This window comes from Eucyclogobius newberryi, unplaced genomic scaffold (genome assembly GCF_026437365.1).
Source record: "Eucyclogobius newberryi isolate DKJ021-1_F unplaced genomic scaffold, fEucNew1.0.hap1 SCAF_5, whole genome shotgun sequence".
Classification (NCBI taxonomy): Eukaryota; Metazoa; Chordata; class Actinopteri; order Gobiiformes; family Gobiidae; genus Eucyclogobius; species Eucyclogobius newberryi.
The window spans coordinates 16,631,084-16,692,155 of NW_027316167.1; the positions used below are offsets into that span (position 1 = coordinate 16,631,084).

General features: G+C 42.3%; 3 protein-coding genes across 10 annotated transcripts; 1 reads left to right on the top strand and 2 right to left on the bottom strand.

Moving 5' to 3' along the window:
- Positions 1-1,788: 1,788 nt before the first annotated feature.
- lmo7b (LIM domain 7b) lies at positions 1,789-26,467 on the top strand. Of its 5 annotated transcripts, none has more exons than XM_072465350.1 (28): positions 1,789-2,014; positions 5,593-5,663; positions 5,731-5,800; positions 6,494-6,600; positions 7,556-7,586; positions 9,094-9,207; positions 9,281-9,401; positions 11,271-11,418; positions 12,845-12,995; positions 13,327-13,475; positions 14,064-14,244; positions 15,034-15,543; positions 16,526-16,798; positions 18,044-18,158; positions 18,622-18,783; positions 19,045-19,208; positions 19,323-19,386; positions 20,610-20,635; positions 20,706-20,807; positions 20,907-20,996; positions 21,160-21,320; positions 21,488-21,532; positions 22,665-22,717; positions 22,791-22,965; positions 24,670-24,831; positions 24,942-25,050; positions 25,758-25,860; positions 26,236-26,361. In XM_072465350.1, the coding sequence occupies exons 1-28, from the start codon at positions 1,946-1,948 to the stop codon at positions 26,256-26,258; spliced, it is 3,549 nt and encodes a 1,182-aa protein (XP_072321451.1). In that variant the 5' UTR covers positions 1,789-1,945; the 3' UTR covers positions 26,259-26,361. The 5 variants fall into 5 exon arrangements, with proteins under 5 accessions (XP_072321451.1, XP_072321450.1, XP_072321452.1 ...); XM_072465349.1 differs by having other exon boundaries at positions 20,700-20,807; positions 26,236-26,360; XM_072465351.1 differs by lacking the exon at positions 24,942-25,050 and having other exon boundaries at positions 20,700-20,807; positions 26,236-26,467.
- A 6,065-nt stretch (positions 26,468-32,532) lies between these two features.
- LOC140381307 (BTB/POZ domain-containing protein KCTD12-like) lies at positions 32,533-33,370 on the bottom strand. Its single transcript, XM_072465341.1, has one exon. The coding sequence runs from the start codon at positions 33,330-33,332 to the stop codon at positions 32,553-32,555; it is 780 nt and encodes a 259-aa protein (XP_072321442.1). The 5' UTR covers positions 33,333-33,370; the 3' UTR covers positions 32,533-32,552.
- A 6,353-nt stretch (positions 33,371-39,723) lies between these two features.
- Positions 39,724-45,189, bottom strand: slc5a7a (solute carrier family 5 member 7a). 4 transcript variants are annotated; one of them, XM_072465508.1, is made up of 10 exons: positions 45,053-45,189; positions 44,247-44,279; positions 43,655-43,879; positions 43,298-43,411; positions 42,988-43,143; positions 42,758-42,906; positions 42,524-42,667; positions 42,013-42,166; positions 41,457-41,674; positions 39,724-40,530 (listed from the first exon to the last, which is right to left on the bottom strand). In XM_072465508.1, exons 3-10 carry the CDS (start codon positions 43,836-43,838, stop codon positions 39,865-39,867), a joined length of 1,785 nt encoding a protein of 594 aa, XP_072321609.1. In that variant the 5' UTR covers positions 43,839-43,879; positions 44,247-44,279; positions 45,053-45,189; the 3' UTR covers positions 39,724-39,864. The 4 variants fall into 4 exon arrangements, with proteins under 4 accessions (XP_072321609.1, XP_072321610.1, XP_072321611.1 ...); XM_072465509.1 differs by lacking the exon at positions 44,247-44,279; XM_072465510.1 differs by lacking the exon at positions 44,247-44,279 and having other exon boundaries at positions 45,043-45,189.
- Positions 45,190-61,072: the final 15,883 nt, after the last annotated feature.

Below are 61,072 nucleotides of genomic sequence, written 5' to 3' on the forward strand. Positions count from 1 at the left end.
GTATGATGGTATGATCTTTGTATTAATCTTAAAAGTTTGTTTAGCCAAGTTTGAAAGGTGTCAGCAAATGAAATTAGCAGCTGGAAACTCCTCTACCTGCTGCACATTTAAAAGGTTATACTATATTTCCAGATGTGTCCTTGAGATGAAAACTCGGCTTCATAAAAAATTAAAGCATTAACCAAACTCCCACTCTTTTGTGCACAGAGGGATTTAGTCTGAAACACAAAGTATAATCCCTTTTTCTAGGAGTCAGAGGTACAATAATACCATATGGTGCACCAAAAGATCTTTTAATTTCCCCTGCTAAGCAAATAAATTGAAAGTGTGCTAAGATTAATATTGATTTATAGGAGGTTCTTTGTGCTCTTAACAGACTGCTCGTTCAATCTAGCAGTGCCCTACACCTCTGCACCTCATTTTACTACCTCTGATTCCATCACTGCCCTCTCCTCCCATATAAGGCTCTGTGGACGAGGGGAAAGAAGATTGAAGAGTATCTGTGCTATAATAGAAGATGGAGCTTTACAACCTTTTATTTATTATTGTGGTTAGCTTCTTAAAATCAAATTTTAGCTTTCATTTTATGAGATAAGTTACTTTGAGCCATGGCCTTGAAGCTTGTTTTCCATGTGGTACAAGCAGTTTTCACATCAAGTCACATGGAAATGAAAAGGGTCCAGTATTAAGCCTTTGTACACATAACAGCTACCAAAATCAGTATTGCATTGGCAACTAAAGCAGAGAAACACATGGGCTATGTCAAAAGAGTACATTGGTCATATTTCAATAATGCAAGATATGCAAGTTATGCATTTGTGTGTGTGTGTGTGTGTGTGTGTTTATATATATTTTTTTAAACTCTTCCTCACCCTCCGCGGCAGTCTCTATTTAGCCCAGATCCCAGATTTATACCAGAGGTCTGGGAGCTTGAGGGTTCTGTGCAGTATCTTTGCTGTTCCTGCACTGCACTTTTCTGGACAGAGATGTCTGATGTTTTTCCTGGGATCTGCTCAAGCCATTCCTCCAGTTTGAGGGTCACTGTCCCAAGTGCTCCGATCACTACGGGCACCATCGATACCTTCCCCAGTTTCTCGTATTCCTTATTGCGGATGTTTACATGGTACTGCAATGTCCACCACCACGGCTTTCCTCTGACCCTTGTCGACCACCACTATGTCCAGTTGGTTCGCCATTACCATTCGGTCTGTCTGTGTCTGGAAGTCCCAGAGGACCTTGGCTTGGTCGTTCTCCACCACCTTTGGAGGTGTTTCCCACTGTGTCCTTGGGGTCTCCAGCCCGTACTCTGCACAGATGTTTCTGAACACTATGTCAGCACCTGGTTATGATACTCCATGTATGCTGTCCTTGCCAGCATCTTGCAGCCTGCAGTTTTGTGTGGGATGGTCTGGTGTTCAGGGCCTGCTCCTGTGCTGCCATGATAAGGGCCTCTGTGCTGTCTTTCAGACCGGCTCTTACTAGCCATTGGTAGAATTTATATATATATATATATATATATATATTATTATTATTATAGGGATTATATTATTGAAATTATTTATTTTAACAATTACGATCGGTGCAATCAATTACAAGTGATATTTAATGGCCACAAGGGGGAAGTTAAATGCCACATAATTGTCTCCCTTTACTTTTGATCTGCAGTTTCATTGTGGGCGGGACAGGCTTCTCTCCTCCAATCAGCAGAGGTTTTGGGTGAGTGACAGCTCGGGCATGACCTGTTGAGCGCAGTGTGATAAACTCATGTCAATTAGCGGCGCAGTGTCACCGGTGCAAGGGGAGCACAAAGGAGCGCGACAGAGGAGTTTGCTCAATAATCCGTACATCTCCACCTCGGCGTAGGCTATAGCTTGTTCTTTACAGCAGTTCATGCTTTTAGTGCACTCTTAAACGTGTTTGTTTGGTAGTGCTCGATTAGAAAAGTATGGAGTGGCGCCAGCAGACAAGTTTGAGCTGTGCAGAGGCGTTCGACGAGGCGCAGCGCTGGATCGAGGTAAAAGTCTGCGTTCCGACGTGCCACTTACACATTTCCAAGAATACATGCGCTGCTTCTCATATGGACCGGAATTAATGTAATTTACTCTTTGTTGACATCACTTTCATATTGGCTTCAGACCAGAGATTTCCTCGACCCAGCAAATCAGATGCAGTTTGATGACGGTACATCAGGACCAGTTGTGCAGTTGCAGTGGGAAATCAGAAAATGGAGTGTTACAGTGGAACATATCGAGGCCCATGTAGAACATTCAGAAAGAAGTCTTTTCTCCAAGGGCACAATGATGATGCATTTCACTGGAAAAGAAGCACTCTCTGTAAAGTTATTTTATTTTTGCCAGCCTCACATTTAGTCCATGACTAGGCAGTAATGATGACATACTAGGCCTGTAGGCTATTACTTCTGTCACAAAATGTGTATTTGTGTTTTTAATATTGACTGGATTCCATCACGGAGGGAATGGAATAATTTCACTAACATTTGGCTGTTGTGAACCTATTTACTATCCCCTGTTTTTTTTTTTTTAACTGCCACTTTATTTTTGCAAAGTAGCCCTTAGTTTTGTATTTTCTGGAATCACACTGCCACTTCAAGTTTATAGTTGATACTCAACCAAAAAGGGTTATTATTTAATCCGTCTAAAATGAGGGGACATGCATCCAGGCCCACACTCTATTGTTTCTCCAATGTTTCTGTACATCTATTGATAAAATTGTAAAAAATAGTACTCAACACTATTTAGTACTTTGTATGCCATCCCTGGTCCCTGATCAACACTTGTGCTGCCCAGGTAAAGAATGGATCCAGCAATTACATCTTGGTGCTTCAGTTACATGAAAAGTAACAGTATTACCACCGGATATGTACCTTTTGCTGTGTATTGTCCCTCGTTTGGCTTCCTGTGTACGGGTTGATCTGCTTATTTAAAAAAACAAAACTGGTATATTCCAATGCACTTCTCAATCAAAACTATAAATTTATCCTGTACAATTGTTTTCCAAGCCTAAATTAGACCATTAATGTCAGTTTTGTCTGAGTGCAAACAAAATGAGCAAAACCTTCTCAGTGTTTCCTTGGCAGGCGGCCCACACCAATTTCACCCTCCCATTTTGGTCCAATGACAGATGAGAGCGTGGCTGAATGGTGATCATTTTAGTATTATTGTGGCTGCACCTGTCGGGTTGGAAAACGAGCCCACTTTATTGTAGAAATGGTTCATTCTGACTTGATCACTGTCACTATAGACTCTAATGCTGTGTTGGTGCAATAATAATTTGTCTCTTATTGTGCTGTTCAATGCTCCATATGTTTAAGTGTTCCTAATTATCCAGACTATCGGCAGTTTCTCTGAAATGTTTCTAGTGCTTGCAGATGCTTCATAAGAGCTGTATTATCTAATTAAGCCGTCTCGTTGTGGCACACTTGGGGCATTGAGCTTAAGACATTTTAAGAAATTGAAACTTGAAGACTAGCAAAAAAACTTTACTGCAGCAAACATGTTAATATTGAATCTTGTTTAGAAATAGTAATGTACTTGACATGTTTTGAACTTAAAATCCGCAATAAATTAGTCGTGATTTGGAAAAAAAAAGATTATTAATTACAATTGGTTATTTTAGTCACCATTCAGTCCTCCTTGGGGCAAAAACTGTGGCCTTTTGTGTATTTTTGCTGGAAGCCTTTGTACACGACTTTGAACTACAGAGCTGGCTGAACTTGTCTCACTGCGACTAAAGTGTGTCGAGTTTGATTCCCGACTCCGTCAATTGACTGCACTTGACTCCACAAAATCTTGAGGTGGAAAAACCAACAAAAATGGATTAAATCAGACACGAACAACTGGCAAAATGTGCACTTATCTAATATAGCTTCCCTTTTTTATTTTTCTTGGAGGAATTGCTTGCATAAGTCAAACATAATTCAGTCATCAATCTCTGTGTATTGATCTAAAACCATTTTTGTGGTCAAGTTTGCACTTCCTGATTTCCTTGCTCTCTGTACACCATCTGCGTTTCTTCGGCTGGATTCTCTTCTCTGATTGGTCAAAGAGTCATTGTATTTTATTCTGGAACTTTACCTGGTCTGGAGCAGTCTACCTTCATAGAAAGTGATCCAGCTTCGTAGAACCAGGGTTATCCCCAATGTTACCTTGAAAACCATCCACCTACTGCTTGTTTCTATGGAAATCACTTTAAGGAACCAATGAGACCTTTTTTGGAAAAAAAAAATAATCCAACCCACAAAGCAACAAGGGAGACATATTAAGCTGGAAAATAATTTGCCTTTACTTATCTACTTAGTTAAAGGCGTAATGTATGTTTTTTTTTTTTTGTTTTGTTTTTGGGCCAAAATCTGAATCTCATTTCATCGTGGCGTGGACAGCCGTTTAGTCCTGCCACGTATCAATCATAGAACGCACCTACTGCTCTGCATGTTTCCCCGTGTCTAAGCGCATGGATCTATCATAAATTATGATATATTATGATTCATAATATAGTTCCCTCAGTGTACAGGACAAAACGAAGACCGAGAGACAGTTCGAGCTGACTCAGAAGAGATTGAACTCTACAGGAGACGAGAGATGCGATCTGTCGCGCTGATAAACAAACGCACGTGTGTTTATCAGTCTGCACGGGGGAGTGTGCATGCGCACTTCCGCCTGAGTTCTCAAATCGCCAAAAAATCGTCCATTACGCCTTTAATTGTTCAATGGCGTTTTAGTCGAGTTTATTATAAAGTTATTTGCAGCAGCAGAAAGGAGAGAACGGAGTGAGTTGGCTGGAGTTTCGGAGGTGGTCCTTTTACATACAGTATGACAATGCTGTTGTACTTAAGTATGTATAATTATCGCAGTTTAGGTCAAAGCACAGATCTACTGAATCATTTTGTGAGTTTGTGTCATGCCCCCTTTAGTCCAGTATCAATGCACAGAACGGATCTTAAGTCAACCAAGAATGTTATCAGTCGACTACAGCCCATAAGTAAGAGTCTGGACTGTCAAATGGTAAGCTCTGGATGTTTGTTATTTGGACTTCATATTGCAAAGTGTCTTCTTCTTTTTCTTCTTATTGTAACCAAACTAGAAAACATGTTGTGTTTTGACCACCACTTGCCTCATATTGTTCTACCATGGCACTGTAATGTTTTGTCTCTGCCCATGCCTCATGCCCTGCTCCTCCTCCAATTTGAATTGTGATTGTGGATTCCAGGGGGGACTAATTAGTGAGAAGAATAGCCTTTTGGGGGCCCCCTGTTAGTTATGGAGCTAAACCTTAATAGCTCCCTTTTTTTTGTGCTCATTACAGAGCTGCTGGCCCCGTGCTTCCCTCTGCCATGTGAAATGTCCTCGCTGGTTTAGAATTTAGGCAACAGGGGCCTCTGATTTCTGCACAAATTCCTGTTTTCTGGTTTACACTTTTGATTAGTTTCAAGAAGATTTTGGGAGGTCAAATAATATCCACGATGTCTAAATCGTTTAGAGAAATAATTTGACTTTGCCAATAACCGTTTACTCTACGTTTTCAAGTTGAGTTTTAGATATTCTATTGGGCTCAAACATTGCTTTTATTTTTCAGGAAGTAACTGGAAAGCATTTTGACTGCAGTGACTTTCGAGCAGCCTTGGAAAATGGTGTTCTCCTTTGCGAGTAAGTTACTGTAATTTTAGGTTTTGGGGTTTCCCTTTTTTGAAAGTACTTTTGTTGTGATTTACAGTTTGATCAATAAATTAAAGCCGGGCATCATAAAACGGCTCAATAGATTTTCTACTCCGATTGCAGGCTTGGTAAGTATACAATACATGGTTTGTTATTGAAACTAAAAGCCAAACTACATGCCAATCTTTTAGAGTTGTGCAAACACACATACTGCACCTGAGTGCCAGGAAGCGTTTGTCTTTGTGGTGGTTTCCTGTCAGACATTTTAACCACAATCTGGTTAACTAGGTCCAGTAGTGTGTGTGTGTGTGTGTGTGTGTGTGTGTGTGTGTGTGTGTGTGTGTGTGTGTGTGTGTGTGTGTGTGTGTGTGTGTGTGTGTGTGTGTGTGTGTGTGTGTGTGTGTGTGTGTGTGTGTGTGTGTGTGTGTGTGTGTGTGTGTGTGTGTGTGTGTGTGTGTGTGTGTGTGTGTGTGTGTGTGTGTGTGTGTGTGTGTGTGTGTGTGTGTGTGTGTGTGTGTGTGTGTGTGTGTGTGTGTGTGTGTGTGTGTGTGTGTGTGTGTGTGTGTGTGTGTGTGTGTGTGTGTGTGTGTGTGTGTGTGTGTGTGTGTGTGTGTGTGTGTGTGTGTGTGTGTGTGTGTGTGTGACTTTATTTCTTAGTTTTATAGTCAGTTGGTATTCAACACTAACAATTGTGAACATTACAATCTTGAACTGCTCTTATACAGTAGATGGTGTAATGCTAAGTATTTTAACGCTCAACAGTCTCATTTTGCCGTTTCTGTAATCCTCTGAACTGCCTCTGTGTTTGACGTCTGCTGCAGGATAATGTCAGTGTGTTTCTGAAAGCCTGTGGTAAACTGGGTCTGAACGAGTCCCAGCTCTTCCACCCCGGAGACCTGCAGGACATGTCTACTCGTGTCACACTTAAGTACTTCCATTTCCCACTCCACTTTAATGAACATTTACAATCAGGCTCGTCGATCACCTGCCTTTTGTAAAAGGTGGTCATATATTGTGCTTTTGTAATTATCTGAAGCCCTGTACAGGGACGTGGGGTTGCAGAATATGAGAAAATGAAATCTGAAGTTCAGTTACAATAAACTGACTTTCATTTATACAAAAGAAAAATAGAGCTATGGCTTTGACATAAATCAATCTGCAAATAGAGGTGGGTTTTATTGACATTTTTGTTTTTGTTCTTTCATCTCCCAGTAATGATCAGAAGATTTAACAATCCAATAGAATTGGGATAAAACGTAGTGGTTTAACTTAAATGCTAAATTACATCAAATATAAAGTAAAATGTCTAACCAATTTGTTCAGACCAAGGACGTCCAATACGATCTGTAGTTTGAAGATTCACCGTTCCAGATGTATAGCCATTATAATTTAATCAAAATGAATGTTTCAGGTTATGCTCTGATTAATAATGTTGTGCGTGACAAACGCAAAATTGCCTTTTTAAACATTATATACTACTTATGCCCCATAGGATTAGCCACATCTAAATGGCACTCTAGGACTTATTAAAATTTTGAAGGATTAGCGTTCGGTAATGAATGTCAGAATTGCTTTGCATTTATGAATCTATGAGCCATGCCTGACATAATGTAGCTTTTCACGAGCTGATGAACAGATGGCCTCATTTCTATAGATCACACACAGCCCTGTTTATTACTTTATCCCACACATTGCACACTATCTGTAACTAGTGGAGCTGCACAAATGTGAACCCATAAGAGAAGAGCATTTCAACCCTTACTAACCTTCACAAATCTGAGACTAGTGTACTTCTAATATCTGTAATGGGGAAAAAAAAGTTTAATAGTGATACTTTAAGTATAATTATTTATTTACCAATGATGTGTCTTACTGTCTTACAGGAGAGATGAAGGCAGCAGGAGACTCAAAAATGTGAGTATCAGAGCGCCATGTAACTTTCAAAAGGCATTTCATCCACTGCTCAGCCTGTCGACATTTAGAACATTCCTCCAACTCTTGCAGTCTACCTTCTCAAAAATCCCAAACTGGTATGGTTTTGTTCATTGCTAATTGTAATGTGTATTTTGTCCGCTCATTGTGGTATTGAACGTGATAAGTGTATTTGTTTTTTTGCATGCTCATGTAGAGGGACATGTGAGAACGTACACGTGCTCGTATGCAATTTGGGTATGTCCAATGTTTATGCGTTTATCTGGGAAGCTTCATTTGAATTGCGCAAAGGCTAAAGATGAAACAAAGTAATGAGGAGCATTGGCAGGGCTGCCCCCCCCCATCCAATGGAATGTAGTGTATTTGTCTATAAATTATTCAATTAGGGACAGTTTAAACTCATTTAAGCCAATCTGTTTTCATCCAATTTGACCGTCAAACCTATAATTATTAAATATTACATAATGTGCAGTTTCCACTACTTAACTATTTAATTTATATCTGTGATTATCAATCATTTTATAATATGTTATCGCCTTACCAAAATGTATTGGTTTGAACATGACTTCAGAAATGTCACAATCAATTTGAAGATAATGGCTGAGGGTTTTTTTTTTGTCAACACAACAGCAATGTTGCCTTGATGCTTGAGTTGTTGTACAGAGGAGGGCAGCATTGTGCCAAAAGACACTGGCCACAAGGTAAATGGGAAATGCAAAAAAATAGCAATATTGTGTCTGTTTCAATGATGCAGGAAAAAACGAGCCATGGTTGCTGATGCTGTTTTTAAAATGCTTTCTGGAACTGGTTTCATGTTTCTCAGTCATAGCTTGGAAAAGAGCTCGGTGATTGTGGTGAGGAGATGAGACCTAACCAAAGCTAATGAGTTACTGATTTGAAAAAGTACTAGCACTAGATTACATGGGTGCACAAAACTGATCCTCCTCACCATAATCCCTGAGCCAGGTTTGTTTCCCAGCCGCAGAGTAGAAGGAGCTGCTGCGTGTTGTGAGCATGCGCATAAAGATCCCCTATCATGGGGTGCGTGTTACAGGTACAGAGTGCTTCCTGGAGGATGGGCTGAAACGGAAGTTTGCCGCGGCACTCTACAAGTTAGCCTGACCAGCCAGTCCCTCCTACATTCTGTTCAAATGCAGAATGGTCTGAAAGCGGACCATGGGGAGCGTCAAACTCCAAGCATTAACTGGTCCAACCACCGCCGCCAATTTGTCACATGTTTCTCAAATGCGGAAGACATCGCTCAAATATTTTTGGAACATTCAGTTTAGTGCGTTGCCTGTTGACTGAGCAGAAATCTGCAGTTTTTTTTTTTTTTCTCAGCCTGTGCTATTTTTTTTCCTCTTAAGCCACCATGTTTGTTTGGACACGAACGGACAAATAATATTTTTATATTCGTACATTTCAAATCTCATGTTATCAGAAAAATGATGTGTTGAAGAGTGTAAAATGAAATGCATTTTCACTTTAGGTGCTAATAACTATCTACTGGCTCGGCAGAAAGGCAAATCAGGACCTGTTTTATACAGGACCCCAGCTGAACTTCAAATCTTTTGAAGGACTGCTGGGACTTGCCTTATCCAGGGTAAACGTCTGACACTTTGTTTCCTGCATTTCATTTGGTGTGCATGTTTTTAAACTTGTGTTTTGAAATGTAGGCCTTAGATGAAACTCAGGATAAGGAGGAGATCCAGCGGAAGAGGTCGTGCTACAAGAGGCAGTGTTCAGTGGACAGTGTGGACTCTCTGGACGCCAAGGCAACTACCACCAGCAGTGAAGGTGGGGATATTTTTAACATTGCTTTTAGAGTTCAGAGGTCAACAGAAAAGCTGGGAAATATCAGAAAATATCACATTTGGTTTGTGGACATATGAATTTTATCAGCTTTTTTTTAGGGCTGTGGGATTTCTTTTTTTCTTTTGTCAAATCTTTCAATGAAGTCTAAAATGAGTAAGTTTTTATCAGTCAACTAATTTGATCAGAAAGCATTTGGATCACAGCAGAAAAGCAGAATGACAAAGCCTGGAGCCAGCTGGAGTTTTGGGAGGTCACAGGGAATGTCTTTACAGCCCGACTTTTAACCATTTAGTAGTATGGTTTTCCCTCATATTACTCGGTTGAATTGTGATCCTATATGAGTAATCCTGAATTATCTTGCTTTGAATGGTTGAGTTCTCTAAAATGTCTGTTTCCAAACCCACTGCGCTGTTCTTGCAATTACAAAGCTGCAGACTTCAGGTCATGCATGTGGGTTTTTTTAACATTTAGAATGTGGAATTAAAAAAATCTACTGTCTATTACGTTGAAATGACACTAAAGCTCAGTTCTGCCATTTTGAACAGGAAGTCAAATGGACCAGTTTTTATTACTAAGCAGTTTTAGATGAATATTGCAGTTTACTATTCACAAAATGTAAAATTTTAGTTTAACATCATTATATAAAAAACTTGTTAAACAGATAAAACTATGGCCTGTAAAGTAAATTCATTGTGTTGTCAAAGTAAACTTTTTCTTTTTGATCTTTTTTTTTTAAATCCGGCTTTTCACATTAAATCCGCTGAAACCATTCGAACATACATTTTGTTTGCTGAACTATAAGATTCCTTTCCTTAAAGATTTTTTTTTCCTCTCAAGAGCTACTTGTTGCTGTCAAACTGGGAAAGTAAAGCTGTTTTTGCTTATTTTATTGGGTCATTTGTCTGGACTGTCATCTCTGGACTCGTGCATGTCAGTGATGAATCGATATGGAGGGGATCAGTTTGTGTGTTGGGAGAGGCACAGATGCTTGGCACAAATTTCCCCTTAGGCTTGGCTGCACAGACTCCCAGTAGAGTAAAAGTGTTTTCCATTTGTGTTAAATTGATGGCCTCGTTTCCAGATAATTTCTTAACTTTTCATCTCTCACTATAATGCTTTCAACATGCCTAGTATCTTTGGAACAGAATATTGTCTACTTCATGGACAATGGCAGTGCAAGTTACTTTAACCAATATTACTATAATATTATATAATTTTCTGACAAATGTTCAGGAGTGACATCAGCCATCTGACAATATTAGATTTGCTGTTTTGTTGTGCCACTTTTAAAAAGGCATCCAGGAGCGTGGAGTGAAGATGCTGCTAAAATATCATATGCATCTAGGGGTGGATATTGACAAATGTATATTTCCATCTTTATCCTGATAATAATTCCAATATGTCAATCCAACAGAAATGTAAAATTTCATTAAACGTTACTTTAGGTTTAAATATATAAAGTGTCTGGAAAATGAATTGCAGAAGAGCAGAAATTTCTATACCCTTGAATGTTTAGAAGATATATTTTTAACCGTTTAATCTCTTTTGTTGCATTTTTCTTTTTCAATGATAAACTTTAATATCAAAATTGCATATCTTCAAAAACATTCACTTTACTATCTATACTTGGATCTCGAAACACGTTTGTAGAGGTCTAAACCCCCAGGTGCAGGTTTCGTAGAAAAGACTCCATAGAGGCCAGTCTATTCTATTGAAATGAATCGTGCAACCCAAACTAAATCTACTAGAACATTCTCTATTGCTAGTATACTTGCTTATATACGTCTCGTCATTCTTTGAGTCATTACTTTGTGTTCGAGTACTTAGTATTCTGTGTACTCTCTCCTCTAGGCTGTTGCAGTGATGCAGAGGCTGAGCAGGTGTTTAAGATGGAGACGTCTCAAACTTCAGTTCATTCAAGCAGAGGACGTTTCCCTACTCCTCTCCAGAAGGCAAAGCAAGCCCGAGGAGAGAAGGGCTGCACCAGTCCGGTAGCCAGGTACTGCACTGGTCATTTATCTTTCAAAACTAGTCATAGTTGATGTGTCAAGTAGGAGACTACATCTTATTGTAATGTAAACCAACTGGCTTTCCAATGGTTGTGTTCAGAAAGTGATTGAATCTAAATACATTACAAACAAAATTGGGAGTTATAGAGTAGGTTATCAAAGGTAGTCGGACTGTAACTGCCCACAGGAGGTCTAGAGGAAGATTAACGTTGGGGTTGGTTTGTGTGTGAAGAGGATGCAGAGGATGTGTGGGACTGAAGGCGCATGTTTCCCTGATGACCCTTGAAAGGGAACGGCCAACAAAAAGCAATATAATGCTGTTGAAAGGTATATTGAGGGGTCAAAGTTTAGTTTTCCGAAAAAAAAAGAAAAAAAAAACAATTCTCAAACGTTTAAAATCATTTGTCAACAAATCAGGAAGCAGTTTAAATCATTTTCAATATTTTGTCCATTTATCCATCTCATCCATCAAAGCTTGTGTATTGAATTGTATTTGGTCTTGTAGCAGAACTACTGTGCCAATTTAATTGACAATATATTTATACTAGGTTTTCTAATTGGTGAGAATGGGAATTTTATTGTAGTTACATGCATGGTGTAAAATTGATCTAGAATGACACCTTTTCACTAATATCTACTATAATTATATGCCAGGGCTTGTGTGACTCATAAGGGTTAAATAAAAGCTGAGATGTTACAATAGCATTTCAAGAGTCCCTATACATTTCTACTTGGAATTGTATTAGTCTTATTATAAACGCATTTTGTAGCTGAATGATGAGGTGTTCCTGACCCTAAATACATACTTTCAGATCTTGTGTATTTTTGTTTCTGTAGACTAGGTCAAATTCTATATCAAGAAAGGCCAGTTCAGGTGAATCCTGGCTGGATTTGGTAAGTCGTGGTGTAAAACTGAGAATACTTTTTTTTTTGCTTTGCAATATCATGCTTCAGCTGCTTTGCTTTTGCCATTTCCTTTGGATTGATCAGAAACAACCATGGTTTGTACTGTTATTAGTCCTGTGGAGACTTGACAGGAAATTTCAACAGATGACAGAAATGTTTTTATGATCACAGACTAGTTCTTGTCATCAAATGTCAGTTTTTGATAAAGCACCTGCTAAATGTTACTGTAATTTATTAGAATGTCAGTTGTGACAGCCTCCATTGCCCAGAGCAGGGTTTTTACTTCTTACAAGCGTTGGCTGATGCGTTATAGACGGCTACATCTGTTAGTATTTCTGTGTTGCTTGTCTTGCCTTCTGTGCCTTGCTCACTCTTGGCCTTTGGTTCTGGGACAGTGATGTTTAATTGGGTTTGTTTCTTCAGCCTGTATACATGCTTTTTTTTTTTCACTGCTATCCGTCGCATTTTTCTAATTGCTTTTGTTTTTTGACGCCTGCTTTATTTTAACAGGAGCAAGTCCCTCACTGATATCCCTATGGTCTATCCGATGCGCAACATGCCTGACGAGAACACCATTTTAGATGAGCCTCAAGATCCAGGCACAACACACTTCAAAAGGAAGAGTAGTGTTACCAAAGAAACTGAAGCCCAATGGCACGAGGTGAGTGAAACGAGCACTTATTCACTAAAAAGGACCACCTCGCAAAGAGGGAATATTTATAGATGATGATGGTGATAAAGACGAATGAGACGAGGGGTGGAGGTGGGAGTGTGGGCTTGAGAGCAGAGACGACCAGAGATGCTGGGATAAGCTAGTATAAGAAGGGCTTCTGCGTATTTCAAAGTGTGGTTAAAGCGTGGAGGCTGAGGTGTGGTCCACCTCCTGAACCTCAGTCAATGATTAATAATCATTAAGTAATTTTTTATGCACCCTTAGAATCAAACTGTTGGCTGTTGAATTGGGTGTAACTGACTCTTGACTTAAACTTCAGGACTTGACTAAGTGGAAAAGTCGTCGCAGAAGCAGCAAGACTGAGGGTCTCAGGATGTCTCAGGACAGAGAGCATGTCATACACCAGATGACCAATGGTGCCAATACCACTTTTCAGACAACTATTGTTCAAGGTGGACCAATGATGAGGTCAGTATACGCAAAATGCAAGTGTTGGTTTCGTCGACTAAAATATTTTGAAAACTAAACGTACATAAATTACGCGCTGGGCCCTGCCAAGGAAGTACCCCGCCTAAAGCCCAATGTCACCGGGATAGGCTCCAGTTACCCGTGACACCTAATGGGAACGTGCAGAAAAAAATTTAATGAATAGAGAATGAATGAACATGCATAAATGATTCAAAGGAACAAATGGAGACTAGATCCAAGGTCCGAGAGCCCTAAAACGGACCAAAAACAAAGCCAAGTCCAAGGACCTTGTCTTTACATGGGGCAGTACAATATGTTCATTAGAACCATTTAAAAAAAAAAAAAACGGTTGACTATAATATATTAAGCTGACTAAAGTAGCATGGGATATGGTTATTTTGTCAACTAAAACTACAGACAAATGTGACAATCTGGACTAAAGCTAAAGTGAAAAACGTTTTCTTCATTCCTTACTATAAAACGTCATTTCATTTAAACACAATTTGACTGGTGCTACTGTTTACTCTCCATCCCTCTCCCTCCAGTTCTTTCACTTTGTCTCCTGTTTCATGTGTGCTCACTCTCCAGAGACCAGCCATCACAACACACCCACAACCCCACCTCCCATCCCTACTCCACCTCCTCGCCAACAAAGTCCTCCAGGTCTAGCCTAAGAGCACACACCCGGGGGCTGCTGACTCGAAGCTGCACCACCGACATGCCTACTAACTCGCCTCTTTATTGTCCTCAAACTTTAGGACAAATTCAGGTGAGTTGACATTTGCAAAAAAAGAAACGTGCTAAATTATGCCTGTATTTATTGCACAAATGTGAATGGACTCTTGAATTAACCACATCAATTTCAGGAATGACACTTTACACTCCTGTTTGTTGTCTGGAATTCTTTGCCCAGTGAAATCCACTTTGTTGCTACTTAATCAGCTTTCAAAAAGCAGTTTGCACAAGCTTTTTGCTAAATGTTTTCACTGTTTTAAACATTTTATTTCGGAGCCCATAGTCTGTACTGGTGTGTGCATATATACATACATATGATGATTTATGTTTTACCTTCAAAACTAAAAATGTTTTCATTTGAAGATGAGATAGTCCACCTATTCCAAATTTTCCCTTATAATTCCAACTGAACTTTAAAGGTATGGACAATTTTTTTTTTTTTTTTTTTTTTTTTTTTTTTTTTTTCCAGCAATTTTTTTTATCATGTTTCCTCGTGGCGTGGATAAATCATTTGTCCTGCCACGTATCAATCATAAAACGCACCTACCGCTCACCTGCAGCCGCGTCAGGCTCGTCCCCATGTTTCCGCGTGCCTAAGCGCATGGATCTATCATAATATAGTTCCCTCAGTGTACGGGGCAAAAAGAAGACTGAGAAAGACAGTTCGAGCTGACGCAGAAGTGGACAGAAATCTACGGGAGACGAGCGATGCGATGCGCTCCGTTGCGCTAATAAACAAACGCACGTGTGTGTTGTATCGGTCCGCACGGGGGAGTGCGCGTTAACTTAAAATGTTATATCAACCAAATGTTTTTGTTTTCAGGGGCCAACAGTCGGAACCATGCCAGAACCTATCACTGATATCTTGGATAAAGACAACCACATGGCTGCTTTGGCTTCAGTGGGAACAGCTGCCACCACACCTTCAATGGAGCACCCCTTCAGCTCACAGACCAATGTCAAAAATGTATCAGCAACGGCCTTCAACATGGCAGGAGAAAATTGTACACCCTCATCTGTTCTGCCAAAGGAAATTACTCAATTAAATGCTGCTGCTGAAGAGCTTACTTTAGTTAACCATACAGAAATTGATGTTATGAATGACCAGTCCAAGAAAACAATTTATAGTGAGAAGCACGAGTTAAACATGGAACCAATCAATTGCAAGGGTCTTGAAAAGTTCCTATTTCGGACTGGTACATGGTCCGGTTCTGCAAGTCTTCCCCGTGGGTACCGCCGGTCCGAGGGCTCAAATCGCCTCTCCTCTGTGATGTCGGCCAGACCTTTTGGTACCACACTGTCCAGAGTGTCCTCTCTTCCAAGACTCTGCAATGTGAGTAAACCAGACTGCTTTTTTATTAGCTAACCACATGGTGTCAGTGTTTGAAAAGCAACAACAACTGAACAAAGGGGAAATTATAATTTTTTTTCTCTCTAAATACAGGAAAATTGGCTAAATTTGTTAAAGTAGTAACAAATGCAAGCCTCTTTTTTTACAGCTTAAAACTCATATTTTCAAGACGTTCAACTACAATAGGTGGCAGTAAATGCACCTTTTCAGTTGGCTGTCAACTGCCATTAAAAGCAACGCAACAACAAATGCAAACAACACTGGTTTTAGTTATACAGACATTTCAAAATAATACAAATGTTGTGCTGGGGTATGGACACAAACTCAAATGATCTTTCGGGGTTGAGTGCACAGTCTTTGAGCCTCAAAACTGCCATGCTGTTACAGACCCACATCCATGAAACGATGTCAGTCTTAGTATTTCTATGACCATTTAAAGGTTTTATGCCATTATGTTACTGGCTACTGAAAACAAAAAGTAGGTTTCGGGAAATTATTTTATACATAGAAAATGCCAACTACGGTACCTGAAAGTGTTCCCCATACTATTTTGGATGCAAAGAAACATCAAAAGGGAATGAGAAACTAGAAAATACTTCTCCATAAAGAAACTGCAGTGTTTCAAAGTTGTTTTTCCACCTGGGGATTTTATTTTACGGACTCCAGACTTAAAAAGCCTGACTAAACTGAAGTTGATGTTTTAAAAGCTGCACAGTGATCCTCGCTAATGTAATGAGATCGTTCAGTGAGTGTATGTGTGCACTACATGCACACAAGCTCAAGTTCCCTTTGTCTTCTAAGATTGCCCTCATTCATTATAGATGTGAAGCTGCACTGTTGTAAGCTGTTTATTGTGTCAGCTAAATAAAATATTCTTCAACTATTACAAATGTATTTAGTGCATGTTTTGCTTTTAATTTCTCTGGTCTCAACTACTTTGTTCAATCTTATGTTTTGCATTTAGGTAAATGACAATCAGCTGAATTGGCTGTCGAATAATGATAAAGAAGTCTCTCCACCTGTCACTTTGCTGAAAAGGCAGACTGCGACCGCCCATCTCAAAGGCCATGCTCCGGTCATGCAGACGGAGCATGGCACAGAACAGAAGGAGAACTGTGCCATTCTTTCCAGTGCGATTCAGACCAGTGGATACCGCCCCCAGCCTCAGCTCTGCACAGCCTACGTGCCCCAAGTCTGCAGCTCCACACTGGTGAAGGAGTCCCGTGCCCCAGTCAATGTATGTTATATTTAAGCATGCAACCTTCTTAAAATGACTACGGTAAAACTGCACTGTTAAAGCTGTTGTCCTACCGCTTATGATGGCGTTCTACTGAGGTAGAACAGTTTTATGGTGACGGATCTACATTTTTTTGGAAATTGTTGCCACTCTTATCTCTTGCTCATTTTTGGGTTTGTAGTTGTGTCGGCTCAAATGCTTCAGCCTTTGCTTTTCTCCCAACCAAAGATGTATTCTGTATGGTTCTGGTATAAAATTATATTGCGGTGAGAAATGACGTACAGATGCACAGTTTCATAAGACTTTACACATTAGCACAACATTGACACTAAATAACAGCCTAAAAGACAAATTTGGTTATACAGATCAGGGCCCTGTGGAAATATGTATTATCTGAACCTGAGCAATAGGCAGACTGTCTTTCATGAAAGATTTACAAACCTAGTCTTCATTTCAGGTCAACATCTGTAGCCTGTGTGAGTGAACAGTTGTGGTGCTGCTCGCTGATGGGTTCTCAATCTGATCTATTGGTTCAAAGGTTGTAGCTTTTTGTCTAAAAAAAAAAAAGAAAATTTACTGAAAACTGAAGAATCTTAAGTGGATTATGATGTTGAATTCTGTGTCCTCCCTCTTTGTAGGCCTTTGTTTGACTAATGAAATCGCAGAGACATTCCCCGGCACATCTGCCTAAAGCACACTCCAATTAAATAAATTGACTCCGTTTTGAGTAAAAAACAACATAGTTTGGGCTTTTAAAGTTGTAAGAGTGCTTTAGAAATAAACTTTGACATTGACCGTTTCATTTCTTTGTTTTAGCTTTGATTGTTCTATGTATTAAATGCATAACAATCAAAGCGACATAAATCTAGAATGGCCTTTCTTAAATTTTATGAAAGGTCATTCTAGATTTGTCATTACATTTCCGTACCTTTTTTAAAAGCCAGATGTTGATGGACTACAAAAGGAGCATTTGCCAAATATAACTAGCCTATTCAAAGTGGGTTAGATAAAGTGTCTTGCCAAAGGGCAAAGGCAGCAGCAACAGCACACAATGCCACAACTCAATGTTTGAATCTTTCCTACAATGAGTACTATGGAAAGTATAATTTCTGTTATACAAAATTGGGCTTAACCTTTCAGTCTCCCTCTATCCAAAGTGTGCCTCGGTGGACTTGAGTCTCTAGTTTCCACAGGAAGTGGACACACGGGCCTCTGGTGTCGGTTTAACAGGTGCGTCTCTTTCAGATGGATCACAGTGATATGAGAGTGTGCCTTACCCTCAGACCCAACAGCAGACCAGACTTTGGATTCCAGACGCTCTGGGATGACACGGGGGCCAAAGTGAAATCCATTCAACCAGGTGAGTTAACTTTTAATCATGAACTGTATATTCATTTGGATGACGAGGTAGGTTTTATTGCAGTTTCAGGAGTTCTGTCTTTTTTAATGATTAAATGTCTTTTAATCTAAACTAGTTGTTGACTTGGTGAATCAGGCAAATTGGCACTTTAAAAAAAAAAGAGCAGTTTGTCCAGCCTAACAAAGGGCTCACAATGTCATGCTCTCTATTTACATAATGAGCAATATTATACCCTAGTCATTTATTTTTGTGTCAATTGTTGGTGTGCAAAAATATTTATTCACTAGTTTAAATTTGTTTACGTTTTGTTTCTCGTGTACACCTTTCGAACTACTTAAAAGTATTGAATAAAAGACATTCTACCACATTTTTTTTATGACTGGTCTAAGACTGGTGATTTCCATTCAATTACTACTAACAGTAGTTCACTTTTATATTGGATCATTTTGACTACTTTCCACAGGAAGTCCAGCAGAGTTTTGTCATCTCTTCATCAATGATGAGATTATTGCTGTTGATGGAGTATCTGTGACGCAATTGAATTTCAAAAAGTGGAAAAATAAAATGACGTCAGCTCTGCAAACTGGCAGTTTGACCATGGACATCCGACGCTATGGGAACAGAGGTATGACGACGCATAGCAGCCCTGAATAAGGCTGCTATGTGACTAGAAAAGGTATATAATAAAAGCTATGATTGGTATGTCCTTTAATGTTAACATGGAAAAATGTAAACCTGAAAAACAGATTTTTTTTTATTTTACTTTACAACAAATGTGTTTACTATTGTGTTGGTCTCTTATGTTTAACAATTCAAGTTAAAGTTTCTTTCTTGTAACCAGTGGACAGAATTGCACAAACCTTTTGTGTTGATTTATTTCCATTAGATTGGAGCACCAGTGAGGCCAGTCTTTACAAACAGCCAGGCCAGAACAGGACAACCCTTGATTTGACCTCTGCTGTGCCCGTTGTGATTGGTCAGCCTGAGCACCATGCCAGCACCAACACAACCGTAATGGCCCTGTCCAAATTTAATGGGCAGCCCAACAATGTGAGCAATATTTAGACAAACTATTACAAATGGCTACAACAAGCCCTTGCCTCTCAGTGAGGCTCGATTATTGCTGTCTATTGGGTGAATTTTGATCTTCTTGAACCTGCCCAGGGTAATTTCTGTCAAAACATGGAAGGAGAACATACTGACCACCCCAGGAGAGCCATAAGTAAAGGTAAATGAAAATTGGCACGAATTTACAGCTGATTTAAATCACACCCGAAAGATGGTCTCTATTTCGTTGATATAGATTTTAAAAATGCAATTGGGAAAAAATCTGAGGAGAGCAGCAACTAAGAATAACAGTTTAGGCAGTTGCTTGGCTGTGATTGCTTTGGTGAATGACAGTTGCAAAATTTGACAAACTATGGAATTTCTAGTTTTAGATATTTAGAGATTATAAACTCATCTTAATATAGTTGTGTGGTTTGCCTTACTAGTTGTATTCAAAAGTGCACAAACTTTCAAAACTGTTTACTGTTACTGACGTAGCTTTTCCATAACTTTTCATCTTAAAACACAGTATGCTGTTGACTGGTTTGACTTTGGAAGTACACATTTGGAGTACTTTTCCACTGCAATACAGTTCCTCCTTGTGCTGTTGTCAGGCAGCACATAATAATCCCTTGCACAGTGTTTTTGAAGTGCCCCCCTGTGGTGGTTGTCGGTGGGACTTCCTCTGAACTGTGTCTTGTCTCTGGGCTCCGCAGGCTTCAGCTCGTGGGTGTACTTGTGCGGTAAATGCTTGCACTCCGTGAGGTGTTTTGTGTTCATTTAAAGGAGCTGTTTGTGTGCTGCATCACAAATGGCTGAACAAAGCGGATCTGTGTTTGTCACACGCTGTGAAATTGCCTTTTCTGACTTAAAATGGCATGCTCAACTTCTTGCTCGAATGGGTCTTTATTTCTGGTGCCATGTCTTCAAGCTGGGTACACATTAGAAGGTTGTTTAGCTCATTTGCACAATTGTAATTTTAACTCCGGTTTGTTTTGAACAGACCTTAGGTGTTTCACTCAAACGGTAAATGATCCCATGTCAATAATTACATTTTCTTTAAGTCCCTATTGTTTTTTTTAAGTCCCTCGTCTTTGGTAAAAGGAGGATGGAGATTGAAGAAGTCAAATAATTTGTTCCAACTTCTGCATTTTACCACATCACCTTAGTTTGGACTCTCTTGACTTGATTATTACATGAAAAAATCAGCCAGTTTAGACAAGTATTACTGTATTTTGATCCCAAGTGTTCTGAAATGTAACTTGTGCAATATTTTGAAAAATGTCTAATGCTGCCAATTCTTCTGATGTGTCCCCACTATGGCGTGAGAAAGCATGGTGCACTTTATTTACTAAAGATAAAAATGGATGCAATGTTTGACCCTTTGTTTTGTTTTGATTGCAGGAGGTTCTGAATCTGCAATATCAGATGTAAGTAACTCATTCTACCCGAGTTTTGTGTTGAATCAGATCTTACTAAAATCTTTTCTGCCAGCTCCAGGTGCCATCCCTCAGCCCCTCCTCCGGCAGCTGGTCCTGGGACAGAGATGAGGAGCGCAGGCGGCAGGAAAAGTGGCAAGAAGAGCAGGAGCGCCTCCTACAGGTAAAACCCAGAATCACATCTGACCTAAAGGAGAAAAAAAAATACTTTAAAAATGTGTGTTTACACAATGCTCTTTGAATCTATGTCTGCATTTGTCAGGAGAAATACCAGCAGGATCAGGAGCGGCTCGAGGCGGAGTGGCGAAAAGCACAACAAGATGCTTCTAGTGACAAGAAGGAAGAGTTGAAAGTGAGTATTTGACAATGCAACCTGAGCTGCTTTAAGATGAGATAAGATATTCCTTTATTGTCCCACATGGGGAAATTTCATTGATGCAACGCAGCCAAGGAGACCAATTATCACAAATGATGTGCCTTTTTAACTAAGTATAATTTTGTATGATGTTTCTAAGATTGTGAGCAGTGATGACAATCACCAGAGAATGTGTCTGCGTCTAAACTGCAAGACAAATGAGTCCCAAGATGAACCCAGGCCTGACACAAATGAAGTAAAAAGCATGGAAATCTCCCACGAAGCTAAACAAATGCAGCCGGAAAAACCAAGTGATGACTGGTATAAATTTTCATTCATAAAAGGCACGGTTCACATGAAGTGTGTGTGTGTGGCTGTGTGTGTGTGTGTGGCTGTGTGTGTGTGTGTGTGTGGCTGTGTGTGTGTGTGGCTGTGTGTGTGTGTGGCTGTGTGTGGCTGTGGCCTCATTGCTGCTGGTGCCTCCCCAGGGCTGGTGGCACCCATGACTTTGCTCAGCTCTCTCCTGCTCACAGGTCAGAACAGGCTCAGCGCAGTTATTGCTGTTTTTATTCCCCTCATAATACTCTGGCTTTCCTCTACTAACTCTAGCTTATGCTGTTGTAGAACTTGTTTTGATGGTGATATTTTTCCTATATTGGTAGATTAGGAGTTGTAGAATTCAAGTGCATGTGACCGCTTTTACTTTTAGTGAAATGTGTAAAGCAATTAAAAGATTTAGCAACATATAAGAATCATACCTAGTTTTAAAAAGTTAATACTTTTTAGAGGTATTTTCTTTATTGTGAGTCGTCAATTTGATTATCTTTGATCCTTGTTTACTTGTTTATTGACAGTTAAAAATATATTACGTATTTTAAATTGACTGAATAATTCCTAGTGTGTAATTGTCAGTCATCAAAGGCCATAATTCCATCCACAATGTAGAGGAATTCCTTTTTAGAACTCCGCTCTACTTCCTGTAATGGGAATGTATATAAAACTTAAATATTTAACACGGGTAGCATACGACCTAAACATGAAAAGCTGTCATATGCACATCGATGCTGTTAGTTAGTTTCATATAGTGTTATGCTGGTATTTTATTAACCAGGACCACACCACCAGAAATATGTGCAAGTAACAACTAAGTGATGTGAGCTGGACGCTGAGGATCCATGGCAGCTCGAACAGCAGTCAAGTCAACCGGTGACTGAAGTGTTCAGCTGGTATAAGAAGGCTTCTGGGTAATACAGGTGTAGTCCGAAGACTGGAGGGGGCGTTGTCCTGCTCACAAACCTCAGTTAACATATTAAGAGACTTCATTTTAATGACACATGTAGGTTTTAGTAGTTCAGTTCAAACTGAAAGTTGGATGGATTAGAAACTGTCTATTCTGTCCAACTTGGTTGATACTTTACGGTCTCACCTGCAAAATGTTTTTTGGTAATCACACAAGTTATACCTGGTTTGACACATGTGACAGAATATCTCTTGAATGATCCTTTATGTATAGTAAAGTAATTGTAGGATTATTTGCCGCTGAGTGAAAGTTGACCATACATTTTAAGGTAATGTTTCCCAAGCACCAAACGATACTAGCACAAAGAAAAATGTATCCAATGGATACAAGGGTCATTGTTTTAAAGCCTGTCTTTTCTGCTGCAGGGTCAAGTCCATGTCCTCACCAGCGCTAACGAGCCCCCAGAAACAGATGAGAGGCAAGTCTGATACTTCTGCCACGATCTTTTATTTTAATGAACTGCTAAATCTAAAAGTAAGGAACTTTTCAAGGGTCCAGTGACCAGAGAAAAAGGAAGTGTCAGACTGTGTCAAAGGTTGAGCAGGAGCGACGGCAGATTTTGGACGAGATGAAGAAGAGAACTCAGCTCCTCACAGACAACAGTTGGATCCGTCAGCGCAGTGCCAGTTACAAAGAGCCCATCATGCCTTTGGTCCCAGTTAAGAGGTAAGGGTTTCAAATATTGCTTTGTGTGTGTTGTTTAAACATGTTAGACCTGAGGGCTGTTCCCTAAAACTTGTTCAGTGAGACCAGACTTCTCTCTCGACTGGTGAAACTAACTAGGTCTGAACTCTATGCTCGGTCTCACTCAGGACTTTCCCAGTCTCACTTAATAAGAGCCGCTTTGACAGCCCATGAGGCTGGAGCAAAGATGCAGAGACTAAAAGGACTCCACCTAAACCCTTTTGACATAGAGACGCACACCTGTGGTTAGTGGGACACAGAAGAGGGGGGGGGGGGGGGGGGGGAAGAAGTGAAAGAGTAAACAGGCAAACTTTAACACTTTTCTGAACAAGGAGTATTTTACGGCCACAAATCCACAGGCTCGAGGATAAAACTCACCCTCACTATGTACTGGACATTGCGCATTTATAAATTACCATTATGTCAATTTGAATTTAAACTTAAGAAGGATGCAAATATTGTAAAAGAGGCAAATTGTTTAAGACATATTTTATAGATTAAAAGTCTACTTTTATCAATCACAATTCTACCGCCACGTTTTGTAAATATAAAGTTCTCAAATGAAATAAAATTAATAAAACCATGTTTTGGGATATTGATAAAAATAAAATCCTGTTTTAATAAACGTGCAATGTTTACGGATATAAATGAGTAAAAAATCGTCCATTCAACCTTTAACGCTATATTTGACATCTTGAGGTGTTCCCGTCATAACCTTGCCTGACCAGCCATTCCCAACACGTTTTGGCAAACTACTTATCAAAACTGTGTGTGGGTCTGGGGCTCGACCGCTGCGTTTCAATTTCTAGGGCGAAGTTTAGAGAGCAGAGAAGGAACCATTCACATAAACCCAATCACGGTGGCAAAGGCGGTTAGCGCTCTTGCCTCCTAAGGAGATCATGGGTTTGATTCCCGGACCAGACCAACATCACATGATCTCTCTGGGTGGAGTCTGCATGTCCTCCCCGTGTTACCGTGGGTTCTCTCCGGGTTCTCCGGCTTCCTCCCACCGTCCAAAGACATGCATGTGTTAGGCAAAATTGGCAACTCTAAATTGGACCAATGGACAGGTGTTGAAAATTTGCATATTCTGCTACATACACTTAAAACATTGCATCTGTTTCGTCCAATGTAAATGCTATGTTCGCAAAAAAACGCGACATGCTTCACGCCCATGTCAACAAGGCGTGTTCCGCGTTATCCGTCCCCAAACGCAGAAAATGTCTCCTGAATCGCGATGACGCCCTTCGTATAACCGCATCTAACATCATGGCAAGTAGAGCGGACTTTCCTGATTGTTCAAACCGAAGCGAGAGCAGAAGTAAACACTCGATCACGAGCCGGGTCCGCCATCTTGACTGTTTTGGAACGGGGGTGGAAAGCTACTTCCTTATCTCAGTTGATAGGTAAATGGATTACCGACGACTTCATTGGCTCTGACTCTGGTTCCAGACCCTTACGCATTCGAACAGAGTGTGGCTGGCGGGTCAGGCAAGTCATAACCTCATTTATGTCATTTTTCTTGTTCTTGGTTGCAATTCTAAAAAGTACATTTGTTCCAATACATGTAACAGAGAAATGTCTTATCAGTTTTGCCATTTTGTTTTCAATTAAAATCTGTCGACACAAACTTGATTTATCCATAGTTTTCCCCTGTTTTTCAGTCATTTAAAATTGTTTCTATAGGTATGAGTCGATGGACCACCTCGAGAGTTGGCGCCACTCTCCAGTCACCTCAATGACCTTCACTTACCCCCGCCCACAGTCAGCGGCTGCAGGATCCTGTGGATCCACCAGGACGTCCTCCACACGCCACAGCACTGGCTCCATGCCTCCACAAAGACACAGGTACAGTGTTCTTCATAAATGTAAGTGAGCCCAGTCTCTGTATGTGATCTGCTGTGTCTGTTTCATCTATGCATGTCTGTTTGCCTCGCTGTGACCTTGTGCTGCCCCAGGACTGAGCCGGGCAGGAGGACATGCTGTGTGTGTGAGGGGGTCCTTGATAGTGGGGCAGCTATGGTTATAGAGGCCCTTGGTCTGAACTTCCACCTCGCCTGTTTCCAGGTGAGAGGTCGGGACCTGGATAACGACCTTTAGCTTTAATCTTGGTTTGGGTCACATACTCTGTCATTTCCTATGCATTCTTGTTTGGTGTAGAGTATACTGGTGTGTTTGTGTATACTGGTGTGTTTGTGTATACTGGTGTGTTTGTGTATACTGGTGTGTTTGTGTATACTGGTGTGTTTGTGTATACTGGTGTGTTTGTGTATACTGGTGTGTTTGTGTATACTGGTGTGTTTGTGTATACTGGTGTGTTTGTGTATACTGGTGTGTTTGTGTATACTGGTGTGTTGTGAACGTCATGGTTTGCCATTAGAGGCTTATTGTGAAATTCTCACACTTGGGTCACTGAGTGGTGTCGTGGCTTTGTTTCATTAGCACAAAGATGAAAAATTGGCATGTTGCACTTAACTGTGAAACACTTTTTCAATTTAATGTTTTTAATAAGTTTGATCACAAAGCTTGTTACCCACTGACATAGATTACGGTACCACTTACTATGCATGTGTGAGCATGGGAATAATCCTGTCTTTGTCTAATAAAGGTTCACGTTTACTGAACACTCCATCCCTTAATTAAATCTCCCTTTTTTAGCAAAATGTTCAGCTCAACTAAATCCAAGTGGTTAACTCGCTAACTCTTAAATCCACCTTTTTATCAGTCAAGATGAAAGCAAGGATCTTTTAAAAACGTGTGTTTTGATTGTCCAGTGCAAGGGCTGTTGTCGAGATCTCAGAGGAACAGAGCCAGGAGTCCAAGTCCGGATCCACAACCACTGGCCCTACTGTGAGGCCTGCTACTTCCACCTCAAATGTGAGGCATTTGTTTTACATTTGATTTTTGTCTGCTATAATCTATGGAACATTCTATTGGACATTTGAAATTGCAATATTGATCTTAAATACCTTGATAAAGGAAACGAGTCACTATCAGTGTAAGGGGATAAAGGGAATTTGCAGAGCAATGGCGTCTTTGATGCAGGAGTATAAATATGACTCAAACATGCATGAATCACTCAAAATATAACGGTTGGTAAATTATAAGGGAAAAAGAATACCATGGTTAAAATTGATGGTGCATATTATGTCTCCTTTTTCATTGATAGATCCACTGAAGATTTCTGTTGATTTGGAGAGCAGTTTGAACCTCGGTAACTAATCTAAAATGAGTTGTAATTGTCTGTTGCAGTCGCTGGCTCTGCCTTGTTTTGATGAGAACACTGCTCTGCACGTCACTGAACATGTAGACGGTACACAACTGGATGATATAACGTCTTGAACCGTTATTGCCCAGGAAGCTCAAGGATTGCATTTAATATATTGAATAAGTAGAAGTAATACATCTGGTTTTATGATTTTTGTGTTGTGTATTGACCTTTTTAATTGTAGTCAATGTCTAACTTGTAGTCACTGTTTAGTAGGAATCTTTGTTTCTGTGTTCAATGGTGCAAGTAAAAATGGCACATTTGTCACATACTTCGGTCTACTTACTGTGACCCTTATGCACTAAACCTCTATCGTAATTATTACTTTTATTGTTCTACCACTTGATGTCACCATTGGACTCTTTGTAAAGTTGGCCTTACTCTGCAGTGACTCTTCAATGGATGTTTTAAAAATAGACACTTATTTTATTTTTGTAAAAACATGATTTTTAAATTGCCAAACATTTCTTTAAATCTAAACTGAACATTTCAATTGTGTCAAGTATTTTGGAATTTGTGAATATTTAAGTTTTAGAAAGTGAAGTGAAACTTGCTCTGTATGTTTGTTTAGTGACTGCACAAATAAAGATTACTGTTCTATACAGACTTGTGTTCAATCTACCTAACTTTATGCAGTTACTCTGAAAACCGACCTTGTATTAAGTTTACCTTTCTACCTTCTGACTAATGCAGCTAATGAAAAGTTTTGTTTGGAGGCGATCTTTGGCAGGATTTGCCAACGGAACCTACTGTGCGCCTGACTACACCTACATTCACAAAATATATCAAGTGTGTATGTTACACCTTTTTCATAAAAACGTTTTGTTTTATGCACTTTCAGAAGTCATACAATGCTATGTATTTTGAAAAGGCATCCCCTGTCTTTGTAATGGGCACAATTCTATGTTATCCAATCTAATTCAATGGACATGGTAAACAGAGCAGTTTGAATGTCGGCTCTGATGTAATGCCTCATCTATTTGACATTTAGGCTGGTGTATGTTGGTACGTGCTGGTGGTTTGAGATTGTTGCAGGAAGTGGTGTGTTGCAATGGCGTGTTCAGAAGGGAAGAGAAATGCCAGCCGCTGTAGATGAGGAAGTGCTCTTTGAATTTCTGATCTTGTCCAACATGAGCCACTGTTGTAAATTTACATTTAACCAAAACAAACCACCCACTCTCAGTTCAGGGGGCTTGTCACTTCATACTACTGGTCTTTTAAAAATGTCTCATTCTGAAGCATCTGCTGCTTTAGTGTAGCTTGTTGATGCAGTGCAAAGTTGCTTGAGAAATTTTTTTCTGCACAGCAAAATATACAATAACATACTGCAAACAAATAATTGAACTGAATTTGTTGCAGGGCTAAAAGTTTGAGGCTGCTCTGCTTTTACACTTTTATTTGCATGACTGTTAAACTGCCACTTTATACAACGTTTATTGCTTCAATCTTTCGGGTGTTTTAATTTCCACAAAAGGCCATTTCACTTCTGAAAAGTCTGTTTTCAGAATGACTGTAGTTTAACCTGTTAATTTATCAAGGCAAAGGTTGACTTCAGTTACAACATTGGATTAAGGACTCTAGTTTTGCCAAAAGAATTCTGAAAGTGCTAAAAAATTAACCCGCATTAGGCTGGTGTTCAGTGTCTCTAAGGACATTTGATCTATTCTCCTGCAAGACTTGACCATGCGTGCAATATTGAAACAATTTCAAATGGTATGTGTAATGTATTAATACAGAATAAAATTACTTTAAGCTAAACTAAGTAAAGGGTAGACATTTTAAAGCCAGGATTGGAAACTCCTTTACCAGATAAACTCCCTTTTAAACAATTTGACATTGATTTATTGGCTTGGACTTTTTAGTGTAATTGCAGGAAGTTAAGATTTTAATTCAAATTGCAAAAAGATTCCCTTCCCTTGATGATAGTGGAAAATCCTGACCTGCCCAACAATGTTAAGCGTTTCTTGCATGGTACTGGAAACCACCTCATTCCGTCTTGTTTATTGATTTGTTTCATGGGAAAATGTGAAGATCGCCCAAAGCAGTTACTATTTAAAGCTGCCTTCAGCCCTGCTTGCTTGCTTTGGGTTCATGATCAACAATTGAGGTTGATTTTAGTATCCGTTCAAAAGTAAACACACACGACACAATCATCCCGTCAATCATCACTGCAGCTACACTATTTCGAAAGTTAAGATTGTCGATGTGCTCTTTTCCCTTTCCACTACAATACAGTATTTAAATTGAGCTTGGTTTTGAGCATGCTAAATGAAAGCCTTACATTGAGATTACTTCTAGTTCATCACGATTTGTTGGCATTGTTATTGTACGTTTTCTGATTGAGTGACACAGAAGTGGTGAGGACTGGGGAGGGCTTGGTACATACCAGTGTCATCCCAACAGCAGTGACAGAGCCCAGAGCCCACGAGCGACCAGGCGGGAGACGGAATAAACAGGAGCCTGCATCCGCTCAAGACTTTATCTACAATCAGGAAGACACCTTATAGGGCTGTGATATTGTGAAGAATAGTAAAAGAATCACTCCGGGTCAGAAGTTCAGGAAATTGAAATAAATTATAGTTTGTCCTTTGTGGTTGTTTGTGGAGAATGCATCTGTGGAACATGAGAGCAAATTGTCTGCTTTGTCATACATGTACATCTGAATAATCTTTGTGTGAGTATATTTTATGTAAGGATAATGGGAAGAATGCACACAATAGTATACATGCCAGATAATTTCCATCTGCAAACCCCCCCAACAGCTTGACAGAAAGATAAAAGCATACACTATGTACACAGACTATGTACTGCGGGATGGAAACGAGCAAAAGGATTGAGTTACTCGGGGTCCAGCAGAACTGAAGGATTTCTGCTTGTCTAAATGAAATGGTCCTATAGTTTTATTAAAGGTTAGAGGTTCGCAAACCTTTCAGGCTAGGGCCTCTACTTCAAATTGAAATGGCACTTGTAATTTGTTATTTGAACAGGGCAAAGTGCATTTTTCCCTAATTTCATGAACACATACTATTTTTATTTTTATTTTTTATAGACTGTTTCACAGACCTCTCGGGGCCCGCTTTGGGAACCACTGGACTCAAGTAGAAAAAGTAGTTCTACCATGTTGAGTGTTACGGATCATAACCTCTTCCACTTCCTAAATGTTCAGGCTGGAGGCCTCTGCAGGACCAGATCTCTTCTCTACAGGAGACTGACGCTCTTTACTCTGTGTATTGAGCTGCTGAGCTCAGGACTGCGGCCCCTGCAGCGGACCATCAGAGATCGTTACATTTACAAGCAACAAAAGATGGAACATTCTGTTTAAATTGCTCCCATGGAAATGTTGTGTCCTTTTTCATTTTATATTTCATCTATTGCCCAAATATGTAAAATGTTTTTTTTTAAATGTATACTGTAAGCGCAAAGCTGCATGTTCTACTGCAATTCATAGGATAGAATTCTGATGTTTTGCTAATTGCACATTTAACATATGAGTAATTGATTTATACCGATAATAAAACAGTATTTTCTGTCAAAGTTGATTATAAAATAGGTGATAAATCGGACGTTGTTTCACATCCTGTTGTGAAAGAGATTTATTTTTCTTACACCTCGACACCACAAAGAAACACATCTTAGATTATTTATATGCAGTTTCATACGTGAGAGTACAGTGGGATGTGTCTCTATTGAGAATTCACAGAACCAAAATAATGACAGACTTGGAGGTCACAGTAAGTGTGTGTGTGGAAAATGTGAGCGATTTAGCACTTTGAGGCTGAAATATCCAACGCTGTGATATCTCTAAATGAGTTCATTTGGCTCACATCTTCAGCCCTCTACAGCTCATTGTACATTTTGTCCAATTGTATGACTTAAGACCGGAGCAGTTCAAACAGCGTGGACTGAATCATTTGAGGTGTTTGGTCACCACGGACACAGGCACCACAAAACCAAAGGTGTGATTGTGAGACTACTGTGGACCATTGTAGCTTGACATAAAAAATCACAAAATCTTTTAGACATTGCATATCAAAAGTTAAAAACAAGTTGAATGAAATGTGTAATGAAAGGTATTCATTACTTGCACTGGAAAAATTACAAAGAAATACAATTGCAACGTGATAACACATGATGGTGGCTGTCGAAATGACTCTTCAAAGTCAACAAAATTCTTAGTTATGTTATGATATATATATATATATATATATATCCCATCATAATGAGTATTGTACACTCAAAATACAGGGGTCTAGATAAAGTAAGAAGAAGAACCTCTCTCCTTGAAGAGTCCGTCCTGTAACCAAATCATGTGATGAAGAATCCTCCACCTGAAGATGAAGAACATGGACGGTGTAAATTACACCAAAGATCATCAAAACATGTAAAAATGTAACTTTTGCTACATACTTTGGTGATCTTCTTTTTTTTTTGCTGCATAGAGACAAAATACAGTTTCTTGTGTTTGCACTTAGTAATCACTTGTTCAAAAGAATAAACAATGGCATTACCCTGTGGTAAAAGACTTATTTCACACATACTGTGGAACAAGATCAACAGGTGCAGTGGATGTTTCTCTTGCACACACAGCTCACAGACGACATGAACAGTGTAAAAGGTGCACCTGGATTACAGCCACAGCAGAGCGTACCTGCCCCGGCTTGTCCCATACTTGGACGGCTGTGGCTCTAGTGGAAACTGTTGTGTCCTCAGGCAAGACACTTCATGCACATTGCCTAGTATGGATCTAAGTGGTGGTGATCGGAGGAGCCGATGATGCAGATTGGCAGCCTGCCCCAGGGCAGCTGTGGCTACAGTATAGCTCACTGTACCATCAGGTGTGGAGTGTAGGAACATTTCAAGGTGAATTGTCTTTGAGCGTCCAATTTTATTCCGTTATGTATGTGACTTGCATGAAACGTATAAGAGTCTTAGACTGTCACAAATGCATTAGTTAGTGATGTTAAAAATGAAAGGTACATTTTGTACTCATGTCTATATCGTGTGTGGTTTGGGCTGAATCTTGGGTCAGACCTCAGTTCTGGTCCAGATGGCTGTGGCTCTATGGCTCTCCTCTGTGCCAGAGTGTATCTCCAAGGCTAGTGGCAGAAGTGTGTGGGAGGACACACACACACACACACACACGTATTTGGTATCATTTTTCTCCTACTGTGAAATTGACCACTCTTTCACACATTTAGATTCAAGTGAACTCTCGCCCGTCCTACACAAAGCCTATATGCATCAAACACATCCAGGGAGAGCTTGGACTTAAGCCTCAGGATCCCACTAAGAAACCTAATATAATGCACAAGTATCTAATGATAGAACCGCCTCCCACATCGCACATACTTAGAAGTAGCATGATTTCTGCATATTTTACTGTGCAATCTTATCCACTGCTATGGCTTTTGCTTGGCTTTCACATTCCTCCCACTTCCGCCTAAACTAATCATCCCAGAGAAAACCTAGACATCTCTTCTATACAAAGAGAACAACGTCTCTAATGTCTTTGATAGTCAGGTATATTCCATTGCTGAATGGCTTGTGTTATGACAGATGTTGGTCACCATTGGAGATGGACATGTGACTCAATGACAGCCGGTCCCGGTTATAAACCTTTGCTCTTTCTTAATCCATTAATCTCGTCTATGGCTAAACACTACTACTACCCATATATACATGTTATATGTATCCATTAAGTGTCACTTTTGCTCGCTTGTTTGCAATAATATTCTTAAAGTTGTCAGCAATCTGGTGTCAAAGGCTGTAATTTAAGAATGTGACAAGCAGCTTTTTATTTGACTAATTGTTTCTATTTTCTGTCGTGTTTATGTTGTATTCCTACACTTCTTTGAAACAAAACAACAGACAGACACATAATGCATCAGTGTGAACTTTATTTGAATATCAAACTGACATTTTATGACATGTCATACAAAATACTGGTGACAGTGCTGGCGAGTGCTTTTTCAGTAAATGAAGTATTAGTTCAAGCTCAGGAGGAATAATAAAAGATCTTGAATAAGTCCATCTGACATGGTTTATGACCAGACTAAAACATGATGTCATCCCTCTTATACATAGAGTCATAGTGAAGGAAAGTCATAAAGCAGAAGAAGTAATAAACCCTGTAGTGACAGCGCAGACTGCCCCAGGACATGTGTGGCACTTCCTTTAGAAACGAGGAAGTGAACGAAAAGAGGACTTTATGTCCAAATAAATGTGACTACAAAGCACGGGAGAAGCATGATGTTCCTTGAGTTAGTTCTCTGTGATGGACGTGCTCTGAGCCGGTACGTGTTCACCGGCTGAACACGTACTCGGTGTAGCTGGTCCACTGTTTGTCCTCCCCCGGGTCGTTGCTTCCGTAGGAGCAGGTCCCGGTGGAGTTACACGCCACCATGTGGAAGCCTGCCTCCGCCAATCTGTCAAAAGCCTGCTCCAAAAAGTTGTACTTGAGGTAGTACCTGGCCGTGTACCTGTCCGGGGGCCGGTCGGGGTCCCGGCTCTCGTTCAGCGTGTCGCCGAACACTTCTTTGGCCAGAGAGATCTTGCTGCACACGGTTATTCGGGCCACTCGGCGGAACTTGGCGTCCGCCTGGATGTCTCTGCCGATGGTGTAGCTGCCCCTGTATCCAACAGTGATGTACCCGGCACACGCCCCCGGGGAGCGGGGCCCCCGGTCCGAGGATGAAGTGACCGGACTGAGCTCTGCCTCCTCGGCCTCTCCGCTGTCCTCTGCGGAGGAGTTGTCCTTACTGGCCGTGTCCAGGAGCCGGGACAGCTCTGGCAGCTGGTAAAAGTCCGCTTCCTTCAACAGCCGCCTCCGCTCTTTAAAAAACTCCGGCAGAATAAGGTCAGAGTCGCGTAAGTAATCCAAAATGTAACGGAACAGAAAACCATCGCGGTCGAAAAAGAAGCGGCCCTTGCTGTCTTTGGGCAAGTCTCCCGGGGCGCTCTGCGTAAACTTGGTCCAAAGTAAAGAGTTTGGCACCGCGGTCAGAGTGTCCAGCCGGGTCACGTACACCTGACCGCCCACGTTCAGCTCCACCACCTCGTTGAACGTCTCGGTTTGTGCCATGGTTATTTGTCCTTTTAACGATTGGCTCGGGCAGTAAAAGGATGTAGACTCGGACTCTTCGCTTCCTGCATGAATGTTTATATCCATTTGGTCCAGTGGGAGGAGGAGGAGGGACGGGACGGGCCCTTGTTAACTGTTCAGTGGCCCGCGTGGTCATGGCGCCTTCAGGGACTTTAATTATGCATCGACAATAAAACAATAAAATAATAGATGTGATAAGTGGTATTACGCGCTATTATAGTTCCAATCCTCACAGTTATAGTTTTCCCCACCATAAATACTGCCTACGGTCTACACGCAGTCAAATACTATATGCAGTATTGTGGAATATGTTGTATGTGTTTTATTGCATTGAATAGGAAACTCAGTCCAAATGTCTTCATATGCAAAACATATCATATTCAGAACAAGGGTTGATGACGGCAGCGTGTCGTCCAGACACTTTGAGGAGAAATCACGCCGTGTTTGTGCAGAACACAGTGACTCATCCGGACCGTAGTGTCAGATTGAAATGCTACTGGTTTTATCTCAAATCTGTCATTCTGAATAAACATACGGGCTTAACGGGCCTAGTTTATTCTCACGTATTCTGCATGACAAATACCGTGAGAATAATACTGAACTATCTGACTATGACTTAGACAGTTTGGAGCACATATATGGTACTGAGTCATGTTGTTTTCTTTTTTCTTTTATGGCTCTTAAGCAATAAGAAGCAATAATTCTTAAGCAATATATATTCTGACCCTGTAGCCGAGACATGGTTCACCCAGATTGGCTTCATATGTTCACTGCACTTTGGGAATTATTTGTGCACTTTAATAAGCTGATTTTATAAGTTGAGCTGCACTGCCATCTAGTGGAGCTAGAATAGACTCATGTAACAGTAAATTGAGAGCTGTTGGCATGACTTTTTTCCCCAGATAGAGTATTGTTGTGCTTGTACTTGTCCCTGGTTGCGCTCGTGTGACGTGAGACTCCAAACGCTCGTGCGGGGGTCGGGGGCGGGGTCTGGGGTCAGGGTTGTTGATGGGACAGTCCCAAACCCTGTCTGTCAGGCGCTGGAGTGTGAACTGGAACTATAGTTCTCTCTCCTCCACTGAGTCCATCTCTCATGCCCGCGCCTGTCTTCATGACACAAACAGTCCAAATTACACTTCTTTGCAGATGATTTTCAAAATAATTTTGGTCATTAAAATAATTATTATTTTATAGGCTATGTTTACACATTTTGGATTACAATATCATAATAGCCTTTACTGTAGTTAATTGCCCGTATCCAAAGCATTTACATTACTCGGTGTAATTCGTCCAGGAGTGTTACATGTTTTAAAACACTTTCTTCTTCTTTGTCGGTACCAGACAGGACAGCTCAGCGTGAAATGGGGATGAGAGAGAAAAGGCTCCATGTTCAGCCGCCCGTAGAGTTGTGAGTCCGAATCCCAGCTGACAATTTACTGCATGTCCTCCCTTCATTTTTATTTTGGTACGTTGCTTTTGATTATAACTAACCTTTGTGTCGGAAATGAATAATACAGCAAATATGTTGAAATACTATTTATATATTTATTGTTTACCCTGCGACGAGCTGGCCCCTGTCCAGGGTGTACCTGGGATAGGCTCCAATCACTACAGAGCCGCGGCGCGCGGCCGAAACTGCTGGGCTATTTCGTGCCGCGGCTCCTGAAACTGCTGGGCTATTTGACCGCGCCGGGTTAGACCGCGCCGGGTTAAGGTTAGGGTTAGCCATGAGACTATATGGCCGTGCCGCGGCTCCTGAAACTGCTGGGCTCTGTAGCCATTCCAACGGGAACAGGAGAAACTTAATGAAACTACAAAAATGAATATTTTTTTTGCATTTTTAGAAAAATACATTGTTTTGTAAAACCAAAATAAAAAATATGGAATGATTGAACATTTTAGAGATGTTGCTTTGTAAGTAAAATAAAATTGTTATAATTCACGTTTAAAATGTATTGTATACGTTATTTATATATTTACTTATTCAATCTTCCATCCGAATTTCAAAATGCCCATTTTAACTGGTTCTGACAAGCTTCCCCCGCGGTTCATTCTTCCATTATCAGACGTGACCAGAATAAAAGATGGCTGATGAGTGCGGTGTATGTTTGTCCAGTATATTTTATTATTCTTTTATTTACATTGTGTCTTCTGCAGGCGTTGCATACTTCATATGACTGTATCATTACACAAGTCTAGTTTAGTGCTCTGCTTCTTCTCTATGTAGTGTCACCTTCTCTCAGGGTTACGTCTGGACCCTGGTGCTCCTCAATCAGCTCTAATGGATCCTCTGGCTCGGACTCAGGCGGGACACTGATGTGACAGCCCCTCCCTGCAGTCTCTGGTCTTGGTGGGGGCAGTGATGTACGTCGGGATGAGCTCAGACCAATGACAACACTTTTTCTCGCCGTCCTTTATTTTTTCTCTTATGCACAACCTCAAATCACACCCTGATGTCTGTGAAATGTGTTATGCTCCCAATGAACACAAGGATTTACAATGATGATGACAATGATATGTGCTTACAAAAAAAACAGCAACTCTTCTCAATGAATTACACTTGTCATGCATTCTGGTTAAAGACAAAGAGACAAAGACACTGGATCCTTGAACAAAACCCAGGTCCCACTCCTTTCAGTCTTTTTCTTTAAGTGGTGACACAATTTTGATGTGATTTGTACCTATAATCAACTAAACCCCAGATATATACCCCAGAGGAATTTAACACAAAGTATTTTTTACATTGGGTGCGTACAAGTTCACCACAGACATGTAGATATCACAGTAGTTGGTTGAAAAAGGCACTTGTCTGAATCCGTTAGCCCGATGTCCTGTGTGTGAAGGGTCTGCCCCTCCTCCCTCTTCCTCTCTCTTCATCCTCTTCTTCAGTCTCTGAGTGAACAGCTCCCCTGGGGCACATGTGGGTCTTTGTAAGTGAAGTGTGTGCGGGCTCTACATTATTCTCCCCAGTGACTTTCTATGGACAGAAAAAAGTGCTGACCTGCCTCTGAGGAGCTATATGTATCTAACTGAAAAGAGGAGTTGCACATATTCCATACCGTATCTATCTAGCTCTTGTTTTGGTGTTTACAGTGCATTAAGAAAACCTTAATGAGACATGCTATATAACTTTTTGAAAATACATACAATTTTTATGTTTTAGATAAATAATGATTCTACTGTAATCCACAACTAGACAAAATACCAAAAAAACCTGACAAAACCTAAACAGGCGCAACATCTTTGGTTGAATTAATGAGTTGCTCATTACTATATCTATTGTGACAATCTGGAACAGCCTGTACTCTTGTATTCTTAGGCAAATTTATGAGCCTTTTGTAATTTTTATTGATCCAGCGCCAGTAAAACTGCACGCTGGGGGGATGTGTTTGACTCCCAGCTTTAGTCAAACTAAAAACCAGACCTTTGTCACAACTTTACTGTCATTCCTGCAATGGTGTCCAAAACTGTGTTCTTTACCTGTTGTCCGTCTGAACAGGGGAGCAAGACTGCCTGGTAATTGGGTTTCCTTTACTGCGATTAGATTAGAGCAGGCGCTATGTTTATTTCGCTAAAGAAGCCCGCCCCCTCCTAAGGCTAATGGAGAAGATGGGCAGATATAGATCCCCTATCATCTCGTGCATAGATGTGGTTCATGATTCTTGCCTTATACTTTCTGTAACGTCCTGTACATTTTATCTACATTCACCGCTGATCCATACCACTGCTGCTCCATCCATTTCCTCCATGTTTCAATTAGTTGCCTCCCAATTAAATTACAGGGGACATTACTTAAGAAGGACATAAATAGCTTGGGCTTGAGATGAGATATGAGATATGAGCTGTCTGCATGGCCAGCTATCTGCAGAATGCACAGTTTAATCCAAGAATAGCAATAGACTTATTATGTAATGCTCAGCTTTTGTGGTTTGGTTACAGGTTTGGATGTGTTTATGGAAGATTTATTGGTCTTGACAGGGCTAACAAGCGTATAAAAGCGCTTTTCTCCTGTTCGGGTTTGATACAGCAAGCCAGTGCAGTGTCTTTTTTAGAGTGATTTGGCATACAGGTTTGGGTGGTTGGCTGGGTGCCCTTCCTGGTGTAACATGATCACTTATTTGGGCTTAATTTAAACGCAAAATACAGATAATGTTCTTTCATAATGTATTACCTTTACTGGCCTGCAAAATTACCTCATGTTGCAATAGTAAATGTAGTAACGTCTAAAACTAGATAAAAGTACATTAACGGTAGCTTTATGGTTCAAATTTTCAAAAGAGGTATGCAAAAACATTTCATACGTGGTAGGCTTGGTCACCTTAACTCTCTAAAGATATGCAAATTAGATGTCTATCTAGCTACATGCACAGTCTGCTTTCCGTAAGCTCGTTGAAAGATATCACATTATCAGACCACCACTTCCCAGAACAAACTACGTCATCATGTGCGATCCAGCTTGAAAACTAGATCCAGTCAGGTATCAGAATAAACAAAAGTATTTACAAATAGAACAAATTTAAATGCTTTTTCTAGTAAAGGTTGCAGAGATTTGTTGACAAGAAATGTTTCGAAGATTGTCCAAGTGAGCGACACCAGAAGATGTTCTAAAAATAGCCATGAATGAATGCGTATATTGGTGGGCATCCAAACGCTTTTGACCATCCCCCAATAATACCCTTGCACATCCGTAAATCCCTAAATAAATGGATTGACTTTTGGACAAGTGACAGTTTTGCCTCATAATTGTTAATTATTGTGAGTGCTCTTTGAGGTACTTTCTATGAATGGGCCCGGGACACTCACGTTCCCCCTCCCACTGGTCCTTTTATGGGATTGTTCCTTACTTCTCAAGGTCGGTAAAAAGGACATTTACGAAGGGTGGGGCACTTGCGTCATCTCTGTGATTGGTGGGTTTTATGGCAACAGGCGCCAGAAAGCTCCGCCCATCAAAGTCCAGTCCAGGTCCATCTCTCCAGCCTCCTCATGCAGCCTCCAGTGACTCCTCCCAGAGTCCCAGACGAGAGTACAGCACTTAAGGTAATGTAAATAAGCAGGAGAGAGCCACAAGGCTATTTTAAGATGTCGTCTTTCATAGAGGTCCAGAGGGGGGGACAAAGATGCAAGCCAAGCTATTGTAATTTCAGTCACGTTTTCTTACATGTTCCTCTCGTACCTTTAGGCCCAAGCAAGAACTATCCCACTGCAAAGTTCATGCGCTCAAGAAAAAACAACAACATTTGGACATTATTACAAAAGTATACTTTATATATGCTTGGAAACATACATTTTAATGTTTCATTTTTTGTATAACATTAAAAATAAATAAACATTTAATGGTATGATTGAATTTACTTTCACATACTTTGACCGTTATATATAGAGATCTTTTTCTTGTAATATTCTCCTCATAATCTGTACACTGCTGTACAAGTGTGAATGGCCTTCATTTTACCACAAACTCTCACTGTTTGACGTCACAAACAAAACACACAGAGATAGCAGTAACATTGACACAATTAAGTAGAGTGAGATCATCCAGAACTTACATTCATATTCAAGTCATTGTTCACTGCGGTCTGACTGCACTCGGCCAGGGCGGAGAACGCAAAAGTTAATTGTGTTTCATTTAAGGCAGTTACTTACAATAAGAACAATTTTATTTTACATTTTAACATACAGTTCTATGATCAGATATGTCTCAACACCTGACGTATATGTTTCAACTACAATCTACGGTTGTATATTTACGATTCATACATGGCTTGTTCTACGATTTGATTCACAGTCATCGGAATAATTAGCCATTTACAGTAAATGTCCAAACTGAAATGACCTCAATGAACAGTTTTATAAGATGATGGTTTATACTTTGGCACAGTGTTGTTCGTTTTCGGCTTTTGTTTTTTTTACTATTTTAAATGCTGCACTTTCATTGTTTATAGCTATAAAATAGTTTTAAAACAATAACACTAATAGTACAGTTGTAGTTTAAAGCTATCAAATATCCGGCTTTATTTCAAATAAATTGCAAAAGCTTACAGTGGCTACAATATGTGTTATTGCCATTGATACATTAAGTTTTTCCCATCCAGATTTGTACAGTCTGTCGTCTTACTTCGACATTTTGTTGCTACACAAACTGGTTAGGCTGTCAGTGCAAAATGGTTCATCATCATCATCATCATCATATTACTATTATTATTATTATAATGATGGTGATTATCATTATGCATTGATTTCATATAGCGCAATACATTTTAAATTAAAGCCATTTCATAAAAGAACCATATAAGATGATATTGCTATATAAGATAACAATAAGATGGCAATTTACTCTATTATATATTAATTAATTTCAAATGGCCACAGTTTGTCCAGAAATATGGCTATTCTCCACTTACCACAACCACGATAAACTACTGTAAGTAAGGTCCACACCATCCCATAGAAAGTTTTCATTTTCATCAGTCCCTCAGAGGGTAACAGCTTACTTTAGGCCATCAGACCTGAGTCACTCGTCGTCATGGAGGAAGGAGTCAGGGCTGGACTCCTCTTCCTCCTCCTGCACTGTTTCTGCGGGCAGTGTGTCGCGGCGCGTGAATGCTGCAGCCAAAGTCACGCTCAACCTGGGCTTCATCTCCGACAGACCGATGTTGTTCCCACGTGCCACCAATGTCGTTTTGTCCATAATCTCGGCACTATGCTTGGATACAACCGCGTCCAGGAAGTCGTACTTATGTGAAAGCTTGCCGCTCTCAAACAGGTACTTGGCCAGGTATGAGAAAGCCACGTTGCCCAAAAAAGAAGCCACCATAGACACGGTTTTGAAAGGGAACTTCTGTATGACAATCACTTCCATTTCTCCTGTAATGTTATTCAAGACATTCTCAGTGGTCCAGCCGGGGTAGTAGATAAAAGGTGGTAATTTTAAGTAGGGCTCTCCTCCGCCAATGCGCAGTAAAAAGCCAAAAACGTATGCTGCAACAGAGCCATATGTATTGGTGCCTTTGACAAAGAGCACGGCGAGGAGCTGAGGGAAGATGATGACATAAACCAGGTCAGAGCTCAGATACCACAAGCCGTAGACTGTTCCAGTGACCAGTGCCATCAGAGTGGCCAGTCCCCCAAATACAAAGATGGTGATGCGCATGACCCACACAATCTCACGGTCTGAGGCCTGTAAAACACACACACAAAATCATCAAAAGGTCTGTAAGTGATGCTATTATTTAACAGTTATTTAACTCTTTGGAGGAGGGTCAGCCACCTGCTTGTCTCACAGAGATTTCATTGCTTTGTCTAGAATACGCCACAGTATGGCATTAACGTACCCAGGTTGTACTATTCATTTCACTAAAATACAGATAAGATAATTATATATAAGATTCTGCTGAAAATGTCCAGGGTGTACCCCGCCTAAGGCCCGAAGTCACTGGGATAGGCTCCAGTCACCCGCGACCCCGAAAGGGAACAAGCGGTAGAAAATGGATGGATGGATGTTACAAATTGTATCCCAGTTTGGATTTATAATTTAACTTCCTGAGAGTAAATCATGACATCACACTAGGAAATTCCATAACTGCTACCTAGCAACACACTGTACACACATACACTGGTCCAAAACTCCTCTAATGTCCAAGAAATTATGAATTGACAAATAAAAATATATGAGAACATCTTTTGTTTGTTGATTTAATGTTTAAAGTGTTGGAAAAATGTGTTTATTGTGAGTAACTTTGCTTATAAAAACCTTTGCTTGTTTTTAACAGATTTTTCAAAATTTCTACATAAACTGCTGTGTGATTGCTGTAAAACTGTAATTTATATTTACAAGTATTATCCCATGAAATACATAATTTGAACCTGTCATACACACTTTAAATGTATCTAAACATGCATTACTGTGATCAGACTCGCCTGCCCACAGATCTGACCTGGTGACATCACCAGATTGTCTCCATAAAAGTTTAATGCCATAAGTGTCTTTTTTTTTAAATCATGCAATAAGGTGCTTAAATATTGCAAAACTATTGCATAATATGAAATAATGGACAAATCCCCAAAAATCTATTGAGTGCTTCTTGAAATGACAAAATCTCTCACCGACTGTCTGAATGCGAGCTGGTAGATGTTCCTGGCAAACATGGAACTGGCCGACAGAATAGAGGAGTCTGCAGAGGACATGACGGCAGCGGAGACAGCGCCCAAACCAAAGAAGGACACAAACGAGGGGCAGAGGTGCTGGAGGACGATGGGTAAAATCATGTCCGCCTCATTCTTCTCTTCAGGGGTGACGCCACCGTACGTTGTCTGGTTCCAGTCTGGAGCGGTCAGAGATAACAAAAAAAGATAAAAGCTATACACATTATATATATATATAATATATTAAAAACCAGACTTGATACAAAAATTACTCCAATTAATCAATCAACACAATTTAAATTATTTTTTTCTGGTCAAAGCGTCAATCTAGAAATGCATGAGATCGAACCTCTAATTTGGTCTCATGCCTTCTTCTTATGCAATATTTACACAAACAGCATGGTTATTAAATGGATTGCTGCTTCATTATAGATGAGGTGAACCAGCTGCCATTTACCAGCCTCTCTCAGATCTAAGGGCACCATGTTTTCATACAAACACGCAGTGTATGACAGACCTGTCGAGGCCCCAATGGCTCCGATGAGGACTGAGGGGACGGCCATGACGAGGCAGCCGAACGCAGCCAGGAAAGACAACACCTGGGCGTATGTGGCTGAGGAAGCCGACAGTACGCGCTGGAAGTACACCTGCCATGGGATACCACCCAACATCTGAGAGCACAACAAATAATTCATATTTATTTGTGAACTTACAGCTCTAAATTTTGTAGCTAGTAACTACTAGCTCAAATTACTTTTTTTTTTTTTTTTAGAGTAACAAGGAACGTAACGCGTTAGTTTTTTGCACCCATGTAATTTATTACTCCCCAAGTTACTTTTTCAAATGATTAACGCGTTAGCTTTGGTTAGGTCTCGTGTCCTGACCGCAATCCCTGAGCCAGGTTTGTTTCCCGGCTGCAAAGAAGAGAGAGCCGCAGCACCAAACACTTGTTTCGGCTCAGCACTGGTTATGACTAAATCAAAAATAAGACAGTTACATACATTTCAAGTTTGTTCATAGTATTTTACCAAGAGGCAGAAGTTGTCTATCCAGACCCAGGTGTCGCTCTTGTTGACGCTGCCTCTCCAGGGTGCCTGGTACACCTGCTTCACAGCAGTCACTGTGATGTCCGACACTGCTGGGTTGGTCAGAGCAAAGGGAACACTGATCCACTGAAACCAAACCAAAAAAAGCACAAATACCAATGACCCACAGGATCAAAGTGATCACAAGTAATTATTGTTGCATCCTTTTTGACTCACCAGACCAACAAATATACAGAAGAGCTGGACCACGTCAGTGTAAGCCACTGAATACAGGCCCCCAACCAGAGTGTAAAAGATTGCAATGAGAGCTGAGATGACCACAGATATCTTGATGTTGATGTCCACAATGACGCTCAGAGTAGCTCCTGAAATAGTGAAAATATGATGTATTTGACTTTGATAAAAACTGATAAATGCAAAGTCATGATTCAGGCCCGTGATTTTACCAAGTGCAGACAAGATGGCGGCTGACCAGAAGATCTCACCCATCAGAGCTGGTATGAATAGCAAGCCACCCATACGTTTGCCGTACGTCTGCTGGAACGGGTCCAACATGGTGACGTAACCTCTGGAGCGCATGGGCTTGGCGAAAAAAAGACCACCTACAACAGACGGCACATACATCACACTACCGCATGTGCAATAGAAGGTCAAAAGGTTAATGTATTACTTGGTGAAATGGAGCAATGGAGAATGGTAATATGACAGTCCCACCTGATGACAAAGGTATATGCAAGTATATGCAACATAACTCACCTACAACCAGACTGAGCGCATATCCGAAAGGAGCTTGTGCCCAGGCCAAACCATGACCTGGTAAATACACATACTCAGCTGTGCCATTGATGTAGCCTCCTCCAACCCAGGTTGCTAATAACATTAATAAGAAAGAATGTTTGATTAGATACTTAACATGTAACATGTGTTAACTAATATTATATTCAATGTTCCTGTTTTCCAAATTTTAATCTTTAAAAAGCATTTAAATGGAATGATGCTGACTGACAAGTGTGCAAAATAAATATTTTATTTATTTGGTTTCATGGCATGTTAACTTTATGTTAAAATAATATTTGGGCCAATGATGTACTTTTAAACACAGTAAATATCCACCTGTCATTGTAAATCCTCCAACAAATAATCCAATGTCTCTGCCTCCAACCATGATGGTCTCGCTGCGGTCCGTGCCCTCCGCTTCTCCCGCGTGTTTGTTCTTCCATGCCGCCCAGATGCCCACGAACAGGATCAGGAGATAAAAGACTGCTATAGCCACGAGCCCCTCGATGTGGATGGTCATTATGCACGGGTCGAGCGCTAGGAGCGGCCGGACAAGGGCACCTATTGAAAAAGAGAAGGATACAAAGAGTGCTTGAGGACTCAAGAAAATTAAAAATACGTTTTTGAGAGGTAATTTACATCACATTGAGGATTTAGTGTCATGAAAGTGAAGCCTAATTTATTAGTAATTCGTTTTACGCGTAACTGGTCTATGGACGCACAGCTTTTCCGAATCAATTTTAGTTTGACTTTTTGTAACAAAAGCCACCAACATAAAACTTGACTTTTTAAATGGCTTGGCGCTCAAATGTGGCAAACAATGTCACTATGGTATTCTCCATGCGTGCGTAAATTCAAGTTCCCCGTTTATATGTCTATGAACGTGATTTGATTTAAAAAAAATAAAAAAGCAAAGCAAAAACCATACCTCAAATATTCCTAGAGTCATGTGCCGTCTCCCCTGACGCAGAAAGAAACGGGCAAAAGTGAAGAGTTTATCCAAATGAATCAAGTCCGCTTTTAGGCACGGAGAAAAGGGAAATGAGAGGAGCGCGGGTCTCTCGGGTGACTTACTGGGGCTTATAAGGCGCCAGGTGCCGTCACGGGTCTGACACGCACGTCAGAGAAGCAAAACGTCCCGCTTTAATGAGCGCCTTGTATGATACACGTCACTGCCCCGCGCGCACCAGACGCACCAGGCGCACACACGCACCAGGCGCACACACGCACCAGGCGCACACACGCACCAGGCGCACAGGACTCGGATAGCACAGGATTCCTTTAGTCAATGAAGGACACAACTATACACCAGTTTCAATTCTCTAGTCCAAAGCTTTTGTTGTCTTGACTTGAAATGGTTAGGATTATTAAGAGTATTATGATTAGGACTGTTGTTATTATTATTATTAATGTACGTAATTCATTATATATTGCAGCTTATGCATATGTGGTAACAAACTTTCAAATGTTTTGCATTATTATGGAAGGTAACAGTAACTGAGCAATATGGCCTTTTAGTCCCTGTCATCTTCAACTCAACATTCCCTTTACAAAGCAATTACGGTTTCTGCTTGCAAATGGTTTTATGCCATTAGAGGTTTAATAAATGCAATTTCAATGTAGTAAAATATTTCTATTTACAACATTGATCTGTGTTATCCATAAAATTTGGATTTGGCCCGTCAATCATCCACAATGTATGAATCTATGAGCAATTAAAATACCTGCACCCACTTTTTTCCACTTCTTGGGAGTAGTGTATCAGGGAAATCTTCTTAAAGGTCTTCTCAATCTGAGGTCATTTAATTTGGCCTGTTCTTGTCAATAGTGACGGCCATCCAATTAGAACGGACCCAGGAGCCTGGAGCAGAGGATAGGTCTCTTATGATACACACTAGGTCTAGTTCAGGAAAGTGAATGTATAGACCTCAAAAAGGGCTGTTTTATTGAGTGACAGTGACTATTAGTTCAAGAAGAACTTGATTGTTATTATTGTTGAATTTTTTGTCCAATTTTCGTCATTCAAGTTTCTTTTTGTATTTTCTTTTTGAGATTTATCGTCAAAGTTGCAGAGTGGTGGAATAGTAGTAGTAGTAGTTAGTAGTAGTATTGTTTTGTCACGCAGTGATCATGGCAACTGTCCAGAACTACAGATCTAATTGTAGACAAACTGCAATAATCCTTCTGTTACTTTTAATAGCAGTTGGCAGTCAACTTTAAAGATGCATTTACCGCTTCCCACTGTAGTTGTACGTCTAACTTCTTCTTTTGTTTTGCCTCCCACTATAGTATGTCTTCAGAGTATGTGTTTCACACTAGAGAAAGAGAGGGAGAAAGAGCTCAATGATCATAGTACCATAAACATTGAATGATTGCTGCAATGTATGCAACTATGTGCAACTAATAGGGAAACTTTTAACTTGTCATTCTTAAAAAAACTACAAAACCGACAAACACCATAATGAATTAGTGTTTTCATCATGCAATGATCATGGCACCTGCAACTACAATTACTAATTGTTGTGTATGCAGTGTTTTTGTCAATCAGTGATCACGATAGTATCAATTTTGGTGTTTGTCGGTGTAGTAGTTTTCTAGTTAAAAGTTTCCATATTAGTTTACATTGCAGTTTGTCAGTTAGACTTACGAACTCTCCATGGCAAAACAGTATGAGTGAGAGTGATCACTTTTGCCTGTGCGGGTCCACCACCATCACACAGACTGCTTCTTCTTCTGTTACTTTTAATGGCAGTTAGCAGCTGTGATAAAATGTGAATATATGATTATATTTCTGTGATGTATTTTATCTGCATAATAGTGATATTTTATCTGCATCATTAGTCTAAGAGAAGAACGGGTGTGTGACAAACTGCATTTGTGAAGGGGTATTTCAGACTTCCTATAAGTGATCTGTTCTTCTGTTGTATCTACCTCTGTATCTACCTGCGTTGCACCAATGAAATTTCCCCATGTGGGACAATAAAGGATTATCTTATCTTATCTTATCATAAAGATGGGCAAAAGAATGTTGCCCCAGGGGGGGAGTTGCACCCCCCCTTGCAGGCTTTATCTCTACGGAAAAATACCAAGTCTTTTCAACCGTGTTTGGGATTCAGGTTGTGTTCCATCTGCGTGGAAGCAGTCTACGGTGGTGCCGGTTCTGAAGCCGGGTAGGCCAGCGTCTGACCCTTCAAGTTATAGGCCGATTGCCTTGACGTCGCAGCTCAGGAAAACGATGGAGCGCATGGTTACCGAGAGGTTGGATTACTTCTTGGAGAGTCAGGGTTTGCTTTCCGCGCACCAGAGTGGTTTCCGTAGGGGCAGGAACACCATGGATTCCGTGTTGTGTTTGGAATCTGTTATCCAGCTGGCCAGGGCTCAGAAAGAAAAGGTTATTGGGGTGCTCTTTGATGTGGAGAAGGCGTACGATATGGTTTGGAAGGATGGGCTCCTCATTAAGCTGCGGAAGTGTGGTGTGAAGGGTAAACTGTTTAACTGGGTCCGGAGCTTTCTGTCTGGCCGGCGTATTCAAACCAGAGTGGGCGCTGCTTACTCTGGGGTCTATGAGGTAGAGAATGGGACCCCGCAGGGGAGTGTGTGTAGCCCTATCTTGTTCAATGTTATGATTAAGGACATTTTTGACGACGTGGATGGGTCTGTTGGGAGGAGCCTTTATGCTGATGATGGCGCTCTATGGGTGAGAGGGAGGAATCTCCGGTTTTACGAGGCGAAACTGCGAAGGGAAATACAGCACGTGGAGCAGTGGACCCTGAAGTGGGGGTTTAAACTGTCCGTATGGAAGTCTCAAGTGATATAGAAAGATATAGAAAACAGGCTAAAGGCGCTAAATGGGAGTCGGAGTGATGGGGGTCTGCTTGTGGGGAGTCAGAGTGATCAGAGTGACGAGATGGGGGTGGTCTCCTGTCCTCGCCCAGTCTCGTAGACGCACGGCTACCAAGCGGCGACATCAGTGGACATATTAAAGCCTATAGAATGAAGCCTGAAGAATAAAGCTGTACAGTGGAAGCACCGAACGTCAAAGAAGGAGAGGAAGATGAAGAAGAGTCTCCCTGGAATAAAGCCGGTTGGTCTCTGAAACAACAACAACTATTCTAGTCACAAAGACATATCATGACCTCATGGGCTTTGTAACACCAAAGCAATGGAAGGAGTACTTTTACGGACTACGACAGAGTCTGAGGACTACGACAAAGTCTGAGGAATAAAGTCTGGCGGTAATGCAACACTTGGATGCCAACCGCCATAAAACAACAACAACAACAACAACAACTACGAAACGTCTGAGGAATAAAGTCTGGCGGTAATGCAACACTCGGATGCCAACCGCCATAAAACAACAACAACCACAACAACAACAACAACTGGAGGTCAAAGCACTGGAAGAACAACTTTTAGGACTACGACAAAGTCTGGGGAATAAAGTCTGGCGGTAATGCGACACTCGGCTGTCGACTGCCATAAAACAATAACAACAGCAACAACAGTCTAAGGAATAAAGTCTGGCGGTAATGCAACACTCGGATGCCAACCGCCATAAAACAACAACAACAACAACAACATACCAAGTGCCTTGATGTGAGGCTGACCAATGAGAAATGTGACCCGCCTATTCCAGAATATCTAATAAAACCAACCAGCATGGGAAAAAAAACGGGGTGAGACGCAGGAGGGTCAGCCAGGCTTCTTACAACGGCTTGGCTGACACAGCCTGGCGTTTTCCCCCAAGCTTGCCATACAAATGTCTGATATTTCTGTGTCGTTTCATATTCTAAGTTGAATTGTGTTCTCGATGTGTTACGGAATAGCATCAGTGTTTGTCTGATTCCATGACAGCAGCCAACTGAAAAGGTGAATTTACCACCTACTGTAGTTGTGTGTCTTCTTTGGTCTTTTATGGCGGTTGGTATCCATAAAGTGTTACATTACCACCAGACTTTATTCCTTAAACTTTATCCAGTAGACTCCATTCTTCAGTTCTCCTTCTACTAGGTATCCAAGTGTTACATTACCCCTTTAGACTTTATTCTTTAGACTTCTATTCTTTTTTCTTTAGACTTTATTCTTTAGAGTCCTATTTTATTCTTCTTTTCTCTAGACTATGTCTTTCCTACTCCAACAATACCAGAAAGAGAGAGATGGCCATATCCTGTACATCTGCCACGATCACTAAATGATGAAAACACGTATCATCAACACGTCATGTGATGATATAAAGCATTGATGACATCACGCCCGTGATGTCCGGTCATGTGACAATATTGTTGTTGTTGCTTTTGTTTTTGTTGTTTTATGGCGGTTGGCATCCAAGTGTTGCATTACCACCAGACTTTATTCTTCAGACTTTGTTGTTGTTTTTATTTTTTATTTTTATGGCATCCAAGTGTTGCATTACCGCCAGACTTTATTCTTCAGACTTAATTTTGTTGTTGTTGTTGTTTTATGGCGGTTGGCATCCAAGTGTTGCATTACCGCCAGACTTTATTCCTCAGACTTTGTCGTAGTCCTCAGACTCTGTCGTAGTCCGTAAAAGTACTCCTTCCATTGCTTTGGTGTTACAAAGCCCATGAGGTCATGATATGTCTTTGTGACTAGAATAGTTGTTGTTGTTTCAGAGACCAACCGGGGTACCGCCATTATAGTACAAAACTTTTCCCAGCCAGGGCGAAATGAGAGAGGCCAGCGTGGCTCCCAAGAAGTGTGAAGGTTTCAAGAGTGGAGGTCCCATGTGTGCAGGTTCCAGAATTAATGAGAATACCCTGGTTGTGGATAGAGAGGATTTTGTACTCTTTATGGTGGATGTTGTAAACTGTGCTGCTCAGACTCAAAGCAGAACTGAAAGGATCAGGATCATTGCTAAAGCTGCAGGGAGATTCCTTGGAACAAAGGAGCTTGATTGGGCAGATATAGAAAACAGGCTAAAGGCGCTAAATGGGAGTCGGAGTGCTGGGGGTCTGCTTGTGGGGAGTCAGAGTGATCAGAGTGACGAGATGGGGGTGGGGGTGGTCTCCTGTCCTCGCCCAGTCTCGTAGACGCACGGCTACCAAGCGGCGACATCAGTGGACATATTAAAGCCTATAGAATGAAGCCTGAAGAATAAAGCTGTACGGTGGAAGCACCGAACGTCAAAGAAGGAGAGGAAGATGAAGAAGAGTCTCCCTGGAATAAAGCCGGTCACAAAGACATATCATGACCTCATGGGCTTTGTAACACCAAAGCAATGGAAGGAGTACTTTTACGGACTACGACAGAGTCTGAGGACTACGACGACAGAGTCTGAGGACTACGACAAAGTCTGAGGAATAAAGTCTGGCGGTAATGCAACACTTGGATGCCAACCGCCATAAAACAACAACAACAACAACAACAACAACATAGTACAAAACTGTGAGGAGACCTTGCTCAACACCCGGTCTGGAGAGACGGGAGATGGCGGAGGAGAGTGGATCGGTGGTTGAAGACGTTCTGGACGGCGTGGAGGAGCAGCCTTTTCTGGCTGCACGTGCCCGGAAACGTAAAAAGTCCCTTAGCTCGTCCGAGGGTTCTGGGAAGGAGCAGCAGGATGAGGCTGAAGCTATTGATATCCGGGGTGAGAGCAGAGACTGTAAGGTGATCATAAAGCTTGCACAGGATAGTGCATCCTTTAAGGAGTGGAATTCAGTGGCATTGTCAAAGAGCCTAACTGTAGCTGTGGGAGTGATCAAGAGTGCGAGTGTCCTTAGAGATGGCTCGCTGCTGGTCGTGTGCAAGGACGCGGCTCAGCAACGGAAGGCGATTGGAACTAAACGTCTGGGTGGAAAGGACATTCTTGTGTCTGATGCTGAAAGAAACACGGTCAGAGGAGTTATCGTAGGTGTCCCTACGGCGACGTCTGTGGATGAAGTTAAGGAGAATTTGACTGGAGCTACGGTGGTGGACGCTAGGCGGTTGAAGGTGACCCGGTCTGGGGTAAGATGTGACAGCTTGTCGGTAATGGTAACACTTGAAGGGAGGTGCCTGCCTAGTAAGGTGTTCATTGGGTTCATGTGCCATGACGTTAGGCCATATGTTCCACCGCCCCTGCGTTGCTTTAAGTGCCAGCGCTTTGGGCATATTGCAGCGGTCTGTAGAGGGAGGCAAAGATGTGGTAAATGTGCAGGAGATCACAAGTATGGGAAGTGTGACGTGGGAGCAAAACTGAAGTGCTGTAACTGTGGGGAAGAACATAGCTCTGCCTACGGGGGATGCAGGTTTAGCAAAAGAGCTGCTGAGGTGCAGAAAATAAAGGTCTCTCAAGGTATATCCTATGCAGATGCAGTCAAGAAAGTTTCAAGTAACGAGTTTAGAGTAAATACAGAGAGAGGAGCCAGCGCTGCTCCCAGCCAGGGCGAAATGAGAAAGGCCAGCGTGGCTCCCAAGAAGTGTGAAGGTTTCAAGAGTGGAGTCCCAAGTGTGCAGGTTCCAGAATTAATGAGAATACCCTGGTTGTGGATAGAGAGGATTTTGTACTCTTTATGGTGGATGTTGTAAACTGTGCTGCTCAGACTCAAAGCAGAACTGAAAGGATCAGGATCATTGCTAAAGCTGCAGGGAGATTCCTTGGAACAAAGGAGCTTGATTGGGCAGATATAGAAAACAGCCTAAAGGCGCTAAATGGGAGTCGGAGTGATCAGAGTGACGAGATGGGGGTGGGGGTGGTCTCCTGTCCTCGTCCAGTCTCGTAGACGCACGGCTACCAAGCAGCGACATCAGTGGAAATATTAAAGCCTATAGAATGAAGCCTAAAGAATAAAGCTGTACGGTGGAAGCACCGAACGTCAAAGAAGGAGAGGAAGATGAAGAAGAGTCTCCCTGGAATAAAGCCGGTTGGTCTCTGAAAACAGGCTAAAGGCGCTAAATGGGAGTCGGAGTGATGGGGGTCTGCTTGTGGGGAGTCAGAGTGATCAGAGTGACGAGATGGGGGTGGGGGTGGTCTCCTGTCCTCGCCCAGTCTCGTAGACGCACGGCTACCAAGCGACGACATCAGTGGACATATTAAAGCCTATAGAATGAAGCCTGAAGAATAAAGCTGTACGGTGGAAGCACCGAACGTCAAAGAAGGAGAGGAAGATGAAGAAGAGTCTCCCTGGAATAAAGCCGGTTGGTCTCTGAAACAACAACAACTATTCTAGTCACAAAGACATATCATGACCTCATGGGCTTTGTAACGCCAAAGCAATGGAAGGAGTACTTTTACGGACTACGACAGAGTCTGAGGACTACGACAAAGTCTGAGGAATAAAGTCTGGCGGTAATGCAACACTTGGATGCCAACCGCCATAAAACAACAACAACAACAACAACAACAACAACAACAACAACAACAACTATTCTAGTCACAAAGACATATCATGACCTCATGGGCTTTGTAACACCAAAGCAATGGAAGGAGTACTTTTACGGACTACGAAAAGTCTGAGGAATAAAGTCTGGCAGTAATGCAACAATTGGATGCCAACCGCCATAAAACAACAACAACAACAACAACAGTGACGCCCCCACCCCAACCTCGTTACCTGAAACCCTCCCGACTGCATCCGCATAGGATACACCCCGAGACCCGCCACATCCCTCGCAGGCAGAGCCACGTTCCTCCCCACAGCCACAGCACCTCAGTCCCGCTCCCTCACCACACCCCCCACACTCGTGATCTCCTGCACATCCACCACACCCCCGCCTCCCTCCGCAGACCGCTGCATCATGCCCAAAGCGCTGGCACCCAAAGCAACGCAGGGGCGGTGGTACACATGGCCCGACGCCACAGCACATGCACCCAACGAACACCTCACCAGGCAGGCATCCACCCCCAACCTTCATCATCATCGACAGGCCGTCACATCCCACCCCAAACCGGGTCACCCTCAAATTTCCCTCCACCCAATCCACAGACATCGTCGCTGGGACGCCTACGACAACTCCTCTGACTGTGCCCCCCTCAGCATCAGACACAAGAATGCCCTTCCACCCAGACGCCCAGTTCCAATCGCCTTCCTTTGCTGAGCTGCGTCCCTGCACACGACCAGCAGCGAGCCATCCCCAAGGACAACCGCACGCCCGATCACCTACAACGACAACAGTTTGGATATTACGGCAACATAGAGGAACGCCTCGGTCCGTATGACGGGGAAGAAGAAGAGGAAGCGTGACCTGGTCGGTGACGATATGAACAGCGGGGAGGACTCCCCTGGAGCCACTGATCCTGTGCAGCGTAGGGCGTCTTCTTGCTCGTCTATGGAGGGCTCTCTCAGTGAGGAGCAGGGCGGGGGGGTTGCAGATGTCGGGGATGTGAGTTCAGAGTGTAAGGTGTTCATAAAGCTCGCGCAGGATAATGCGTCCTTTAAGGGTGGGATCCGATGGCGTTGACAAGGAGCCTGACTGTAGCTGTGGGAGTGGTCAAGCATGCGAGTGTCCTTAGGGATGGCTCGCTGCTGGTTGTGTGCAAGGACGTGGCTCAGCAAAGGAAGGCGATTGAAGCTAAGTGTCTGGGTGGGAAGGACATTCTTGTGTCTGATGCTGTAAGAGGCACGGTCAGGGGAGTTATAGTAGGCGTCCCTACGACGACATCTGTGGATGACATAAAGGAGAATTTGACTGGAGCTAAGGTGGTGGATGCTAGGCGGTTGAAGATGACCCGGGATGGGGTAAGGTGTGACAGCCTGTCGATAATGATTAGATTTGAAGGTGGGATCCTGCCTCGTGTGGTGTGCGTTGGGTACATGCGCTATGGCGTACGCCCATATGTTCTGCCGCCCCTGCGTTGCTTCAAGTGCCAGCGCTTTGGGCATATTGCAGCGGTCTGTAGAGGGAAGCAGAAGTGTGGTAAATGTGCAGGAGACCACGAGTATGGGAAGTGTGACGACGGAGCAAAACTCAAGTGCTGTAACTGTGGGGAAGAGCATAGCTCTGCCTACGGGGGATGCGTGTTCAGCAAGAGGGCTGCGGAGGTGCAAAAAGTTAGAGCCTCTCAAGGCATATCCTACGCGGATGCGGTCAAGAAGGTGTCTGGTAGTCAGGTGACGGTGGATGCAGTGGGGGCTGCCAGTGCTGCTGGTGTCCTAGGCGACAGGGGAGGGGGCAGCGTTGCCCGCAGCCAGGGGGAGGTCCCCACTGGGATGCCCGTGAGTGTGGCTTCCACGGGCAGAGGCCCTGTGGGTGCGGAGGATGTACTGGTTGTGAAGAGGAAAGATTTCTTCCTCTTTATAGTGGAAGTGATTAACTGTACTGGGCAAACCAAGAAGAGATCCGAAAAGACTAAGATCATCGCTAAGGCTGCAGGGAAGTACTTTGGAGCTGGGGGCCCCGAGTGGACGGAGATAGAGGATGCGCTGCGGGAGGGCGCCCTGCCCCATTCTGGCAGTGGGAGTGGGGGGGCTCCCGATGCGCCGTCAGGTTCCGGGGGCTCATAATGGCGGTGGTTGTCTTGCAATGGAATGCGCGTAGTCTTCGTGCTAATGGCCAGGAATTTAAGCATTTTGTCTCTACCTTGTTGAACAAGCCTCACGTTATGTGCGTGCAGGAGACTTGGTTACGACCTAGGTGGGGTTTTGGGATACAAGGGTATGTGTGTGTTAGGAATGATAGGGAGCAGGGTAGAGGCGGAGGTGTGGCTGTGTTTGTCCGAGATGACCTAAATTACGTTGTTGTCAGTGTGAGTAAAGCGCCGGAGGCCCTGGCGGTGAGGGTCTGGCTGGGTGGTGAAGCTGTTACTGTGGTTAACCTTTATAATCCGTGTGGTGAGTTAACGCTAGAGTCCTTACATAGTATCGGTAAGGATGTTCGGGGAAAGGCCGTGTGGTGTGGGGATTTTAATGCGCATAGCGCTTTGTGGGGCGGTAGTGGTACCGATAGGTATGGGCAGGTGGTAGAGGGTTTTATCAATCAAAGGGAGTTGGTTTGTCTGAATGATGGGGGTGGGACCCGCTATGATATGGGGACCGGTGCGGAAAGTGCAATAGATCTTACACTTGTGTCCAAGGAGTTAGCTGGTGTTTGTAGTTGGGAGGTTCTTGGTAATCTTTCTTTTGGTAGCGATCACTATCTAGTCCGCACCGTGATTGGCTTTGGGAGCTGTGTGGTCAGGGGGACGAGGATCCAGAGGTGGCAGTTGGCAAGGGCGAACTGGGGGGCTTTCCTGAGGAAAGCTGATGATGGTTCTAGGGTTCTGCAGGAAGGAGGATTGACTCAGGTGGATGATCTCAATAGTGCAATTGTCTCGCTCATCACGCAGTCAGCGGTAGGCACGATTCCTAAGAGTGGTGGTAGTGGACATAGGAAGCGGGTGCCGTGGTGGACTGAAGCATGTGGTCATGCTGTTAGGGCGAGAAATGCGGCGTTTCGCCGGCTAAGGGTTGCCCACACTGAGGGTGCCCTCATTGACTACAAGAGGGCCCGCGCTGTTGTGCGGAAAACTGTGAGAACGGCCAAGAGTGCCTATTGGAGGCGGTATTGTTCCAAAATTGGGAGAGAAACGCGTCTCGGGGATGTTTGGGGGATGATTAAGCGGATGCATGGGGTTGAGCGCCGTCATGGGACCCCGGTCCTAATACTGAATGGTGTTGAAGCAGTCAGCGACGTTGACAAAGCTGAACTGTTGGCCAGCACCTTTGTGTCGGTGCACAGCTCTGACAATCTCTCACCTGCGGAAAGGCACTACAGGAAGAGTACTTTGGCCCAGAATTCTGAGCTGATTGGGCACCAGCCTTCGACTCAAGATGACCTTGACCTTCCGTTTAGTTTGTTTGAGCTAAGGAGAGCACTTTCTAAGGCGAAACAGACAGCCCCGGGTAAAGATGAGGTGTGCTATGACATGCTCTCTCATTTGACTGATGACACGCTTGGGCTAGTCCTGGGTCTTTTCAACCGTGTTTGGGATTCAGGTTGTGTTCCATCTGCGTGGAAACAGTCTACGGTGGTGCCGGTTCTGAAGCCGGGTAGGCCAGCGTCTGACCCTTCAAGTTATAGGCCGATTGCCTTGACGTCGCAGCTCGGGAAAACGATGGAGCGCATGGTTACCGAGCGGTTGGATTACTTCTTGGAGAGTCAGGGTTTGCTTCCCGCGCACCAGAGTGGTTTCCGTAGGGGCAGGAACACCATGGATTCCGTGTTGTGTTTGGAATCTGATATCCAGCTGGCCAGGGCTCAGAAAGAAAAGGTTATTGCGGTGCTCTTTGATGTGGAGAAGGCGTACGATATGGTTTGGAAGGATGGGCTCCTCATTAAGCTGCGGAAGTGTGGTGTGAAGGGTAAACTGTTTAACTGGGTCCGGAGCTTTCTGTCTGGCCGGCGTATCCAAACCAGAGTGGGCGCTGCTTACTCTGGGGTCTATGGGGTGGAGAATGGGATCCCGCAGGGGAGTGTGTGTAGCCCTATCTTGTTCAATGTTATGATTAAGGACATCTTTGACGACGTGGATGGGTCTGTTGGGAGGAGCCTTTATGCTGACGATGGCGCTCTATGGGTGAGAGGGAGGAATCTCCGGTTTTACGAGGCGAAACTGCAAAGGGCAATACAGCAGGTGGAGCAGTGGACCCTGAAGTGGGGGTTTAAACTGTCCGTACGGAAGTCTCAAGTGATCTGTTTCTTCAATGGACATAGGGACGTCTCCCTTCGACTGCATGGGCAGGTGCTCGAACAGGTCAGGGAGGTGAGGTTCTTGGGGGTCACCTTTGACGAGAGGCTTAGTTGGCGTCGGCACATTGATGAGGTCAGTGGTAAATGCAAAAGGGTGAATAACTTGCTTCGTTGTCTATCCGGCCAGGACTGGGGGGCCAGCAGAAGGTCGCTCCTGGGTATTTATCGGGCCGTCATGAGGGCGGCTATTGATTATGGCTGTATAGCCTACATGTCTGCGGCTGAGACTAACTTAAAGAAGCTTGATGTGGAGCAAGCCCAGGCCTTGCGCATCTGCTGTAGGGCTTTTAGGACCTCCCCTGTCTCGGCGCTGCAGGTTGAGTTGGGGGAATTGCCGTTACGGCTCCGGAGGCTAGAACTTCTGTTGGCTTACTGGGTGAATGTGCAAGGTCATACGAGCTCTCACCCGGTGAGGGACTTTCTCAGGGTTGATGGGGGGCAGAGTGAGGCTGGCGGTATGATTTTCAGCCAGGTAGGAAATGCGAAGGCGCGGCTTGCGGGGGTTGGTGATCTGCGTGTGAGCCCGTCGGTGGCTTTGTCTGCTATAGCTCCGTGGAAGTTTGTCCCGGCTCCTGTTGATGTTAGCTTGCATGGCAAGCTTAGAGGAGTCGCTGGGAGGGCACCGCAGTTTGCCGTTCAAGCGCTCATCGATAAGCACTCAGGTGATGTGTTTATTTATACCGACGGGTCTAGGGATCCTGAGAGTGGGCGTACTGGCGCCGCTTATTTTGTGCCTGACCTGGGGCTAGCGGTCAAGAAGAGGTTGACAGATCGCCTTTCTGTTTTCACGTCGGAACTTATAGCGATACGGTTGGCGTTGGAATGGGCGGAATCTGCTTTGCAGTGTTGCGGCATTGTGGTGGCCTCTGACAGCCTTTCTGCATTGCAAAGCATTAAATCTGGGAAATCGGATTGCAGACAGGATGTGTTGAATGGCATCTTCTGTCTGATGCTCTCCCTGTCCAGGAAGGATGTGAGGGTTTCCTTCATTTGGGTCCCTGCGCATGTGGGGGTGGATGGTAACGAAATGGCTGATGCACTGGCTAAACGTTCCCTTCGGCGGCCATCAATTGATGTGGCGGTTGAGTTAAGCAAATCTGAAATCAAGCCTGTTATCAAGAGTCATGTGGTCGGCCTTTGGCAGGAATTTTGGAGCCACTGTGTTACTGGACGGCATCTCTATCACATACAGGGTAGTGTGGGTCCTTGCGGGTCTATGGGCAGGAACGCGTGGGAGGAAAGGGCCTTCGCCCGCATGAGGATTGGCCATACTGGACTCAATTGGTCACTGAGTAGGATAGGCAAACATCCGACCGGTCTGTGTGGTCACTGTCGGGTGCCAGAGACTGTCGAGCATGTGCTGATTTGCTGTGAGGCTTATGATAGGGAAAGGGCCGGGTTGGCCTTGTGGTTTCGGAATAATGGGCGGGAGTTCAATCTGCGGAACGTTCTGGCGATCCAGTCACAGGGTTTGTGTCAGGCTGTGGTTGCTTACTTATGTAGCACAGGGCTGGGTAAACGTTTATAGAGGTGGGGGGTGTTGGAGACTGAGCCGAGGATGAGGAGCAAGAGGATGTTCTAACGCGCTTGGACTTCATGGGCCTAGAAACGCCAAAGTGATGGAAGACGGACTTCTAAAGGATAAAACGACAAAGACGTCCCATGGCCTCATGGGCTTTGTAAAACAACAAAGACGTCCCATGATCTCATGGGCTTTGTACTTCCAAAGCACCGAACGTCAAAGAGGGCGAGGAAGGTGAAGAAGAGTCTCCCTGGAATAAAGCCGGTTGGTCTCTGACACAACAACTATTCTAGTCACAAAAACACATCATGACCTCATGGGCTTTGTAACGCCAAAGCGATGGGAGGAGTACTTTTACGGACTACGACAGAGTCTGAGGACTACGTAGACGCACGGCTACCAAGCAGCAACATCAGTGGACATATTAAAGCCTATAGAATGAAGCCTAAAGAATAAAGCTGTACGGTGGAAGCACCGAACGTCAAAGAAGGATAGGAAGATGAAGAAGAGTCTCCCTGGAATAAAGCCGGTTGGTCTCTGAAACAACAACAACTATTCTAGTCACAAAGACATATCATGACCTCATGGGCTTTGTAACACCAAAGCAATGGAAGGAGTACTTTTACGGACTACGACAGAGTCTGAGGACTACGACAAAGTCTGAGGAATAAAGTCTGGCGGTAATGCAACACTCGGATGCCAACCGCCATAAAACAACAACAACAACAACAACAACAACAACCCCCACAGCTACACTTTGGCTCTTTGTCAATGCCACTGCACTCCACTCCTTAAAGGACGCACCATCCCGTGCAAGCTCCATGAACACCCCACACTCTGAGCCCCCATCCCCGACATCAGCAGCCTCAACCCGCTGCTCACCTCCGGAACCCCCGGACAAGCCAAGGGACCCTTCACGTTTCCGGGCACCAGCAGCCAGAAACGGCTACTCCTCCTCGCCGTCCAGAATGCCACCAACCATCAATCCACCATTGATCCACCATCTCCTGTCTCTCCAGAACGCCCACAGCGCAGACCCGACTCCTCTTCGTCTTCGCCAGGCTGGCCAGGGACCCTGGAGTGCATACCCCAAACATCCCAACGGGCGCTAATGGACCTGCACTTATAATTCACATATAATTCTTCTTCTTCTTCTTCGCCTTTGGCATTGATGTTCAGTGTAGTTGTTGTGTTGCTTTTTATGACTGGGCATCACGGGTGTGATGTCATACGCGTCTTTCTGGTATTGTGGTTCCTGTTTAGCTCCTGTCTGCACTCAATCCAGTAGGTGGCGGTAAATGCACCTTTTCTGTCAACCATTAAAAAGTAACACAACAACAACAACAACAATAATAATAATCTCTCTTTGTGTTAGAAAATGGAATCGCACAAGGAAATGTGTGCGCCCCTATTTTGTTCAATGTCATGATTAATGGCATCTTTAAAGATGTAGATCCAATCACTTTGTTGGAAGAAGCCTTTATGCAGACGATGGTGCATTGTGGGTGACAGAAAGCTTCAATTTATTGTGAAGAAAATACAAAGAGCAATACAGCAGGTTGAGCAGTGGACTCTGAATTGGGAATGTTTTTATAATCAGCATGAGGATGTCTCTCTGAAATTATATGGGCAAGTATTGAACAGGTCAGGGAAGTGAGATTCTTCGGAATCATCTTTGATGAAAAGTTTAATTGGCAACAGCACCTTGATGAGGTTAAAAATAAATGCAAACAGATTGCAAACTGCCTTGTCTATCTGGCCAGGACTGGGGAGCTACCAGGTCGCTTCTGAATAATTACTGGGCTATTATGAGAGTAACTATTGATTATGGTTGTATTGCTTACATGCCTTCAGCTGAAACTAACTTAAAGAAACTTGATGTAGAACTTGAAACCCTTAACTTAACTTGAACCCTTTGGTGGCTTTGTCAACCGTAGCTCCCTGGAAGTGTATTCCAGCTCCTGTTATTAGTTTACATCACAATCTTAAAGGAATAACTAAAGGCACAGCATTCTGATAATGTGTTTATTTATACCGAAGGATCTAAAGATCCTGAGAGTGGGCGAACAGGTGCTGCTTTTTTCATACCTGACCTCGAGATAGCGGTTAAGAAGAGGTTAACAGATCATCCGTCTTCACCACAGAACTCATAGCAATATGATTAGCGATTGAATGGGCTGAATCTACTTTGCAGTGGCACAAAATTGTGGTAGCCTTTGACAGCCTCTGCATTGCAAAGCATTAAATCTGGAAAATCTGATTGCAGTCAGGATATTCTATATAGTATCTTACGGTTTGATATTCTCACTGTCCAGGACAGGTGTGAAGGTCTTTCTTCATTTGGGTTCCTGCCCAAGTCTGGGTGGATAGCAAAGAAAGGCTAGAAATTCTCCAAAACTGCCATAAATTGATGTGATAGTTGAAATAAGTAAATCTGAAGTCAACCCTATTATTAAGAGTCATGTATGTATGTATGTATGAGACTATTGGAATCTTTGTGATACTTGACGGCATCTGTATCGGATAAAACGCAGTGTTGGTTCATACAGGTCCATGGGCAGAAACACAGAGGGAGAGAGCCTTTACTCACGTGAGAATAGGCCATGCTGGACTCAATAGGTCACTGAATAGGACAGACAAACATCCTAAACATCCTAAACCAGTTTAAGTCATCACTGTAAAGAACCAGAAACTGTTGAGCTTGTGCTGATTCACAGCACAGCATATGAAAGAAAATAATAAACAGGAATTAAATCTGTCAAATCTTCTTAGAATCCAGCCCCAAGAATCATAGAAGGCTATAGTTGTTTACTTACACAGGATTAATTGGAATATTAAAGCATTAAGAGAATCTTTGTAGTCTTACACTACAACCTCTTTTAACATTATGGTTTCTGTTGATCTGTCCACACTCAATTCATATGTGGCGGTAAATGCACCTTTTCGGCTCCCAACCGCCATTAAAAGTAACAAAACAACTCTCTTGTTCTCTCCATTTTCTTTTCTTTTTTTACGTTATAGCGTAAAACACGTATTTTGAAGATGTACAACTACAATAGGTGGCGGTAAATAAACCTTTTCAGTTGGCTGCGGTCCGCCATTGAAAGTAAGACAACAGCTTCAAATTGAAACTGCTGGAACCAATATTAATCAAATTCCAGATTCTATTACTGATTTTTATTTTTATTTTTTACACACAGTAAAACATACGGAAGCTAAACCAATTCACAGATTTATGAGTGGCATTGGTGTTTATATATAACTAAGTTAATTGTGCAGAGCAAAAGGATTGATGTCTAATGAGCAGCTGTTGCTGGCAGAGTTCAAGACGCTCCTCTGAGGAGGTAAGAGGGAGCTGCATGTTTCCAACTAGAATAAACAAATCAAAGGATATTACTTTAAATGCTTCACAAAAACACAAAACAGCTATTTGATTTTGCCATTTGTCTTTAATTACAACTGTAACAAAAAAACAAAACAGTTCTATCTTGTCACTGGTTGGAAAATGTTATATTAAAGCTAAAGTGAAATGGTTACATTCAAGACTTATCCAGCTAATTATGGAT

Excerpts from the sequence above, each read along its gene's own strand:
- lmo7b (XM_072465349.1), top strand. The coding sequence starts at position 1,946 with ATGGAGTGGCGCCAGCAGACAAGTTTGAGCTGTGCAGAGGCGTTCGAC. Across the intron at positions 15,544-16,525 it reads CTCTTCCAAGACTCTGCAAT|GTAAATGACAATCAGCTGAA; the intron begins GTGAGTAAACCA and ends TTTTGCATTTAG. Across the intron at positions 22,718-22,790 it reads CCCCCAGAAACAGATGAGAG|GGTCCAGTGACCAGAGAAAA; the intron begins GCAAGTCTGATA and ends GAACTTTTCAAG.
- LOC140381307 (XM_072465341.1), bottom strand. The coding sequence starts at position 33,332 with ATGGCACAAACCGAGACGTTCAACGAGGTGGTGGAGCTGAACGTGGGC.
- slc5a7a (XM_072465509.1), bottom strand. The coding sequence starts at position 43,838 with ATGACCATCCACATCGAGGGGCTCGTGGCTATAGCAGTCTTTTATCTC. Across the intron at positions 43,412-43,654 it reads TGGAGGATTTACAATGACAG|CAACCTGGGTTGGAGGAGGC; the intron begins GTGGATATTTAC and ends TAATGTTATTAG. Across the intron at positions 40,531-41,456 it reads AGCTCGCATTCAGACAGTCG|GCCTCAGACCGTGAGATTGT; the intron begins GTGAGAGATTTT and ends TGTGTTTTACAG.